Below are 68315 nucleotides of genomic sequence, written 5' to 3'. Positions count from 1 at the left end.
GATATTATAATAATCAAGAAACGGTTATAAGAAGAGGAGGAGGAGGAGGAGGAAGGGCTCACAGGGTCCATAAACATGTCGACCAAAGCCAAGCTATTCATAATCACAACTCCAGAATCTCGAGACGCTTCGACCCGAAACATTGGGGTTCTTGAGGTGACTACTCGATCGGGAAACATGCTTCCGTAAGCGTCAAGATTAAGAACATCTCTCCCATCCGTGCCTGACTTCATCCACAAGGGTTCATTAGTCTGCAAAAGCCTGAGCAACTCATCCATGGCATTTCCAGCAATGTCAGACATGAGGGACTTGTCGACGTCGGAAAATGAGGCCGCCTGATAAGGCAAGCTCGGAACCGATGAAGAACTCCCAGGCAGAAGATCGAGATCAAGGGAGGGACCACCCATCATAGTCTGGCTCCCAAAACTTGCCATCGACAAGTCCAGAGATGAAATATGAATAGGCTGCACAGGAGGGAGCTGAGAAATCGGTCTTCCTATGTATTTAGCCGCAATGCTAGATACTCTATCGAGCTGCAAAATTAACACAAGTTTTGAAATCGAGTGTGGAAGGATGAAGAACAAGGATAGGTTTTTTAATTTATTTTTGTTCTCTGAAGTTACCTCTTCTTTCAATTGAGCATTCTCCAAACGCAACTTTTGCTCGTCGAAATAGGAATCCTCGTGAAGAGGAGGGCCACCACAAGAAGGGCAAATGACATTTTTGAGGGCCTCTCTGATAGCTATGTTCTCGCATCGAATCTTGTCATTCTCTGCTCTAAGGGCACAGTTATCAGCCCTCTCGTGCTGGGCCTGAATTGCACAACCAAAAACAAGCAACAGTTTAAAACAACAAGACACTTGCAATAATTTTGAAGTGACGGAGGAAACAGGGGGGAAAAAAATAGTACCTTCATCTGGGTCCTCCTGTTCTGGAACCAGAACTTGATCTGCCTAGGGGCCAAGCCTAGTTCCCTGCTTAACTGCAATCTCTGCTTTTCATCTGGGTGGGGGCACTCCTTGAACATTCTTTCATTCCCCCATCACGAAAAAGACACAGACAAGAGGTCATAAAAATCGGAGCAAACATCCAAAGTTAACCGTTCATGCCACAAGAAACAAACAAAATGGCCGATAACTTACGATTCAAGCCTCTGAATCTGGTTAGCTGTGTGACGATGGTATCGCTTCTTGTTCCTCTGTGAATCAGAACCGTCGTGCAGCAGGTGGTGGTGGTGGTGATGGTGGTCCCCGGGGGACCCACCACCGCCTCCACTCCCGTACTCCATTCCGCCTTCTCTCTCTCTCTCACTCACTCAGTGTAGCAGCAGAAAAAATAGTAATAGTTTTAGCAGTGAATCAGAGAGTCTCATGACATTGAAGGATTAAAAGAAGTAAAATTTGAATTGTGGGTATGGAAAAATGAAGGAGCTTTAGAAGAAGGAAGAAAGGGTTAGAGGAGAGTGATTTTGGTGGGAACAAAATAGAGCATTACGTTTAAAGGAGGCAAATTGCAAATCACCAATGAACAAACATACCCATTTACCCGAAGATTCTCAAGCGATATGAGAAACGGCTGAATGATTGATCAAAGATATCGGCACGATTTGAGATTTGAGAAAGGAGGGAGTTATGGCCTAATTTACGAAGAGAGAAACAAAGGAAAGAAAGAAAGAAAAACTAAAACCAGCTAGCAGCTAATATGATATGATATGATGTGTGTGTATGTATAGTATCCATCTATTCTATACCCACCACTTTCTCCACTTTCACAGAGAGTGTCTCTCATAAGTGTAACTGATGGGGGTTTTTAAAGCATTTTTTCCGAGCAAGAAAGGAAGGGCCTTTAAAGTCTCTCTATTTTGATTATCTCTCTATTTCTTTCTCTCTCTCCAGCAAAAGTGGATGAGTGAGTGGTACAAGCAAAACCAGGTGTGTCCCCCATTGAGCTATAAATGAGGTCTCCGGTTGATTTGTCAGCTCCCGCCCATTCCCGGTGACCGGTGCGATATTTTCTCGGCGGCTTTTGGTGACCAAATGACGGATCTGCCCCACGTTCTCTCTCTTACCTCATTTATGTCTCCTCAGCTACGTCTTTCTCTCTCCCCTCCCTTTCCCCATTCTTGGTTCGTACACACACTACAAAGGGGACGCAAAAGTCAAACGTTGCCTTCCCCGTCTCAAGAGTCCTGGATCCTCTGCTATCAACTCTTTCCTGCAATTCCAAAACCAATCATATTGTGACATGTCATTCCTTTTTGGGGAGTGAGAAGGGTTTTTGACCTCATGGGGATGAGAATTGAGAAGGTGAATGTTTGTTTGCAAAAAAATTTTTTTAAAGTGTTTAGATAGAAACCAAATCATAATTTTAAGAGTGATTTTACGATCTACGAAATAAATATATGGAGAAATTTATCTTGATTTACGGAAAAGTGCTTCTGAAAAGCACTTTTCAAGGTATCCAAACATCTCCTTAGTTTATTTTGTTGAAATTTTTTTAGAAAATTATGTTAATTAATTTCTCATTACCAATTACCTAGTGCCACATTGATAATGCTTCTGTGGAGAATTTTTTGCTAAAAGCGAAGTGTTTAATGGTTGAATTTTTTCTATTGAAAATTCTATACCTTTTGATATTTCCCATGTTTTTCTTTTGCCAGCTTGATATTACCTATGTTAAAGCTTAAAAGTCCCTAAAATAAAAGAAAAAGTAAATTTTGTGCGTACTTCCATTAGAAGAGTTGGGAAGAAAAAAGGATACTGCAAATATAAAAAGTCAAGATGTGGAACTTTGATTGAGGGCAGAATCCCATTTAGATATTTAAATATTCAAAATGGTAATGAAGAATGAGGCTAATGCACTATTAAATTTTGTATTGTCCCAAATATGGCATGATCGAAATACTATCAATTATCAATCAAAATAAGCCAAAAAGAGCACAGGATAATTTCAGAAAAATACTAAAATCGTTCCCAGTTATTCAAAATCTAATCGTTAGAAATATTAAAAATAGAAATAATTACTGAACAATTTGTTTCTATGCAACTCAAAGATTCAACCTTTTTTTTTTAAATCAAATTTCCTTACCTCTTACACTCATTTGTGATTTTAGTATAAAATCATTTGACCAAGTAGTATACAATTAATAAAAAAAAGAAAAAGAAAATAATTGTTTTTTTATTAGATTAGCAGTACTAACATTGAGGGGTACTTATCATATATTACATTTAATCCTAATTATAATATTTTGTTTGTAAACTACAAATAAGATATTATAATTAAGACTGGAGCTAGCACATTATAAGTGATTAAATTAAAATTTTATATAAATTTAAATGATCAAACATATATTTTACTTAACTTTGATGATTGAATCTCCTTTTGTCTCTTTCTAGGACTAATCATCCCATATCTTTTTTTTTTGGGCTAATTCTTTCCTTATTATTTTGGCGTATGAACATTAGGAATATCTCTCAATTTATTTTTATTTTGCCCCAGTCTAAATTAGAGTAAAATGCATGAATTTTAAGTGATTACACAGTGAACAGAACAAAAACTACTAGTAGAGGAGCATTCAAATTCCTTAGCCACATTGAATACGAAATCTTTATTATCCAAAACCACATTATTACAAATATATCAAGAGGATATGAAGGCTTTAATTTAATGGCAAGTTTTAATTTTGTGCATGAATATTCAATATATCAAATTAAATTAAGAATTCATTATTAAAAGTTTTTAAATATAACACAGTGTCCATATATAAAGATACGATTTATGTACATGGCATGTTTATTAATTTAGCAGTCACTGTTAGACAACTTATCTTAAGTCTGCAGACTCTACACTATAAAGAATAAAGTGCAGGTAATTTATATATCTATAATTTACATAAATAAAAAGAGGCACTTAAATTTGTATGAAGTAAAAAGCGTATCTATATTTTATTATATTTTAATTTTACGTTATAAATGAGAATATAATAGCCATGTGTATGGTTAATTTTAATTGAATTGTGTGATTGTGATATTTTACCCAGAGAAATATATATTTTATTATGATTTAGTTTGAAAAATTGCTAACTAAAATTTGAGAAGCACATTTAACTCTAGTTGTTAATTCTCCAAAATTATGTAAAATACATTCATACGATTTTAAGATCATGACATTATATTCTCTTCCCTTCATCTCAACCCTGTTTAACATGAAATTAATCTGTTTATATTCCTTCTTTTCTTATTGCCAGCAACAAAAAACACATAACAAAATATTCAGTAAACTGAATATCTATAATTTATTTGTAAAATGAAATAAAAAATTATCCTTGAATTTCCTTGAAGAGGAATCCAGAATAACTTTTTATCATATAGAGTATTTAGTGCTTGAATTTAATTACTAGAAAAATAACGATGAGATTGAAATACTTGTTTGGAAGCAGTTGACAAGAAATTGCTAATATTAGTCCAAACAAAAGAGAAATTGGGATTCCTGAAAATGACGGTGGAAACATCATATCATGTTCTTTTATCTAAAATACTAAACTGCGCACAACGATAAAGAAGAAAAAGGAAAAATATGTGAGAAACATTTATCTAAAAATTTTATTGGTTAGAAAAATCAAAATTTGAGTATTGATAATTTCTATATATAAATCCCCACAGAATATCGGTACTTTCAATGTGTAAAAATACCTCAGATCTTTCTTACTAATAAAATTTTGTATTTTATTGTTATTATTTTGATGTTCTTCATATTTGACCGGAAAAAAGAGAGATAGAAATTTCATTTAAACTGTTGAAAATGATATGAGGTTGATTTATCAGTAAAAACTGAGTCTAACAAAAAAAAACTAATTTTTCACAATTGATATAAATAAAATCTATATTTAGTATTTAATAATATCTTAGACATGATTATTTTAAAATGATAGAAGAATGACTCTGCCTAAAAAGTTAAGGCTGATTTGAAAAGTGGAATTTTTTTTTTTTTTTAAGAATTCCGAATGCAAACATAAGAAAATTAGAAATGAGCTAAAATGAATTAGAAGGTTAGGACGAAGGGTGTTGGAAGGGCGTGTGACCACCAATTTTGGAAGAAGTAAAAGGGAATGACGTCATAATTGGGCCCCTACTTTTACAGTAGCCCGTAACTCTCGATTGCACATCCACCGCCGTTATAGCCGCCTTCTCAATTTCTCACCAAAATGCTTTCCAGCTTTCAATTTTCATATCTATACTGAAGCATACTTATTTACCCTTTTTAAATAATTAATTATGAAATATTATCTGATCTTTAATATAAAAATTTGTTTAATTTTTATTTTAGTTTAAATTTAAGATCTAATTTATTTTATCTTTTATATTTATTTATTTTTCTCAAATAGTCATTGTAGTAGTGATAGTTTTAATTAATATACTTGATTAGTAATGATATTTTAGAAAAGACAATATATATCTATTATAAATAACTAGTTTAATTAATTCTTTTAATTTATTTAAATTATTCAATTAGTTTTTATATTAAAAACTGCACAAAGTCAACTATAATTTATATCAGGATATGATCAATATCATATTTATATGCCATTGAGACATGCTATAATTTCTATGCGTGATATGGAGTGTAGTTTAATTTTTTAGCCAGTACAGAAAAAAAAATAAAAACATAAAATATAAAATTTGCAAACTAATTCTTAATAATTTGATAGAAAATTTAATTTTCAGTTCTTAAAATTTTATCAATTCAATTTATAAACTTTAACTGAAAACAATTCAGTTCTTATATTTAATTGATTAATGAGTTATGGGAATATAGCTGTTTAAGGGATAACTTATGTAGAATCAATAAATTATAAATTATAAGAATTGAGCTGTTTAAATTAAAATTTGAGATTCAATTAATAATTAAAGAAATTTTTTTAAGTATTATCATTATTTAACTTATATGATTATATTTTAATTAATCTAAAATAAATTTTGAAAAAAAAAATAGGATGAGGAAAAGTGTGGGAAAAGAGGAGAAACATGGAAGAGGCAACAAAAGGGCAAGAGAAGGTGGGCTGGAACACAAAAGGGGAAAAAGCAACGCCTTCTTCTCTTCTCAAACTGTAAATTGAATGCGATCAAATTGTGGGGCCCGCCTTTCTTCCCCCAAACCCAGCGTGGACCCCACCCCAACCCAATCACTTTTTCCCGCCATTTCTCGATCGGAGCGGCGACCCCTCTACCCCTCCTCTCTTCCCCCTTTTTCCTCTGGTCCTTAATCTCCTCTTATTTAAGGTTACCCAAAAAAAAAAAAAAAATCTGTCCTTAGCCTCTTCTTTGTTTAAGGTTAAAAAAAAAAAAAAATCCTCTTGAGGACCCTCCTGCCAGTTTCAAAATTCAACTCACTCAAACTTTTATTCAATCCCGAACAATTTTCTTTTATTTATTTTTATAATTTTGTATTCCTTCTGATTAACATATTTTTATTTTCTTTTGAAATAAAGGCAAGATAATACTCTCTAATCCTAAATATAAGACTCATTTTATAATATAAAATAAAAGAAGATAAAGTAATACTTACTATGAGTATTAAGGAAAAAGTAAAAGTTCAAAGTATGATATTAGAAGAAGATCAAAAATTAGAATTAAAAATAGCCATGAAAAAAGATGAACCAATAATTACTAGGAAAACAGAAGGAAAAAAAGAAAGTAAATAAATAATATCTTCAGAACATTGAAGCAACGTGCTCCTCTGTGCTGATTAAGCTTCAAAGTTTTTCCCAGCAAGATTGGATGTAAAATTTGAGTAGCATATAATATATAACTATATTTTCAGAAGTGATGTTGTCTTTTTTCACATAAAATAATAGTGCTAATATTGATATTCATTTTTTTAACTGGATATTTATCAAATAAAAATCAATATCAAAGCAACCATTTTCTCTACAAATATCTTACAACAACAAAGTATTGTCACACTAAGCAAGATCGATGATATGAACAACATGATATTATTATGCTTTATTAATGGCCAAATCTTTAACTAGATATCTACAAATACCTTAATTGGAAAAAAAAAATTCAATGTCTTTTGGTCTTCGAACAAAACATGGTTCATATACTTTATCTCTTTCCATGTATTTTTAAAGTTCAAATTCATTACCAACAAATAGTTGATCCTAATAGAAAGGGTTATGATCACTAAAGCATGAGGTCTCAAATAATATTACTGCATAAGTTACACTGAAAACTAGATTTTATAATTAGAACTTGAGGTAGTATTCGGTTATTAGGAGATCACTATTGAAGTTTTGCTGTTAATTAATCTGGTTAGTGTAATGTTGGGTTGGCTTGGGAATTAGCTTGGTTGAGGTAATTGTGGCATTGAGTATTGACTGGCTCTCTTAGTCAAACCTGACCTAAAAGTATAATGTATTTATAAAAAAAAACATTTAATCTATTAAAAGTGGGATATGAATTTGACTGTTGATATTCATAAATTGCCATTTTTAAAACAAATTAATTTCCCGAGCAATTAATATAGAGACAGAGATAACACACATATACAGGCAGCCCCCTAGCCAAGTTATCATCCAAGTTAATGCATTTCAAATTAAAGTTTTTCATAGTCTATCATCCATATATATATACATATCGTTATATTGTATCTATTCTTTGTGTTTTCTTCATTTGGATTCATCATCAGGTTCTTTAACTTGTACTGCATCAATGATAACTCTCATAAAGACGTATTAAAGTAATTGGTATACCTCAGACGCCCTAGATGTTAAAAATATGATTAGAATGATATTTATGAATCTTTGAAAGTTTCAAAGCTTCTCTTAAAAACAAAAAAAGAAAGAATATATTTAATTAATTAGCCCTAGTTTGGCTTGCCTATTTAGCCCTAATCAGCACACGTGCTAGGGTTAGATAAATGACCTAACCTTGCTTTATATAGTTTGATTAACTCTCCCATCAATGTCCATATGTGTACATGTACACACGCGCGCGTCATCAGTGCATATCATTATTATATCAGTATCATCATTCTCTTAGCATAACAGCGCATATAAGTGTGGTTTTTCTCTAAGCTTTTGCAACCATACAAGTGGGGAGAGAGAGAGAGAGAGAGATTGAGAGAGATAGGTTTTGGTGAGTCACACATATTAGATAGATCTTCGTTTCAAAATCTGTATGTATTTCAAGTCCATCTAAAGAGAAACCGAGCCCCGGTCTTTATAAAATACCTCTCTGATTTTAAATATAAGGTTTATTTTATAGTTTAATTTACATTACAAAATGAGTTTTATATTTAGGATTGGAATGAGTACTAAAATAGTATAGTATCACTACTACTACACCAAGCAAAATCTATAACAAGTTGTATTATTTATAAAATATTATAAAGACTAATTTAGTTTATCATATCAAATTTCATGATAATTATAAGCTTATATGCTATCTCCGGTCCTTAATATATGAGCTCGTTTGATTTTATTTTGATCTAAATATAAGAGCCCTAATCTATTTTATCTCTCATATTTATTTATTTTTTTCCAATGCAGTCTTTGTAATAATGATAGTTCTAACCAATATATTTATTAGTAAGGATATTTTAGAAAATACAACACATATTTATTACAAATAACTAACTTACTAGTTTTTTGAATCTGTTAAATTAGTCAACTAACTCTTATATTAAAGACCGGAAGTAGTATAATGTGGTTATAATGATCTACTTATGAATTAACATGACTCGGTGTAGATGATGATTATTATATTGATATATATTGATTATAAGTTTTGGTAAGATAAAAAAGTCGCGCAACTTTTAATCATGAATTAGACTCTCAAAACTACTACATAATGAGAACTCAATCGATCGGAGTTAGAAAAATTCAATATCTCAAACCAATTAAGAATTTTTATGGTAGCTAGAAATCATAATAAATAACAATATGTTAATATACAAATAATGCGCAGGGCCTTATTTTTATGATTCCGGAGGAAACATTAGCATAGTACAGAAACAACTTTTATCTACACCAATATTTGAAATTAAAGATCTCAACTAAAAGTTTGAAAATAAAAAAAAGAAGAGGGTGGAAGGAAGGAAGGAAGGAAGATTAAATAGGATCATTATTGAGATATGTACCTGAGAAAAGTGGGGAAGGTATTATCCATTAATTGTGTCCTAGGGTTTCAGTTCAGATGCAACTACCCCCTCAACAAATTGAGTTGTCTGCATATCTGTAGTTTGCTTGTTGTGTTTATCTCAAGACCCTGCCACCACCAGTCCTTCCCAGCCACCTTAATATATATGTATATATATATATATATACCTCTCATGTTCCCATATATTATTAGTATTATTATCCATACTTTATTCTTTAATCATCCAAACAAGTACTAATACCACTTAAAATATCACTTATTATTGTTTTGCTGGAAAAAATTATCACTTATCAGTGAATATTAAAATTTTTACTATCAATCTAAACCAACATTTTGTTTTTTTAATCATAGTTCACATGCCTATCATAATTTTTAGGGTTTGAACTCACAATTCTATACTAAAAAAAACAAAAACTTAAAAGAGAAGTTTGGTGTTATTGAGTAACAAGTTTATGCCTGACAATTATTGTTGAAAAATAAAAAAAAAATACCTGCTAAATTTTAAAAAATAAATATATTATTCTGACTATTTTTATAATAATTTTGACATATTAAAATTCGTCAAATTTACCTAAACCAATTTTTTTTCATTTTTTAATTATCGTATCACGTAGTCTGCTGTTAAATAAATAATTGGTAAATTATTTTAATAAAATTATACTGATTATACTGAAATTTATGAATTATATATCCTAAATTTAAATAAATTATTTATGCATGCGACGAGGCATCGTGTGCGGAGATCAGAACTACAGTAAGCAATTGTCCTATGAGGCTACTCTAAGTCGTAACTTTTCATGGGGGTTCGTGGGGTTGGTTGAAAGTGATAAGACACTGCATAAAGATCGTGGTGCTCATATGTGAAGCCATTTAATTCTACTTATTTTCACTTAAAATAATATAATGAATATGAACTTTAGGGTTCCCCCAGGAATTGCCTGCAACAAAATACTCTTTGGTACTATTTATAAAATAGAAAGAAGATATTTTTTTAATCCTATTTATAAAATATTAAAAAAAAATTTTAAGATGTATAATTTTATTTCTTATTTATTATTTTATTGATTTTATTTACATAAGGTATAATATATATTAAATAGAGATAAAGTTAGAAAATTGTTAAATTTTAAATAATAGTTAATAAATTTAATGTTTTTCTGTCTGTGTAAAATATGCTGAAAGTAACTTATAAATAGAATTAGAGGAGTAATAGTCAACAGTAGTTTTATGAAAATTAGTTGTAAATTTAATTTATTTTAAATATAAAATTTTGTTTTGTTTTGTTTTTCATATTTATTTATTTTGCTCCTAAATAGTCTCCATGATAATCGCACCAGTAGTTCCAATTGCACATAATTATTAATGATATTTTCAAAAAAATAACACATATTTATAACTAACTTAACTAAGCTCTTTAATATTCACAAGCTAGTTTTTTAGCTCTTATATTAATGACCAAAAGTAATATTTATATTGGGAGTTTAATTGTGCATATTGGTCACTTATTATATATAAGACGTTGTTTTAAAAATAGATGAAGTATATTCCTTTTGAAAATAGAATATAAAATTTTTACTTTATCATATTTAAATGAGAACTTTCTTAACTTTATATTACATTATATCTCATTGTTAATGACTTTACATAGAGGCAATGTTAGAAAAATTTAATTAATACTACCTTATAAATAAGAACTATATATCTAAAGATATGTTGTAACAAGGATCATAGAGAGTATACATACTTAGTTAAACTGTCACTTTGATAATGCAATAAGAAGACTGAGACATATGCTTAACAATTCATCATCATTTGGTATTTGATATTATTGACTGATTTAAATTTATAATTCACATATATAGGTTCTTAACTAAGAGAAAATGAGAAATAAACTCTTCTAACATGGTATTTTTTATTCATGAGATTTTAAGTTTAGACATTACTCCTACTAATATTTAATGGTATTCAACTGCTTAATTACTCATTCAATTCTTAATGTAAGATCTACTTAATTAATTTGATGAGATTAAAAATGTTAGTTAAATTAGTTAATATGATATTTTTTTTAAAACACCCTAAATATCTATCTCAATTCTCTCCTTTTGTTTCCTATTTGATCATTGCTGAGATAATATCAATAGGATTAATTTAGAAAAAAATTGATCAACATATGAAATAGGTTTTATATATAGGACTAACATCAATTTTCTAATTAGGCTTTATATTAAGAATTGGAGGAGTACTATCTAACTTAATCACTGTTGAAAATAAAATATACACTTTTGAATAAGATTAATGGGCCCTTCGTTCTTGATATTGCAACTAACATGACAGCATCATATTTGTGAAATAATGTCTAGTTTTAACCATCATCTGTGGGTTTAGCGATCAGAACCATATTCTCTCACGAAACCAGAAAGTGAGGGGATTCGATTTCCTACTACAGTACTTGAAAAGACATCCTAAATTTGTGGCTGATTTGAAGTGATTTATAACTAATTTTGTAATCATAATTTACAGAATACGAGATACTCAGATAAGTATATGAGAGGAACTTTATTTCGACTTACATAAATAATTTTATAAGGGATTTAAAACGCCATGCGAAATGGGGCCTTAGAGGCGCCTAGACAAACACCTAAGAATCTGTTGTAGTTTTGCCCTACATCGCACACGTTCACACTAATGGCTGATATCACACGTCTTCAATGAAACTTTAATATTCAAACTAGCCCTTTCTTAATTAATATATTCCTTCGGTCCTTAATATAGAACCTAATTGTTAAGTTGGTTTTGATCCTAAATATAAGACTTATTTCTCATATTTATCAATTTTCTCTAAATTATTCCTATGGATACTCCCTCAACCATTATCAAGTAGAAGAAGGAAATGAGATATTAAGAAAGATGATTATGATATTTTAGAAAAAACATATCACATTTTTTATAATTAACTAACTCACCTAACTTCCTTAATCTAATCAAATTAGTTAAATAGGTCTTATATTAAGGACAGGAGGAGTAGTAATTTATTTATTTGGCTCATGCAATCATTTTACTGATCACTCTTCACAATTCATTTATTTCAATCACTAGCTCTGTGAGAGGGGGTTCCAGCATTTAATTTCTGTTAGCTACTCACTTATAATCTCCCATTTATGTGGAATAGCCGGCTAATACTACTGTTACATACTCGTATATTTAATCCTATGTAAATTAATATTTCATTACTTCCATGGATGTTTGTGCATCACAAATTCATACCTGATTATATATATATATATATATATATATATGTATGTATGTATATATGTGCGTAATGAATATGCCCGCAGGAGAGACACACACACAAATATGACTCATTTACTATTTTAATTAGGGAATTTCTGGACGTCTCGATTAAATGTTGTAAAGCATTCACCATATATCAATGAAAACCCAAAATGCTCTGTGTGAACTTAATCATTGTCCACTCTCGTAATAATTTTCAAATCGAACAAACTAACCATCATTAATTAAGTTAATTAGGATGTAGAGAAGGCTATAAAATGCCCAAATGATTGCTTAAATTAAAAGAACAAAATTATGAAGTGCATTATTACTTATTTTTCAGCGAACAATCTATAAGCTAACCTCTAGGTTTGATTATATCAAGTCTAATCGCAAGACTTGAGCTTGAAACTTTGTTTTGTGATGATGATTCTTTTATCACCTAATCTAGTCTCGCTTGTTTTGAAGTAAATTAGTAAATTATGCTTTTGTAAATGTATAGGTTGGTTTGATAAATAAAGCACATCATATATCATATATATATATATATGTATGTATGTATAACCAGTAATTATTTTGATGAATTGTGTAACAGTAATTATATATCACTATGCTTATAAATGAAGATATTTTTTGGCGAGACAAAATAAATGAAGATAATCATTTTTAACACGCGATTTTGACCTTTAATTTGTCTAATTAAGAGGAGCACCCATAATTAACATATGGCAGTCAGAAAGTTAGCCACCTTTATTATTTCCATCTCCAGCTTAGCACACTAATTACATCGATAATTACAACGCCGATTGAGTTCTATTGCCACTGCATATAACCTAAAGTCCTAAAGTACATGATATTATCTAGGGTTGTTGTCAAATATTAAACCAAGGGATTGAATTAAATTAAAGTGTAATATTTATTATACATCTACCATTACTTTGACAGGTAAATATTTTTCCAGGAAAAATTAATGCTGTTGCCCTTATAGTAGTTTTGACTTGGTTGTAATTTTTTTTTTGTCTAAAGACTCAGTTGTAATTTATTAATTTTTAAACTTTAACTCATTGCAATTCAATCTTTATAATTTCAATTCGCTTATAACTTAGTATCTGATTTTAACTCGATTTAACTCAGCCCCTGCTTTAACCATATTAGCATCCTTGTATTTCAGAAAGTAAAAGTAAATATTTCACAAAATTTAGGGACTAAAAGTTTAACTTACCAAAACTATAAGTATTGAGTTGCATAAAATTAAGGAATTAGGACCAAGTTTTACCTAAGTCAAAACCATAGAGATTGAATTCTATCCAATTAAAATTTAAGGAATAAGATAGCACCAAATCCACACTATGAAGGACAAGCAGTATTTGTCATCCATGCATGAGATTATTTTCTTTTCATTTTATTCTATATATACACACACACACATCAAATAATTTCCACTTTGCAATATTCTATATGTACTAAAGACAATTTCTTCAATTCCATGCAATTGTTTTGAGAATTACTTTGAAAGTAAATTTTAATAAACTGAACAGTATCAAGGTATCAAAAATAAGAATAATTAAAAGTACTAATGTACGTATATGCAACAAAACAGAGCCTTTGAAAAACAACATAAATATATGTATACTAACTAAGCCAGCCAGCCAGCCAGCCAGCCTAGCTATAGCTCTTAATTAAGTACTAATATGACAAAATGATCGGATTTTATCATTTTGGCTTTGATTTAAGGTTGCAGGATATTTAATATAAACTTTATTTTTTGGGCACGTACATCTCCTGATTCACTGCACTTAAACTATAGGTTAATTCAAATTAGTAAAAAAGAAGAAGGACAAAGCCAAATAAACCAAACCACATCATCAATACTAATTTGGCTTTACATTAATGAACATACTATTTTAATGAAACTCTTCTTTGGTTTTTGTTACGATCTCTTCCTGTTTTGATATTACCATCATAATAACTCATCATCTGCAAAATGAATTATGCAGGTGGGATTTAATTATAATTATAGGAAGCTACCTAGTTGTCATATTTTCACACACACACACACACACACACATTTGTGCTATCATGAATGTTTGTTCTTGAGGGAAAAAAAGTCGTACCCATTTTTATTTTTGATTAATTAAAACCACTCTAATTATAGCATGCATTTAATCACTCACTCAGCTAAATGAAGCAAGTTCATTTCATAAAGTATCACACACATTTAATTGCTATAGTCATGAATAATAATTTCACTTTTCATTAAGTATAGAGGATCCTATGTGTTTGTTACTACTGCGCATTTTATTATATATGGGATAATTAATTAATATGGTCAAGCTCTAATTAGTAAAACCACAAGCTATAGTTCAGTAGCTATTATATCTTTCATATTTCAAACCATATTGATAATTAATAGTAACAAAGAATTATGGAATCAATTTCCCGTTAATTGGGATATTGAAGTGTGGAATTTATTTGTCAATTAAAAAAAGAATATTTCCTACTGAATGCACGTAGCTGACTAGCTGATATATTTAGTGTGGTGACTAAATTTAGTGTAGTAAAGAGTTTGAAGTCACCTAATTTAATTTAATTTGCTCCAATAAATGAGAATTTAGGTAATTTTACTAAAAAAATATTTTAAAGATAATTTTCAGTGAAAATTTTTTAATTGTCACTTTTTTTTGCCCACTCTTTAATTGTCACTAAAAGTCAACATAATTATACTTATATAACCTCGTTATGCCATCAATCTCATTGGAGGAAAAAAATTTCAACTATAAATACTTTCGATAATAATTTTGCACCTTCAATATGTCATACAGCAAAATATATAGCTGAAGGGAGTACATATGTAGAATATAGGATTCAAAAATTTTATGATGTGGGGCCAACACAGTCACGAATATGCATTCCTCCATGTACTAAATATAGAAGTTAGATAAATAATTTATAAAAATTATAAAAATTAATTTAACTATTTGTAATATAATAAATATGTGCTGATTAATTTTCTCAAATATACAAATTAATAATTTGTATTGAAAATTACCCTTATTGATGAAAAATTTCCTTTATTATATGCACTTAGTAAATATTTTTGAAAAAAAAAAAATTTATAATACAAAATGAATCAAAGTCTTATATTGAAGCATAATTACATATCTCGATTAACTTTTATGATTAGAAAGAGCATTTGTGCGTGTACGGAAGTGTATTTTACGGGAAGATTAGAACTAACAATCATGCTGCTATTAACTTTCTCATCTAAGTCAGAATTGTCATTTATGTGGTAAAGAACTTTTTTTTCTTAGATAATTTATCAAATTCATGAAACTTGACCACATTTATTATAAGGATTAGATTGTCATTTTCCCTCTTCTATCAAAATTCTTGTTTTCACCAGAAAAAAAAAAACTCTTCTTGTAGAAGCTAATATTATTCTCGATGTGATTTGATTAAGTATATCTTTTAGACTTTAATGATGATGACATTGAGAAGTGGTCCCCTCTAGCTAGAGAGTATAAGCAAAGAATATTGATTTTGCAACACTAAAGTTGGTGCTGACTATTCGATATCACCACTAAATAACCCAATTTTAATTTCATCTTAATTCAAATTGGCACCTAGATATTAAGTTAGGCATTGCCTATTTTATTGAATATTATATTTTTTTAATTTTTGTACCACCTTACCTCTATCTACCTCACCAGGATTAAGAGAGAAGATGACTGAGTTTTTAACTCTGTTTTTTTTTAAGAAAAAAGAAATGAATTTTTAATTTTATCTATATTAAAACAGAAAGCTTTCATATTTATCTTATATCCTCTGATCTCTTTGCAATTAATAACTTTAAACAATGGTAATATTGAAAAAAAATCTAAATAATGCTCTATCAAATGACTCTTATAATATTATTGAGACCATCTATCTCTTGGAAAAAAGGTCTTGTGATGATAAGGATAGAAGAAAGTATTAATTCTGTAATCCATTGATGTTTTCGTTTTCTCTAAGTAGGTATATGGAAAACTGAATATTATTTTTAGTGTTGATATTCGTCACAAAATATAACATAGTTATGAAAATTTTATCAGCAACTTAGTAATAACAAAACATCATCGCAAATTATGATAATTGAAATTAAATCATGCTGATATAATAAAAAAAAATTACAGGAAAAAAATTAACAATAATATCTTCTTGTCTCATCATCACCAATTAAAGAGATGTTTTTAGTTATGATATAGGAAATATGATGTACGCACATGATTGAACTTCTTTACACACACACACAGCCAAAAGCTTTTTTCACCTTACTAATATATGTACGTTAAAAATGAAGAAAAAGGATACCATTGTGCCCCCACGGGTATGTATGGCAACATCTCATTTGTTGTGGTCACAAAATGACATTATTTTTATTAACAACAAAGTGTCATTTTTATAATTACCATTATGTGTAACGTAAAATGTTTTTCTTTTCTTGCTGAATCTTCATTTTCCAATCGATTGGTGTTGGTTAAAGTAAGTAATAATATTTATAATGTCAATAATTTACAGAATCAATTTTGTTATAAAAAATTATTGAAAAAAATTCTTATATGTGTATCATTATTATTTAAAACTACTCAATAAAAACGTATATAATGTAAGTATATCATTATAATTTGTAATTAAATTATAAATAAATCAACAAATCATATAATTCAGCATCACATAATCAATTTTCAGAAGAAATTGAAGTTTCTATGTCCATCATAGTTTGATTGAATTTAAATCACAAATATATCACACATTATGTTTAATTAAGAGGGTGTTTGGATTTTTGTTACGTGGTTTTGGCCGAAGTAACCTTTTCTGCGCACGAATTCAAATTACATGTCCCGTAATTAATTCTTACAATTAATAAAACTGGGCCTATTACGTATCATGATCTCATTTTCTTCTTATTGAAGAAGCAGCATCTCAAAATTTTCATATCCATATAATTGAAACCAACTAGCTAGCTAGCAAGCGACGTGTTTACTCAACAATATTGAAAGCTGGATCGATTTTAATAGTGACACAATCACTTCAACTGTTTATAATAAATCAAAATCCACGAAGAAGTTTTTCAACAATATGATTCATCATTGATCGAGAGATCAAATACTCCTTTAATTCTATTTATAAGACTAAAAAGTTTTTTAATTTTATTTATAAATCATTTTATTAAATTTTTAATATAAATATACTATTTTACTCTTTATTTGTTTTCTCGAGAAGTGCATAAAATAGGGATATGAAATTTGAAAAAGGTTGTTAAATTTAAAGATAGAGTTAATGAAATTTTAAGTTTTTCTTAATTTTGATAAAATATATTAGAAGCAACTTATAAATAGAATTAGCAAGAAACATATGTATAGAATCAATTAATGTGAGGCAGAGGTCGATCATATGAAAATATATTAAGTTTGTTAGTTGCTTCATATTTTCTAGGGCCATCTACGAACATTGATGAACATATCCAATTAGACTTGAAACAGTAAGTAGTTTAAAGGAGGCAAAATCAAATGAATGGCATTCACACAATGTTGGTAACGAAGATTTTCAGCATTCAAAGTATATTAATATTGTTGGTTTTGTAGAAATTTTACTCATTCATGCATGCACCTATCTACATTAAAACAAGCGTTGAACATAGCCATATATACAATCAATCAATTAATTATTACACTTTTCTCTTTGTACCTTGATTGGGTTCTGGTCATCAATATCAAATATAAAATATTTATAATGAATCATATTATTCATGCACGGGCTATAAAACAGGGAGAGATAAAATAAAGAAAATGGTAGTTCCATTTATTTATTTATCTCTCTACTTTGTTATGATGAAGTACTTCAAAAAAAAAATCAGATTTGTTGTGAACAATGTGACCTCTTCAAACTTCATATAAGCTACTTAATTTAGTCAACTAATTTTTATAATAAGGATCAGAGGTAGTACATATGAACTTAATTAAAGATAATTAACTATTTACAATCAATTAATTATATTTCTTATATCTCTTTTCTTGAGTACTAATGAATCCAAGTCAAATTAGTACGAATCACTATTATATATCAATCTTCTCCTTAAGGTTACATATACATTCATATATATGCATACATAGATACATAGGTTTTGTAAAGATGCACAAGCATGTATAGCCCATGATTTTATTTTTTGTTGTTATTATAAAAGCTATATATTTCTTCTGGTTCAAAATACAAGTTACCCTCGATCATTTTACTAGAATTATTAAAGAAGAGTAGTTAATTCATTAAATCTCAATCTTAAATAAAATTTTCAACTTCGCTTGTATTTAAATCTGTCTAATCTCTCTCTCTCTCTCTCTCTCTCTCTCATATCCAATGTCTATCACTAATAAACTGGAGTAACATTGGAAAATAGTAATTAATAACCCTCCAAATGACTTATATTATAGATTAAGAATTTCTTCCAGAAGGTTCCTTATAGACTAAAGAGAGTATATGCATACATACATGCATACACACACATATTACTATGAGATAAAAACAAGAACGTACCAAATTTAATTTGAATGACATTTATGTGATTTGTCTTTCACACCTAATCAATGTGTGATGGAACTAAAGAAACAGGTTGAAATTTTGGAAGAGAGATCAGAAAAATGAGAAAGATGGATGGATGATGAAGATGTTCGACTGAGGGGAGAAAGCAAAGGGTTTGATGAGTATTGATGATGAAGCTGCTGGTCGACTATTAAATTCTTTAACCAATTTGGATGGTTCTACTCCGCGTATCATTAATTAGTTCAAACTAAACTTGTTTATTAATTATCTTTCCCCACCTCCACATATAAGCTTAATTTACTTCAAGATATTTATCCTTTCTTCTTTAGGTTGTAGGAGACCAATGGGTTTGGATAAACAAAGAGTCCAACACTCTCTCCTTAATTTTATATGGGTTCTCACAGCTTTTTTTTTTCATTATTATTGTTACGATTATATATATAAGAGAAAATAAATATTACATACATTTTCTCTCTATTTTCCTCACTCATCCGTTTAATACACATCGTCTTGGATTGACTTGTATTGGTCGGGAAATAGGATAATAATGAAGTAATTTAAAAAGAGTTTAACTCATATATAATATGGCTACTGTTTTGGGTGAGTTTTTTTCCTTAGATTTTCTTCTCAGCTTCTCTTAAAATCCATTTGCAGCTAGAAACACAGGCAAACGCACATGAATTTTTTACAAGTGATGTATTATTTATGAGGTGTGAATAATATATGTATATGTACGATATTTCATATAATACACAAAAAAAAATGTGTTTTTCTTGAATAAGATACAACAAAATGGACAAGGTCGAGCAGCAGTTGGCGCTTCTATTGAGATTTTTTCTTGATGATAGCGTTTTTTTAACCTGATAAATCATACTTTTGAGATTGAAATCTTAAAAAGAAAAAACGACTTTCTTTTGAGTTAGTACAATAAGAACAAGTTTTATTTTATCAGATGTGATTAATTACATAGATAGCGTTATTATGTTTTATTAACAACCAAATTGTTATAACAATCAGTTGAAATTGATATTCCATTTTTTGGCCCCCCCTCTAATTGTTGCTCCTCTTTAAATTTGATATAAGTTGATTTCCTCTTTAAATTTGATGTAAGTTGATTTTTATATTTCTGCTTCATTTTTGAGTGATATATTCGTCTTATTCTTTGGTTTTAATTTTGTTGTTATTTAAAGTGTAGTATAAAAGTTTCTTTACTTTTAAAAGCTTTTAGAAAAATGAGAAAAGATCAAATTTGTTCAAAACATATCAACCCCACAATAGGTTCTAAAGCCATTCCTATGACATCAGAATTAGCCCCAACTATATTTGGGCTTGCTCTGTGTTATTAGTCTTAGTAAGTTGGCAAAAAATATTAGTCTTAATAAACATAAATATTTTTTTTAGAAGTAAAACAATTTTCTCTCTAATAGAATTATGATAGAATTACAATGAATAAAAAATCTTAATGACAAGTGATCAACTGGAACATGTTGTCACTTATTATATTTAAACTTGTTATTACGAGTTACACAATTGTTATGAGATTTTTTAATAATTATTTTTTATTTTTTGGGATATTATAATAATCCTCCCCTAGAATTATAGCCAGGAGGTAAAAGTGCATGTTTTATGGGACTTTATGAGCGTGAGAGTACAGGCCTTATTTTTGTGATTGACTTTATGGGCTTACAAGGCCCATCTAAAATCTTTTTGGGCCCGAAGGCAAAAGTAAACTGAGTCATATCATTTCGCAGTTTGTACCAGGGAAAAAAAAAATCTCATTACGCAGTTGAAGGAACCGCAGTAACTGCCAACGTTGCACCTACTTGATGAGAAGAAAATATCTCCATCACGAATTCATCCAATGATATAACCTAATTAACTAACTTATGCTATCTCCGGTTTTAAATATAAAAGCTAGTTAACTAATTTGAGGAGATTACGAAAATAAGTTAAATTAGTTATTTGTAATAAATATGTGTTATTTTTTCTAAAATATTTTTATTAATAAAGTGTATTGACTAAAACTATCACTATTAGAAAGATTTTCTGAAAAAAAAATGCATAAATATGAGAGACAAAGTGGATTGAAGTCTTATATTTAGGATCAAAATAAAAATCAAACAAGGTCTTATATTGAAAACCAAAGGTAGTATAAATTAAAAATGTTAGTTAAAATTAGTTAATCCCTTTTTTCCTTTTCTACTAGATTATTGTTGAGGATATATCAATGAAGTTAATTTGAAAAAAAATATTAATAAAAATATGAAATAAGTCTTATATATAAGGCAAATATTAACTCTCAAATTATGTGCTATATTAAGAATTGAAAATTAGGTCATCTATTAAAAACTGAAAAGTATACATATATAGCTATCATCAAGTTAGGAAATGTCATTTCCATCTATGCATGCTTCTGAACATTTCTTAACAAATAACAAAATCAGATGTTACAAAATTTTATATGAATTAAGTAAATGTCCATACACACACACAAATCAGCTCAAACAAAATTCAATCTAATAAGAGAATATCTGGGCTTAGCAAAAAAAAAAAAAAGAATTTGCTTTGTGTCTCTGTGTGCACGTCTAATGCTGATGCGTCTAATGCTAATAGGGCGCATATACATTTCCACTTGGTATTTGTGTATAGGAAGTATTTGGATTCCTTTTTTAAAAATGATTTTAAAAAGTGAGATAAATATGAGAAAAGAATTTTATTTTGACTTGCCTGAAAATACATTTTTAAGTGTTTTTGAAAGATGCCAAAGTTTTGCAATTTTATCAAGATGTATTTGACTTTGACATGGGCTAGGGCAAAGAAGGAAATTTTTTTTTTAAACTGACCAGGGCTGCATAGTAAAAATTATATAATAAATTAATCGTATTTTTACTGAAAAATAAATATAAATCAATTATCAGACTCGCACTCTTCGTTTGCATGTATATTTTGGGACCAAAACAAAGCATCCAACAACTTGGAAGTCTCTCTTCGTTATCCTACATACATATGCAGACGTTACGCCGCTATCCATCAGTGTCACGTCAAACGTACGTGCGTGAGAAAGGACACTACTTGACGTGTGCGCCATGAGCCGTGCTCATGTCTAGTGTTTTTTTTTTTTTTTAAAATAAAACATTTTACTGTTATATACAATTTTCAGTATTTAATATAAGAATTAAATAATTAATTTAGAGATATAAAAAAAATAGTTAAGTTGGTTATTTATTATATATATGTAGTGGTCTCCCTAAATTATTCTTTTCAATCATGAGAATTAGATGATTGGAATTATTCTTTGTGAGAAATCTTTATAATTAGAAAGGACATTTTGAAAAAAGATATGAAACAAAGAGAATTGAAATATTATATTTATGATTAAATTTAATCCCCAATTAGCTCTTATACTCCTCCGGTCCTTAATATAGGATCTAATTATTGAATTAATTTAAGTCCTAAATATAAGACTTATTTCTCATGTTTATCAATTTTTCCTAAATTACTCCTATAGATACTCCCTCAACCATGATCAAGTTGAAGATGAAAAGATGATGTTAAAAAAGATGATTATGGTGCTTAAAGAAAAACATTTCATGTTACTTATAATTATCTAACTTACCTAACTTTCTTAATCTAATCAAATTAGTTAAATATGTTTTATATTAAGAACCGGAAGAGTATTAAGGATTGGAAGTAGTATTTAACTAAAACGTGGCATTGGTCATTTTTACCCATTTATTACATATTTGAAAATTCATAACTCATTTTGCAGACATCCAATTAACCTGATTTAGAACTACTGAAAATTTTTGTGCGTGTTGTGTATATATTATTCTGTGATTTGAATGGCCATTGGACCCATCATATCTGAGAAGAAAAATTCAATGAGAAAAGTCTCCCAAAGTCAAGAGAAACTTAAGGAGGAAGCTCCCTCTTGAGACTTGAGGCTTTGCTTAGATTAGAATGAAAGTTAGATCCTTACACCCACATACACGCACCCCACTCAAATATGTGAAATGGTATTTGAAACAGTGAGAGAGAGAGAGCTATAACTTTCACGTCAATCTTTCTCAGTGACAAAAATTCATATCACTAATGTATTGCTTGATGACTGACCTCTCCCTTCACCCACCTCTGATAATATCCTCTCACCCATTGAAGGATCACCACATTCCCTCAACTATTACTCTCTTGTTGTGTCTCCATGAATTTGGCTTAACCCCTTCTCATTGTCGTGAGGACCCTTTTGTTTCTCCATCTTGCAGCATTTGGTGTTGCAGAGAATTAGAACATGGCTAAGAGATCAGATTTTGCACAGAAGCTGCTTGATGATTTGCGCCTGAGAAAAGAACGCAATACTGCTTCTCAGTCTCAGAGGACCACCCAATCCAACCAACTTCCTATAGGTAAGTCCTCTGGAACATCTGCATTTTCTATTTGGGAGCCTGTTAACCGTTCATTTGTCTAATGAATTTGCTGGAATTCTGTATGACTCGTGTATAGTTTGTACTTTATGACAAGAATACAGCTCAAAATTTATAAATTTAGACTTTTTTTCTCTGTCAGCTATATATATAACACTGCTTTTGTTGTCTCTTCTTGGTGCCATATGCTGTGATCAGCGAGAGTAAACGTCTTCTAGCCACATCCCTTCTTATATTGGAAGGATCCCCCAAAATGCCTGTTCGCGATTGGAATTTATTTTCCCTAAATTTTTCCTCTGGAATCATTTCTTGTGTTCTGGGGTCTGGGCCACCTTTTTTGCTTTTTTTTTTTTTAATAAATATTTGTCCTGGTAGTAAGATGCATGTTTAACTACATAACCGGCCTACTTAATTAACAAGCTTGTCTACTATAATTAAATGAGACTGCATTGTGGGAAATAATTGTGAAGCCATGAGGATTGACTTTCCGTTCGGGCATGCCCAGCATTCGTTTCTGAGTTTCTGGGTTAGTATTAAAATTTACAAGCCTATATTTTTTTGTTTTTGGCTAGAAATTTACTAGCCTATACAGGTCAAAATTCTGAAGAATAAGTTCAAGAATTGGCGTTTCTTTCTTCGAGTTCCAAAAGTTAAAAATGAACCAAAGTCAACTTACAAGCCTAGATAGGTTGAAATCCTGAAGCCAAAGTTCAAAAAAACATTAATAGAATCGGCTTTTCTTTCTTGGACTTCTAAAACTTGAAAATGAACCAAGTCAGTATCTTTTCTGATAGGTTAGTTCTGATACATAGCGATTCTAAATTTATGGGTAAGAGTACCGATTAACGGAGAGAAAAGTTCATGCAGATATTTTGGATGCCATAGTTTGGTGGTGCCTATTTAGTATCATGAAAAAGAGGGGGGAAAAGCTTTTTTTCTCTTGGTCTCTTTCTGACATTTATTATGTCCTAATTACTATTTTTTATTAGCACGCCTTTCTAGTCGTTATTGAACATTTTGTATTCTTTTTTTATTACTCTTCTAAGACAGACATGAGAATAATTTTTATTTTGGCAAAAGGAAGAGAATAATTTTTTATCTTCAAAATCACTATTTTCATTTCATTCTATTTTATTTTTGTATATCAAATGAGCCCTACAAGATAGCTTATGATTGCATTATTCCTATATGTGAAAAGTTTGAAATCTTTACACTTTCTACAGATGCATATGCCTACTCCAAGCAAACATACAGAGGATCCGGGAATGCAAAAGCTATTGAAGCTGTAAGTTATTCTGCATTTGCATATTCTGAGCCGGCATTAAAGCAATTTGCTTTAACTCTGTTGTTGAAATTGTGTCATCGTCCACAGGTTACTTCCAGAACCGGGGACACGCTGACTAGGCCTAGCAGCAGAAGCCATAGAACATCAAACAATGGAAAAGCTTCGGATCAGATTGTAGTGTACGGGAGAGGTCAGAGCTCAGTGCAATTGAGTGATATATCCCTTGCCTTGGCTTATGCATTTGATAATGGAGGGAAGCTGAGAAGAGATGATTCTTCTCTCACTAGCTCAATGATGGGTTTCCTTCACCAGATTAAACGGGGAACAATGGAGTATAGCAAGATAGGAAGAGGAAGCAATCTGGATAGGCAATTGGCTACAGCAAATCACTTCCCTACTTCCTCTCCTGGGCAGATCAATGAGATATCCAAAGGTGTACAGAAGTTAAACCAGATATTGAGAGCCTGCTCCAATGGTGATCTTAACATGGATAGATACTCGATAGAATTTGCAAAGGAACTATTACGAGGAGCTATGGATTTGGAAGAGTCTCTGAGGATGTTAGTAGACCTGCAGAAAAGTTCAGATTCCATGAAGAACTCACAGAAGAAAAATCGGATTACATTTATAGAGGATGACAATGATGATGACGATGACGATGACAGAACAACCATGACTTCTGAGCAAAGACAACTGGCACCACCAAGATTCTCCTTTGACGAGTCCTCGAGAAATTCTCATAAGCTTCAAGAGGTTGGAAACAGTGCTTTGACGCAGAGGCCACTTGTTCTTACTTACTCTAAAGAACGAAGAAACTTGAGCAATGAAAAGCAAGATGTTAACGTATCGAAATTGCTTCCCCACAGGCAATCAACTAGCTCTATTTCTGATGATAAGAATATCAATGCCCTTTCAGAACAGAAAAATCAGTCAGCTTCAATGAAATCCAACACAGAGAAGGCCAGGATTCCAAATGTGATAGCCAAGTTAATGGGGCTGGATAATATTCCGGAGAAAGTGGAATCAGGAAATCCCTCTCAGAAGGATTCAGGTTCTCCACACAAAATAGAAAGGACGACATTCAAGCATTCTGCCAAGAAAAATGAATTGAAGAGCCGAAAAACAGAGAATTTGGTGCCTCCAAAACAGCAAAAAGGGATAGAACCTGTCATTGTGCCTAAAACACAGGAAAAGGAGCTGCTGTATGGTGCAGATGAAAACTTGATCATCCAAAAAGCAAGCTCTGAGGTGGCAGTGAAAAACGGGAAAATGATATGGAGGGAGTTGCATGAAATAAAAGCATCCAACGGAGCCATCAAAGTAGAGAAGCAGCATAACAATTCATATAAAATGACCCTGAATAGAGAAAGTGGAAAGGATGTTCATGCCAATGGAAGAAAACAGGTTCAGGCAACCAACAGAGAACAGAAAGTGGCATTAAAGGGAAGAACCAATGATCTGCTTCTAAATAACATGCTAGCCCAGCTGGAGCGGGGTCATGAAAGATCAGAAGTTGACTCTTCATTGCAGGAAGAAAAAGAAGACATTGGTATTTTTCTTCAACCGGTGAAGAAAAACATGAACAAGAAGGAAGCAACCAATCAAAAGAAGTCTCAGAATCACTCTGGAATTCAAAAGCCTTATGCGCTCTTGAAATATGGGCCACAAGAAGAACAGCACCACAGAGAAAAGCAGCTCCAGCACCGTGAAAAACATATGTTAGAGCTAAGAATACAAAAAGGGAGCGAAGCAGCTTTGAAAAATTCGTCAAAACTTTCACATGACCTGGCCAATTCACTGAAGAAGCAAACACTCACAAGCCAAGCCACACCATTTAAGCACACTTCTGCAGAAAATGTTGACGTTATGAAACAAGAAGTTTTCCTAGTTCACGACCATAATGATCTAAACCAGGATGAAGCATCCAATGAGTTCAATGTGAAAGTGGAACAAGTGAACAACAGGAAACCAGGTCAAATTACCTCTCCAAGAAATCAGCAATCTGAACCATTTACAGGGAAGCATGGCTTCACAACAATGATGGATCAAACAAGTGTTCATAAACTAGCCAATGAGAAGGTGAAGAATATAAGAAAGAAAAAAGCTGACTCAACTGAAAAGATTGAGGAGGTGCTGACTAGAAGAAATGGAACAATGGTTCATAGCACTGCAAAAGTGAAACAGGGGAGTCCCAATTTAAAAGAAATGAGACGAACACCATCTGAATCTGATAAGTTCAATTTATCAAAGGAAGCTAAGCAAGAAAGGGCCAGCGTGTTGAAAGAAGCAGACGCTCGCATCATCAGCTCCAATGACTCAGTATCTATCATTGAACCATTGAATGTGAGACAACAACCACATCCAAAAGCAGAACTCTCTCCTACATTGTACAATTCTTATGGTGAGAAAGTTCAAGGCGAACAAGAATTATTAGATTTGGTTCCCAATAATTCGGTAAGATAAATTTCATTGGCATCTAAAATAGATTCACTCATTGGCAACTTATAAATAAAAGAACCAAAGCAGTTATAGGATTCCTTCCCAAAAAATAAAACGCAAATAAAGCTGACATAATCCTTGTTGCAAATTATGCAGTATCGAAATGTCAAGTCGGTGGACGCTAATGACAAGCAGCATCTAGCTACTCCTTTGGCAGTAGATGAAAAATTTGAGTCTTGTGAAATTGCACCAACTACGATAAACGGTGAGTTTATAGATGACTTTCTTTTCAAAATGAGAAATAATTTCTGGTATTTTAGAGTTGTATGATGTTGTGGACTAAGGGATTACAAAAGTTGCTTACCTGCTCTAAGCCATCATCTTCGTTCATTTACATATAAGCCAAAATCTTTCCCTTAAAATCCACCATAGTTTCGTTTTCTTCTTGCTCAGCTTGTTAGATGCTTTTCTCAGAAACAGATCAACACAACTTCTGTCATACTGATACGGTCCCATATCACCAAGAGAGAAGATACTAGAATATTGACAAGCTCACCCCTGTTTTCATTGTAGACACCTGAAGCCTACAGTAGAAAATATAATCTCTAAACCCTGCATCTCGTGTCTCATCTACTACAACTACTACTGTTACTAGTTGTGTCATAGCACTTCATCTTCACCCTATTCTTGATGAAATATATTGATTTCAACTGATCTCAGTAAAACAGATAATATAATCTCTAAATCCTGCATCTCGTGTCATACTACTATTACTAGTTGTGTCATAGCACTTCATCTTCACCCTATTCTTGATGAAATATATTGATTTCAACTAATCTCGATAAAATCAATACAATGATAACACCAGGAACATATAGATTAAACAAATCAAGCAACGTTATATACAACAACAAGAACAAGTCTTATAACATTAGTTGAAGTTGGCTATATGAATCAAGTCATGTCATTATGCTCTATTAATAACTCACTCTTTGGACATGTAGTTCACCAAAAGGTCGTGTTCAATGACTCCCTTGATTGTTCTTTTTAATCTTCCTCTACCTCTTTTCATAGGACTTAAGAAATCATGCAAAGTTTTATATATTCGAATTAATTATGTTATACATTGCAGGAGTTCATGAAGAAAGTATTGACATAAACTACCATTCACAAAAGCAAGTCCAGAGAATTTCTAAAAAAGGAATGCAAGAGCCACTCAGTGAAAGTGAAAACTGCCTCAAATGGATCTTAGTCACGAGTCAACCGTTCCTCAACACAGCAGAAGCACTTTTCAAGCTAAACATTCCATTTAGCATTCTTCGAGGCTGTGGTGTCGTTGACAATCAAGATGAAGGAGGCAGCAAGCTGATATTAGACTGCAGCTATGAAGTGACGAAACGCAAGGGGATACGTCAAGAACTCAAAGTCCATCCTTGCTTAAAGGCATCAATCAGTCCCATCAAAATTGGATCATTAGATGATTTGGTTAGGCAGTTGAATGAAGACATGGAAAAGCTAAAGTTTTATGGCAGGAACAGAACTTCCCCTGTTCATGTTGAGGACTATCTTCCTACAATGCTTGAAAATGATGTGTACAACAAGTATCCAGACATGAACTGTATGTGGGACTTGGGTTGGAACCAGGAGACATTTGCATTCCTCGAAAAATATGATGTCACAAGGGTTGTGGAAAAGCATATCCTTAATGGACTTTTGGATGAGATTACACGGGAACTTTCGAATGTTCGAGGGGGACCACACTAACAGTTACATGCTAAGCTGTCCTTGTTCCCTGCCCCCCCGAGGTTGGGTTTGTTCCTTTTTTTTCCCCCCGGGGGGGGGGGGGTGTCTGTTCATTGTTGATTTTCTCATTCACATCGATTTCTCATAAACTCGCAAGGGGACCGGGGTTGCTCCTTTTTTTGAGGCCAGCTTTTTTTTTTTTTTGGGTGGGTGTCAGATGAATGAACATTCAGATTTTTGCATGCTGAATTGAATGCATTCTCCTTGTTATTTATAGAAGGAAAATCATGTTATAAATTTTGATACGGTGGTAAAAGTGCTTATTCTTCTGTTTTGACGATGACGTTTAGTCTCGCTTTTTTACATTGATTCTCTCTGTGTTCTTTCTTTTTGCAGATAATTTTATATTGTGTTAACCATTTACTGAACAATTTAAACAGATCGATCATATTTTGTTGTAGCATGTCTTATTCAGGTTTCAACATTTTTGAAAAATAAATTTCGATCAAGAACTTCAGCCTCTAGTCGCTCAACGTCATGCAAGGAGGGGTTAATTTTACAAGATATTGGATATCATACATACAAACTGAATCTAATTAAATCATGCAAGAATTCCATTTGTCTAATTATACAACATCCAGCAACTACATGCATGTGGCAACAAGCTAGCGAATTTACATGATATGCAGCTGAACATCATACGAGCTATGGTCGAGTTTACAAGATGTGTTAAGAGTAAATCCTACTCTTTTAGCTAAAGATTTGACTGCGAGGTATCAGCACGACTGAGACGTTTCTTCCTGTATCTCCATGCAACCTGAATGCGAGTTGCTGCAAGGCTTCTCCAATAAGGCGATTCATACCTATCATCAACCATTACCAAGTAAATACGCAGGCATGGATTTTGAGACAGACTAATATAAGTCTTTCACCATGGAACAAGTCCATGTGGCAACATGTAAACTGAATGCTGTCAGAGCTGAGCCAATAAATGATCATATTGCTGAAACCATGTTTCATTTATGCATGGTGTACGGACTATGCTAACAATTAAAAATTGAATTAGGAGTTCAAAGGTAGAATGGAAACATGCTCTATATAATAAACTGTTTCTTCTTTTAACATTTACTTACACATTACTTACACAGTTATTTCTGTTGAAATTAAATGGAATAATATCACAAGATAGTTAACTATTGGTGGTGGATGGCAAGGAAAAAAAAAATTATTGGTGATGAAGCAAACCACTTAGTAAACTATAATTGATCCCAACATTTTAAACAGGTCAAGTCGCATCGTATATCATTTTTAACTAATGCTGATGAGCATAATACTTGGCCTTCACTGGAAATTGAAAGACAAATGGCAAACCATAGAAGGAAAGATCACCTTATGGCTCCTTGAACCCGCGCATTTCTTAGGAATCTTGTAAAAAGGCTAGTGACTTCTTCAAGGTCTGCATATCGGAGCGAAAATGCCTCCACATTTGTTAAGCAACGTACAGTCCTGGTGCTGAGCAATCTTTGTCCAGGAAGCCTTACTTTTTTACCATCTGCAGGGTATACCACGTTAATTTCTTATTGCTATACATTATAATAAAACCATTCATGCGTTTTTCTCTCAACCAAAGCTTTTGAGCTGATTGTGTTCTAAAGCATATTAGTACAGCGCCTCCATGACTAATGAGTAGTCTAGAGTTCACCTATTGCATTCTCATATTCTCCCAATTACACATTGAGCTTCCACATTTCAGGCTCAAGGGTCTAGGGTTTTGCGTGAAGAAAAAGAAGTGTTACGGGTAATAATAAAAATATTCACGTGCCTTCACAGCATAACTTGTAGCTTTTCAGTCCATGAGGTTAGCACTTAAAATCAATTAACAAGACTACGGTGTCTTCATCAGGTTTTCCCATACCTTTGTTCACAGAACAATGTTCGAGACACCATGTCAAGAGTTCTTCACCACACACATCCCCTTCAACTAAGGGAACCCTGATCCCATCATCTCCAGTGCTCTCTAATCTTCCACGCACAACGAACACCATTTTGTCTATCAGACCACCATGATACAAAATATTGCTTCCTTTGATGTATGTTTTTTGTCTTAGTCTCCCACAAATGGCATCTAAGATAGGCTCATCCATCAAGGCAAAAATTCGAACCTGTGCATGTTTTAGATAATTAGAATATGATGAGGCAAAGCAAAAACACGAGATAAGATAGACCTAAGGAAGCAGGTTTTTTAACGAACCACACATCTGAACTACAAGCATAAATGGGTTTAAAGCAGGATAATCTGGTGCAAGTTATGACCAGCAATTGAGTAACAGATAGTCATGTGCTCACTTTCTTAACAAATTTGAAGAGATGACGTCTAATATCTCTCTGAAGATCCTCCGGCAAACTCTCCAGAAGCATTTCTTCATTTACTCCTCTTGTTGCAGCCCAATTATATCGTTCAGCCAGTATTACTCTCCTACATAACAGACCAATAATATGAGTAGAACGGTGTATTACTTGACAATATGATCCATAAATTTGTATGATCTTGATTACCAAAAGAGAAGATAAATAAAGTAGTTGACATGCAAAATTCGAAGAACTCATCTTTATCACTATGCTTTAATAAGGAAAAATCAACAGTGGGCGTATCGACAATGATAATGTCAACACCCTTGATGGAGATCGAATGTAATTCAGGAGACAAAAATAATTGCAATGCATACAAGTAATGTTAAAATAATTTAGAAAAGTACGATATATGGGTTCACTTTGATTGAATAGGTCAGAGTTTGACTTCTCTGACATCTTTTATTTATAGTCTAAATTAGGGTACAAGGTAAAAAGAGCTTAGAAAATTGACTGGCAAAATACAATGGGAAGTTAAAATATGAGGTGATCCCCAGTAAAATAAGCAACTGCTAAAACTAAGCAAAAACGAAGGCAGAACAGGAAAGCAAAACAGAAAACAGGAATATAAAACAGCCAACAACATGATCGCGGATGAATAAATGGTAAAGTAAATCATTGTTGATTACTCAGTGTGATAAAAAAGGAAATTAATTGCACAATAATAGTTTTGCTAGGTTGTTCTCAAGTCTCAACTATTATTTCACATTCACTGTTTGAGTATGTTATCAATGACAATAAATATAAGGTTAAGCTGTATTCAGTATTTCGAAGTATTTTTTTAGATGTATTTAGCATCCTAACATATTTTGTGATGCATCCAGCACTCTGAAGTATTTTTCAGGTGCGTCCATATTTCTCTTTTTGTCTTGGTACTGAACACACTTAAAAAACTACTTCAGGGTGTTGGATGCATCACAAAATACTCAAGAGTACTCGATACACTTTAACCCATAAACACATTACTAATCTACATAACACAGTGATTAATCATATTTAACAAACTACATAGGCAAGTACTTAACAGCATTTGGCAGACAGACATAGATACTGGAAGAAATTTTGTTTTAAATGTGTACTTGAATTTTCAGTTGTTTATTCAATGGATCTTGGCCATAACATTTCTTATCCATAAAAAATGTTGTTTATGCACCCAATATTTACATTGTCAAGCAGAGTTTTGGGAAAGGGTCCAGAATTAGCAAGCAACAACTTAAATGAATGACGTTTTTTGTCAATCTGAAATGATGAAGAAAATGGATACCTTCTTAGATCTTCAGGCAAGCGCCGGTGGCTCATCCATTGCTCCACATCACGACGTCTAAGTGACATTTCTAGCCTCCTACAAAAGGAATGGAAGAAAATAAAGCAGGCATAATATAATCATGCATACATCTGAACTTGACTAGGAACCACGACGGGTAGGATCTAGATTGGGTACTATAGTGGGTAAAAAATTCCTTATCACCATTGATCCATAAACCTTTGAACGCAGATCCATTTACCCAAAAAAATATTTGAAATGAACAAATATTTATCAAGACAAGACTCATTTAAATAAAATTATTCATATGAGATAAGGGGAAAAAAAGTGTCAAACAATTTTCAATATAATTTAAAAGCAATATAGTGTTATGTGAATTGTAATTTCTTTTTCTTTTTCCGATGTATTAAATTAATATAATTAATATAACTAAAAATGCATCTATCAATCACCCACACGCACAAAAAAGGCCAGTGGAAGAGGTATTATCCTAACTAAACCCAGACCCTATAAATACGCATAAAATCTCAGTACCCAAACCTAAGTGGGTAAATCTTGCCAGTGGGAAGAGTATAAATTTCAGTTTACTCTCTGTCTAGCCAAAATCAGTTGCTACTCCTTTTGCTTAAAATGTGCCATTCAACACTCTTGCGGTTTCTTCCATTATCACTGAACCAACATGGTATATATCCAAGAAACTTGAAGTTGAACTTAAGAGGCATTCATGTCATGCGGCTGTAGTTTGACGCATCCCAAAGTCCTTGACACAAGTGTTCGAAGTGCATTAAACGTGAAACGGCTCAATTATTTTTGGGACCCCAGTGCTTTATATGTTAGTAATGAAGAGTTTATGATGTGAGAGATACAATATTAGATTTGTTTCGGAACATAATTTGAAATAATAAATGCAAATAATAAATAATAGTAAAGGAGTTTTATAAATTTCCCAACAAAGAATTATAGCGAGAGGGGGGAAAAAAAAAAAGAAAAAGAGCATTACGATATTGCAGAATCCATACAAAGTCTTTTTGTAGACCAGGTCTACTAATTTCTTTTGTATTCACAATAATTTTACATGACCCTTTCCAATTTTGTATGCACAGCATTACAAACAAGAATTTCTCTACTTGGCAACAAAAGAGGGAAAAACAAATGAAAAAGGAATTGAGGCCTGTTTGGGTAACAAGTAAAACAACAGTTTGGGATTGAGACGGAATTGAGACCATGGTTTGGGGATCCAACCATCCAAATATGTCAATATTTTGTAAAATCACTTTTTGATTAAAAACCATGGTTTGAAAAAATGTAGCCAAACATCATGATTTTTGGCAAAATCACTTTTGAATTGAAAACCATGGTTTGGGGTCTAAAATGATGGTTTTTCATAAAGTGAAATTTTTTTACTTTTGAAGGTATAAAACCATAGTTTGTGATATAAAAACTAGATAAATATGAGAGATAAAGTAGATTGGGATCTTATATTCAGAATCAAATTGAATACTCAATTAGCTTTTATATTAAGGACGAGAGGTAATATTAATTAATTATATTTTTTATATACAATTTATTATTTAATTTCAAACAAAAATATAAATTAAAATCCATTTTTCTATAATTATCATATTAACTTATGTCTTTTTTAGTAATTTATACATAAGAAATGATCATTATAACAACCACTCAAACATTTTTACTTTATCAAAATAATTTTTTTCACAAAATCTATTCTTCTAAAATCTATTTTTTCAAAAGCTATTTTTCAAAAGCTATTCTCCAAACCATGGTTTGGTTATTTTTTCAAAAGTCATTCTCTAGAATCTATTCTCCAAACCACGGTTTGGTTTTATTCAAACACCTCCTTGAAACAACTGAGACTACAGAGGGGATTGGGAAATGGACGTCACCCATCAGTCATACATGACTTCAGCAACTCCACTTGTTCTAGGAAGAGAGAAGACAATGACATGTTCACAAATTTAACTGTGAAAAATAACTTCGGCCTGCTTGGACTAGTAATGAGAAGAATAGATTTTGAATAAAATTGATTTATAATTATGATCTTGAGAATAGATTTTGTTAAGCTAGTGATGAATGGCTCATAACAAAACCACGATTTTGGGCTAAAAATTGATTTTGGCATTTAAGGGTTGTTTGGATTTGTTTTAAAGAAAACTTAACAGTTTTCCCAATGATAATTGATTTTTGGATAAACTACAAAGGGGAACTGAGAGGAAAAAGGGGATGAGGAAAAAAAATATATAATGCTTTCTGAATTCACAAAAACAAGAAAACAATAGCCTTATCCCACTATATAAGGTTAGCCATATAGATTGCATGATGCTATTAGACTTTATCAACAACTGCTCAGATATCTCATTCACTATATTATCTTGTTTTATAACTTCTTCAAGCATCCTTCTTGGTCTCCCCCACAAAAATAAGAAAAGAAATAAATTTTCAAAATCTTCCTAATAACCCATACCTTTCAAAGAATTAGCACACGAGCTGCTGAATTACTGGAGTTTGAACAAGCCATCTAGCCAGTTTCTCAAAGAGTGGAAAATTTTTTGGATAGAAGATGCTACTAACTCAATCCAAATACTTTCTGGGAAGAGAATCTAGGAAAAGTATAATTCCCTCAACAAAACTACTATGCACTCCCACTTCAAGTTAGGACATCATAGCATTTTCTAGAACTAATAGAGATGCTTCAATGCAGAATCTGATTTAGATAGAAACAGAAATTAAGAGGAATTCACTAGCCAGTAGTAGTTAATTGTATGAACAGAACATAGAGTCTCAATTAAGAGGATTTGCATATAACCCAGGGTTAAAGTGCAAATTTATCCTAAACATTTTCATTCAGGAGCATTGGGAATCAGGAAATCCTTTGTGCGCAAATTTGCGCCAAAAGTTTAAGATTGTAGCTATAATCTTAAACTTTTAGCGCAAATTTGCACCCAAAAAACTTCCGGGTGTCCAGCGCTCTTGAGTGAAAACTTCTTAGGCAAATTTGTATCTTAACCCTGTAACACATAGTGAGTTCTACCTCCGTCCAAGAGCCTGAAGGAAGTTCTGTATATGTCCAATGAGAAGAGCAAAAAGCAAGAGTCCCAGTCCTATGATGCCCATTGTAAAAAGGACTTCCCAACAAAATAGCTAGGGACTAAGTTCCCAGCCAGAGTACTGATTTGCTGCATAAAGATCACAAAGGCGTAAAACTTCAAAGATTGCATTGCTCAGATGCACTTTTTGTTCATTTTAATGTGAGATTATAACAGCCCAATGGTCAAGATATCAATATGATGAAGATTGGCAGTAAGAGCCCCAAGCTATGTCCAGCTTGAAAAGGGAGATTTGGAGGCATGTGATTATGGGATCATTATGAGCTTATTCATATTATCACTTGGATTTTAACATCATGGTCAGCTTTTTTTCTTTTTATCTTTATTTCCATACATTATCTTTACTATGTGGCATGTGGGGATGAAGGAAGAGAGAGGCATGGGGTAGGGGCAGCCCCCATGCAAGCACCCCACCCATTTTGATCACTGAAGGGAGCCGTAGGAGTTTTGGCCCCCTTACCACACCCCAAGACCCCCTTCCCCCAATATGCATATATGCATGGATGTGTGTGTGTGTGATATCTTATAACATAATTAAACGTACATTTCCTAGTTATTTCATTTATATATGATATTAATTAAAATTATTTAGGCATATGAAACATATTCATAATTTCAACACTAACAGGTTCTAAGCACTAACAATCTACACCTCTGATTTGTCAGCAAGCGTAGGTTTTACTATTTAACACTTCTTGGATACTAAAATAACATGAACATATTTTCACATAACTGTATTAACATCTATGTTGATAATTTCGCGAACCATAGCTCCTTAAGGAGTCCTACAAAATAAACATGCTTCTATGTATGCATGCAAATTTCGGAAAATGATACATAACTACTGAATATAGAGTGGGAAGGCACACCTGGAATCCCCAAAACAATGAATACACATATCTCGTGACCACACTGTGTTCTGTAACAAGGTTAACAGCTTTCTCATAGATCCCATACTGAAAACCTTCATCTTCTGAGGCTTTGAAACAACTGCCTACACCAGGACTATCTAACCAAGTCTGTTTAAAATGATTGGTTTCATTGAGCAAAAGAGAAGACTGATGGGTTTCTCTATGACCATGCCCACAATCAATCAATTGCATGCACTGAGCAAATTCCTCCTTATGGCAGAAATTTCGAAGACATTGATTGACCCTCTGGCATGAAGAAAAAGGAAGAAAAGGGGTATGTCAATTTTTGAATACTAAACAACATCAACAATACCGCTATTTCTTTCACACTTTAAGCTTCATTAAGCATCAAAGGAAACAAAGATGAAATAGTTGAACTTCATTATGCGTGTCAAAAAACAACAAACCACGTCTGCTAAGCCATAGTTACACTTCATTTATCGCGAAGTTATATATAATCACATAGAAATTGGATGCATTCAAGTGAATCAAGTTTCTTACTCTACACAGGTTTAGTGGTAGTTACACATGGATTACCAAATTATCCATGCAAGTGAAATTTTTTATAAGTGCATAGTAAGCGTGGAAGGTACTTTTTATTTAAAAAGTGTTGTTCAAAATTCCTACAAGCCAAAAATAAAGGTATAAATCTTCCGTTTCTATCCATGAAACAATATCCACTGACCTGTAGACCAAAGAGATACCAGCAAGACCCAACAACATGGCCAGATAGCATATAGGTGAGAAGATTTATAAAGAAATTTGCCCATGCTGACTCAAATATGAAACCACTTGGAGACTGACCAATTAGAAGAGGCAGAAACCTGCACAATCTGGGAACATACTGAACAAGGACTGCTAGACGTAGAAGATTCTTAGCATAATTTGCTCCTGATGAACCCAAGTGATATGGCAGGGCAAACAATATCATTATCTGCAAAATTTTGACTAAAATATGTCATGACAAGGAATTTGGCCTGCCTGCGACTTATAAACCATATTCACTTCTATCTCCGTAAGATGGATTATGATAGAACCCAAGCTAGAACAGAAGGAAAACAATGCTGAATAATAAATGTGCCAAAGAACAAATGAAAAAGGGAACCAAGGGAAAAAAAAGGAGGTACATATCAATAGACAACTGAGACAACAAGTTATGATGATTTAAAAAGAAAAAAAAAAACAGCTATCATGAGGTGGAAAGGACAATGGGGCATATAAATACCTGAGGAAGTGGAAATACAACAAATAAGTCAATAAGAAATAAACGCTGCAAATAATGGAGAGCAATTTTCTTTGGATGGTCAACTAAATCGCCAGCACCAACCACCCTAGAGTCAGGAGCCACATAAGCCAACCTAAACTGTCAAGAGGCAACTTGGAATGATTATTTTTCATTTGTATTACAGAAAAACATTAATGTCTAGGGCACAACAATATTACTGCATAAATATATGGGAATATTTTTTCCTGATAAAACAATTATCGGCAAGTTACCTGAAGAAGCATATTTAGGAAGTATACGAAATCATTCATGGATCTAACAGAAACAAGTGCCCATGTCAACTTCCAGTCGATGAAAATACATCTGTCAATCTGCATACAACAAGCAAGCGAGTTCAGTAAATTATGCAGGGAATTGAAAAATTATTGTAAGCAAATCAAACACATTGGCATTATTAACGCAAGCTACTTTATGATGCCTTGATGTCATTATACAAGCCCACAAACTAGCAGCCTTCTTATCACCCCGAGGGGGGGGGGGGTAGCTGCCTTCTTAGGCACAACCAAGTGACATAACAATCACATCATGCTAAGCAGAGACAGCTGCAGGTGATGGAATACAATGTCAATAACTTGATATCACTCTGGTCCTGAAGGATGTGAGGAACAGCTGGAAGGACAAGACCATGAAGGGAAAGGGAGCCCCTTTCTCTTTGTGCGCTGATTGCAATTTTCTCTTTTACTTTATTTATTTTCCTCTTTGGCCAGCCGACAAAATTCTTCTTGGGCCAGATCTTCCAGTGTAGAAAAAACGAAGGTGGACCCCACACAACATACAAGAAAATATCATGCAATAAAATGTATCATTATGCTTTGCGATGTTGGTGGGAAAGAACTCTGAGTTTGGAGCAGCACATCCAAATGACACCTCAGGAAAGAAGCATGCTCTGCTCTAGCTAAATTGATAAATTCTAAACAGAATATAATACAAAAATGAAGAAACCTGCAGCATATCCACCACAACTTGTCCTCATTTCACAAACTCTTGTTGACCAGATATCAAACAGAAAGCCCCAGCGGAGTCCACTTCCCAGAACATAGCATATGCAGGAACCCAACTAAATTCAAGCCACAGGAATTTTCTTTTTCTTCTCCAAATTTTTATGGCCAAGGTTCTGTCTTAGCTTGGTGTCAACAGGGCAACGACTATAAGCTATAGTCAGTACCCACCATATAAATATAAACACAAACTGGCCACGGCTGCTAGTATTTTTCTTCTTAAGCATGTCCAAAATACACAAACATAAAAGAAGTCATGATTGAAGTTAATGGCATAATATAAAATGAGAAAAATACTGCAGCACTTTCCCAATAACATATCACGAGGCTGAGGAGAAGCTAAGAATTGAAGTTAACAGAAAAAAATAAAATGAGAAAAACAATTCAGCGCCAAGAATATATCAACTAAATGCAGTTAAAGAAGTATCTTGGGTCTCAAAGCATTTCAATCTCATTTATATAGTTCTTATGAAGAAAAGGTAAAGATTAGTAACTACAACAGGCACAGAATCTTCTTTAAATAATAAAAGGGAAACATTTGTACCTTTTTTACACCGAGCAAGAAGAAAAATAATGGATCCACAAAAATTGCCACTAAGCAAGAAATGGCAAAAAATTTGTTCCAACGCTGTACAACTTTAGCATGAGGATTCATAACTCCAGGAACATATGAAGACAGAAAAGAAATAAATCTTCTTGCACAACCCTTAGCATCTCCATAGAGAGCATTGTGGAACTGTAGGCATTCAAAGATAAAAGGCACACTAAGTAACTAACATAACATGTCTCAGTGATTCTTGATGATAACATATCAACGGAAAGAAATGGAATCGGTCTAGAGGAAGATCAAGCATAACAATATGACAAAGTTTACCATAGTGGCCTTCAGAAAATAAGTAGTGGAGAAACAGGTAGACATGTGTAACAAAAACAGTAATAGAATTTTTTTCTTTCTTTCTTTTTTTCCTTCCGCTCCTTGCTTAGGGTGAAAGGAAAAGTGGGGGGATGCTAACATGTCTTATTGATAACTGAAGAGTTCATACACATGCAAAGAAAACATAACATGAATTAATGCTCTCACAACAATTCTTTCAGATCATTTATGAATTTGGTCATACTTACAGCTTTTTTCTTTATCTTTTGACTTCTCTACAACAATCGCAACCAATGATAAGTCAAATCTGAATAGTAAACAAATTTTAGAGCTTGAGTTCAATCAAGCAACATGTTTAATCCTGAAATCCTTTCTCCAGTACATAGCTGTAAGTGATGAGCAATCGAAATTTTGAAACAATGATCTTTCAATTAAAACCACTATAACCTTAGTCAAGAAACCACAATAATATAATCAGAATTGTAAGAAACATATTAAATTACAATGGAACAGTATACAGACAGTATAAAATACAGGCCAGTATAGAAATCACAGAGGAACAATATAATCCAATGAGATGTCTAATATTTATGTTTTGTATTGGCCAAAAAATATGAACGGTGTGAAGAAATGTACCCTAATTAAGTGTTTGGCAATGCATGAGTTATATAATCAAAGGCAACCTCAAAATATAGTAACAGATGTTCTCTTAAATCGGAAAAAAAAAGTATATTCAAGGAAGAAAAAACACCTTGGGATCAAATAAACCAGAAGCCTTAGGGTTCCTTTGCTGAGAGGTCTTGAAGTAAGTGGGGCAAGTTGTACAATAAGGATCATTACACATTCCCAATTGCCCAGACCTCAGTAAGTGTTCATTTTTGTGGGCATAATTGTTCTGCCAATCATTACCAACACTTCCATGCAAAGCAAATTTTTCTGTCATGCCTTCTACTGTTTTGTTCCCTGTGGCATTGACGTTCTGTCGGGAAAGACTCCCATGTCTGTTGGTAACATATAGAGGACCACTCATCTGCACAAAGGGGGTTTTCCTCTCACTCCTCAGCGGACCAGTATGTCCCACAAGACTAGTTGCTCTCTCATATGGCTCCATGGAGCTCATAGGAATAGATATTGAGGCACTTCGTGTCCTCGATACAAGCCTTCGTAATTTAGAATCCCCAAATTCAACTGACGGTTGTTCTGTCTCCGACAGCATTGGCACCTCATCTTTTTCCAAATCCGCCATCTTTTCCAAGAAATTCTGTAATGTTATACAAAATTAAAAAAAACATACAATATAGATATTTATATACCATGTCAGTGATTCCAAAATCAAAACGTATCTAATCAAACTTGAAAAGAATGGAAATGAAATAGTATGCAGAAGACAACGTGGCATGAAAGACAAAGAGTGACAAAGCCATATGAAACCTGCCCTTTTATGAATTCGCGACATTTCATGATCTTTCTGTTCCCGTTATTCAAAACATTGATACAATAAGATTTCCACTATCCAATCTTGTACTTTGTATATACTGGTAGTTAGTTGACTCTCGATAGTTCAAGAAACCAGCCATAACTTTGAAGTTTTTCATTCATGCTAGTTTTTTGAACCACAACGTCAAACCCAATAAGCAAGACTCCCGGAATGCCACTATCCTAATATCAGTAACAGTACGTCCAGGCGCCGATTTCGAATTTCACAGCTCATAAAGGGTAAACGGATTCAGAAGTTGTGCATTGGAGCCCTATATCCTCAATTCTCCATACTCCATCATTATTCGATATTCCCACAGCAAATGAATTCACACCCTCACTTTCTCAAACTAATGAATAGTGTCATTAATTTAATCCTATTTCATGTTCGAAAATTTGCAATTTTCGAAGTTTACCTGCCTCTATATGTGTGTTTCCAGGGCGAACACATACAGTACTGAACGTGATAAAACATAATGAATAAAATGGCAAAGAACCAGAGGAAGAACAGAAGCACAAAGTAGCAAGACAATATAATGGGCTATAAACAAGTAATAACAAGAACAGATGAAGATAAGTACCAGAAAATGGAAACCCCAGAAAGAGAAAGACCTGTGGTGAAGTTGAATCCCGACAATGTACTCTCAAAACTTCACCAACAGCCGGCAGTGCCGGAATCTCCCCATTCAAAGTCAAGGAAGCTAGGCGATCATGTCACGAACGAAGATGAAATTCTCCTGAAGGGTAGAGAAATCTCAAAAAGGAAGGAAGTAAGCAAGTTGAAAGCACCAGTAAATAGGAAAAAGAACGAGGGAAAGAACACATTCAACACAGAATGGGGCTGAGGCTGACGGAAAGGAGAAGACTTTGAAGAGTTCCACATGACCAGTGTGAACAGAAGAAAAAAGGGTTGGAATTGGACATGGCATCGTTTGATTGGTTATTGCTTTATTTCTCTAGGCCCAGCGGGACGGCATTGAAAAGCTTTGGATTTTTGTATTATTTTATGCTTTTATTTGGCAAGTGAAATGGGGGACAACTGGGTAGTACGGTGAGAAACTTAGCAGTTTGGTCAAGACAGGAGAATGTCTTGTGTTTTGCTCCAAGCGATCTTTCTCTGCCCCGTGAACAAGTTGGAGACTTGGAGTAGCCCCTTATGAAACGTTGCGCGCTTGACGGTTTCAATTATTCAAGTCAAAACGTTGAGATAATCCCTATACGCTGGCCAGGATAAAATAATTTGCAGGCCTTGACTTGTACGAATCCGGTCAACTACCATCATTAATACTACGATTAATTGATAAAAAAATATTTGGCCAATAACTACAATTATTAAATTTGAGAAATTTTTCTAAATAATACTCTCTCTTATCCTATGTATAAGATACAGATAATTGAAAAAATTGATTAAGGATAATAAATATGTAAAAATATTTTTCCCAAAAATATTGCTATTTATGGATGGAGAGAGTGAGTAGTTAAAAGCTGCTAAGACTTAAAGAGCGATGTAGAGTTAGTTAGTCATTGCAGTAATATAGTATGTAGTTAATAGGATAAAAATTTTATACGCACAAAAAAAAGGGATAAAAAATTTGTTGAAATTTCAGACACCTAAATGTGTCTTATAAATAAAAGCATGTCTACTGAAAAATTATGTCCCAATAATTATCTTTATCCCTTGTTTAATAATATTATATTATATTATATCACATAATGACCAAAGTATATGGTTTTCTATTATTTAGCGTAAATAAATATACTATAACCACCTATGATTTTTACATTGTAAAATCATATAGATTGTTACCCTTTTTGTGAAATTAAAACTTTTAGGTTAGTCTTTAAAATTAAATAGAGGTCATGCTATACATGTGCCTGTGGATGAGATTATTTCTTTTTTTTTCTTTCCAAATTTATTCCACCCAGATTACCAATATAATTATATTTCTCAACCACACTCGTTCGAATGCAAATGTCATAATTGAATTTCATATATAATGTGAAAAAAGAAGAGTACTCATTATATAAGTAAAGGATTTTCTATAAACCAAATGAGCATTGCAAAATGTTGTGACTGTATTTTGTTGTTACTTGTAGGTCATGAAGTAAACATAAAAAATCATATTTTAAGCCCCATGTGATTAATTCAGCATGTGCATGGTTGTTCCCCACCCCCCTTGTATTATTTTTATAATAACAATGTAATAAAACAATATGCAGGCCTTGACCTACCAAGAGGATCCGGTCAACGCATGCTTTGAACAAAAAAAAAAAAAGGGGTGGTTAAGGCTAATTAAGGCCCAAAGCATAGGACATAATTATGGTTTAGACAATTTATTAATTGTTAACGCAGATCTCGAGTAAGTGGCCTAAAAAAAAAGACGGATTCCTAAGCTTTGTTCCATCTCTAAGTCAGGCCAGGGAGTATTATATAGTATGATCTCTCATGTGACAATTTTAAGGAGGCTTGACCAACAAATGAAGGTAAAGCATAGTTCTGAATTCGCCCAATATGGTTACAATTGCAAAGTAGTGAAAATCTATCATACTTTGAGACGCATTGTAATTTTTTTAAATAATTTTGATAACATTTATTTCTATAACCATCTCAATCCATTTGCAACTACTCATTTTTCCTGCAAATATTTTGGGACATGGTTGTCATAAAATTCATCTATAAGGACTTAAATATCATTCTAAGAAAAAAACAAAGAATTTTTTTATATAAAAAAATTTAGGTAAATTGGTTTTAAGAGTTCATCAAAACCAAGACATTCCTCTAGATTTATAAAGCATTTACAGTAGTACTTACAAATCGCCTACAATACAATTTTCATATAGCAGCAGGACTGGAACTCATAACCTTGAGAACTATGACTTAATTCTTTTCCATTAGGATCAACACAGAGAACCAATAAAACTCAAGACACTAGCAATGGCGGCGGCGGCGGCGGCTGTTATAGAGTTCTTGGTGCGGGATGTGGGCCTGAGACCAGCACCTGACGGCCCAAGTAATATAAGTGAGCCGAGATAACCCAATTTTGGTGGGCTCCCATAAACAAATCACTGGACCATATATTCAATGGAGCATGGAATAAAATAAGATTTCTTCCAGAATTTTCTGTTCAGGAAATTGTCGCCGCCTCAAATTTGTTCTTCATTTGCGGTTCAAGGAGTTTCTTGAAGCTCAAGTTGGGAATGGCATGCTTACCAGAGCCTGTGATCTGCATGACTTATTCATGTATAAATATCTCCCTTTCCTTCCTACTTTCCAAAATTTTCTGCTTCTGCAAGTTCTACCGCAGCACTCTGGAACTTCATAAATCAGCTTTATTTTCATAGAGCCATCAGGATCTCCTTTCCTACAAAGCGTGCTTCTTGGTTGGATTCATTGCGAGAGTTTCCGGGATATAACGATGGTAACTTTTCTTTTCTCTAGTTTTTTTCCCTTCGGTTTTCTGTTTCCTGAGAACAAGGTATTTGGTGACAGAAGTTTCGCATGTTCTTGAATGCTAAAATTAGATAAAAGCTTGAGAGATGGGCGTCTATCGTTTTTAAATAATGGCTCGTCATTTGCATAATCCTACGAAATAAGCTGTCTTTTTAACTTGGTTTTCAATTGGTTATGGATTTCGAATGTCTAAGATGGTGGCTTGGAAATCTCAGGTTCATTATGAGTTGGCGTGATGGAATGTATAGGTTGTGGTATTAACTCGGGTTGTTGCACAGAGAAAAAGTGAGCCCTAGAAACAGATTAATTTTCCGAAGAATTGTGTCTTTACTGTTCTGAAAATAATTTGCTAAATATGCGAAGTAAATATTTCCTAATATTCCGTCAGACTGTTTATTGGTTCTAGCGGCTTCAGTGTTATTTAGAATATATTACCCCTTTCACTCATATGTATATCTAGTATTCAGTATTCTCTAAATCTTGTTTTCCCATAGAAAAAGGGGGGGGGGGGGGAAACCTGAAATCGTTGTCCCCTTCCATGAACTACGGAGTTTGTAGATGGTCGGAACCATAATAATAATGTGTTTATGCATCATTCTGATGTGCAAATGGCGGGTTACAGCAATGCAATGAGAACAATTGACCTGCCTCAATTTTTTCTTTGACATAAATAGTAATTATACTGATAGAACCTGATTACTTTCATGGGTGCTATATCGAACTATTCAAGTTTTGGGCTTCATCATTGATTCAATTTTTATGTTTTGAGCCACACCTAACTCTAATATGAAACTTCCATTTATGACAAATATTGTTGATTTTGGCTGCACTTGTTTTTTCTTTTCGATAATCACCAGATGAATATGTCAATGAGGCAGGGACCACAGGAGCTTGTTCGTTTAGCAGAACTTTTGCATGATTGGCCACCTGAAACTAAGAAGTTGCTTGACTGCGCTTTAATTTATATAACTTAAACATGTATGCTTTATATTGCTATTTATATGAACAGTAGTGGCTTAATTTAATTTAGCATTTGGGCTTGGCATGTCGTGCTAAAACCCTGTCTCAAAAGTAGGAGAGAGCAAACCAACTTCTATGACCTAAGTGTGTAGTGTGCACCCACTGATTTTAATCTTTTCCCTATTCGAATTCCAAATTCAAATTTCATGGTTTTAATGATGTTGATTAGGTCATTGCAGGCATTTTTTTTTTCCTTCGAGCTTTGCCAAAGAATGGAAATGGGAGCCATTTCATTTTCGTCTCTTTACTTTGTTTTTGTTTTTAGGGTTGGGGATGTCCTATGGTTTACCTTTTGCTAAGTTTTTTTTGCCATAAATTTAGGTGAATGATACAGTTTTATAGTTTTAGCAGTCAACGAACTTTTAGTTGTGTTTAAAAATAAGATGAACTTTTTTTAACTATTAATAAAACTGTGCTGAAAAAAGAAACTGACATTGATATTCAACTTAGGCTTGCTAAGTTTTCTATCGAATACTTCATGTCATTTATTTCATATTGATATATAACACTAAATGGTTCATTCTATTTCTTAAGTGTGTCCTACTGATTTTAATCTTTTCCTTATTCAAATTCCAAATTCAAATTCCATGGTTTTAATGACGTTGATTAGATAATTGCGGCATTTTTTTCCCTTCCAACTGTACCAAAGTATAGAAATGGCGGCCATTTCATTTTCGTCTCTTTACTTTGTTTTTGTTTTTAGAGTTGGGGATGTTTTACTTTTTCCTAAGTTTTTTTGCCATAAAACTCAGGTGAATGATACTTTATAGTTTTAGCAGTCAACAAAGTTTTAGTTGTATTTAAAAATAAGATGAATTTTTTTTTCAACTATTAATAAGACTCTGCTGAAAAAAGAAACTGATATTGATATTCAACGTAGGTTTGCTAAGTTTTCAATCAAATGCCTCATGTCATTTATTTCCTCTTGATATGTAACACTAAATGGTTCATTCTAAAAGTAGTTTGCACATCCATATAAATTTTATCGAATTGATTTGTTAGAATTGCTATAATGAAAAGAAACTACTGATTACACTTTAGTAAATCATCACAATACCATTATTTGTTTATAACTAGACAGATTGCTGTGCTGACACTATGGGAAGTCAATGCTAGTTCTTCTCTTAAAAGAGGCACAAGATCTTAATTATTCCTTATGCGTTGAGCTTGACACCTTTTTGCTCAGTTATAGTATTATTATGATTTTTTCCGTTCATGTGTGATCTTATGAATGAATAACCTCTATATTGTGCCACTTCTATAGGCATCTCCTCTGGTCCTGGGTACTAGTGTGGCAGCTGCTGCGTTGGGGGGAAGATATTTGATTAGTAAATGGCAAGCATTCAAAGCTTGGCCTAAAACTCCACGGGCCCGAAGATTTTATCCTGGTGGTTTTGAGAAGGTTATGACTAAACGGGAGGCAGCATTGATTCTGGGAGTCAGGTATATTTTCGTCTGCATAGACTATTCATGATAACCCACTTAGTAACTGGACTATTTATTTATAAAATAAAACTCAGGTTCAGTTGCTTATATCCATGTGTTTAAATTTTTCAATCCCATTTATTATTTTGCTATTATTGGTTGTTGAAATGCGTGTGTTCACTTGTAAATTCATTTATAAATACTTGTTAATTTTTCTATCAACTCTTGTATTGTAAATTAGGATTTGTAAATTTTCGCACGGATCTTATTATTTTGCCATTGCTAGTTATAAATATGTGTGTACACTTATAAATTGACTTATAAACTTAAGTTTTGTCCTTATTTATATTATGTGAACTTTTTTCTGGAGCGGCCCTGAATTTGTCAAATATGTACAATTAACTGGCGGTGTGCATAATTGTTTTTAAAACAAATGTTTTTGTCTGAAAAATATTGAACTGTCCCCCCCCCCCCCAAAAAAAAAACTGTGTGTATTTAGAGCCAACTGACATTGAAGCTCAAATTAATTAACACTTCAGGGAGAGAACGGTGATGGAGAAGATTAAGGAGGCTCACAGGAGAGTGATGATGGCAAATCATCCTGATGCTGGCGGGAGCCATTACCTTGCCTCAAAGATAAATGAAGCCAAGGACGTACTGATGGGGAAGTCAAGAGGTGGAACCTCAGCATTTTAGATTTTACACACCACAGAGTCTCTGATAGAAGTGTGTTATATCTTATTGAGCAGATGGGTGATGGGTGAAATTTTGACCAGTCTTGAGTATGCAGTTGGTCTGGCAAGCATGCTTTCTTCTTCTCCAATCATATTTTGATAATCTATTTTATTTTGCTTCATAGTCTAGGGTGATATGACAGGAGCAAAAAAACTTGGTTCCATATTGCCTTCTCATTTCTCACCAACTTGGAGTACAAGTTCGAAAGCAAGAACTATAAAAGCAATAAAATTTTTCAACCAGTTTCTAACTGATCATCTTTGAATCAGACAAGCACAAATGCTCTGCTCCGGAAAAAATTGTGGTTGAATTTTTTTTATCCTCATTGCTAAAATTTTCTTTTCGCCAGGGGTAGTAGTCCTGGTGATCTTCCCCTAAATTCGTTGTTCATGGTTCTGTTTGATTCCAATGAAGCCAATTGATGTTCTTCCCTAAAAGATTAGTTCGTTGGGATTTGTTGATATTAAATGAATGGGATTTCGACGGAAAAAAAATGTTTCTACTTTCTAAAAGGACTCAGATTACATGTATAAGAGCAGGGTCATGGAGCCATAATAACACTTCTCTGGGGGATCAAGATGAGTGGAGATCTCTCCGTCTTTTTTGAATCAGAGATTTGATATTTTATAACTATTATTATAATATTACTACCTCCGGTCTTTAATATAAGATTCTGTTTGATTTTTATTTTGATTCTAAATATAAGACTCTAATCCATTTTGTCTCTTATATTTATACTTTTTTTTTTCAAAATAGCCCTTTTAACAATAATAGTTCTAGTCAATACACTTGATTAGTAAGAATATTTTAGGAAAGACAACATTTATTTAGGATAAATAACTAACTCAACTGATTTCTTTAATCTCCTCAAATTAATCAACTGGCTCTTATAATTAGAATCAGAGGTAGTATATAATAAATATAGACAAAGTTAAGCTATTATAATTCATTAACTGTATATTTGTATTAAAATATTTTTTTCCACTCTTTTAGTTTTAAACGGTTGAAATTAAAATTTAATGGTTTATAAATTTATTTATATATTTTTAGTTATTTAATATTGTAATCCTAATCCCGATCGATCGCTCAATATCACTAATATTGAAAATTTGGATTGAACGCCTTATTGGCCAAGTTGCTTTCGTCTTGCACTCCCTCTGATCTCTCTCTGTCTTCGTGTCATTTGCTTTGAACGGCGACGACGTCTTTGCCAATCCCGACGTTTTGTCTGAGAGTTCCTTTTTTGTTTTTGTTTTAACCAAATGTAAATTTAGAACTTGCTCTTAATATCAATGCTGTCATTCTCTTAAAATTCCAGTCTAGCAGACAAACGAAGTCCACGTTGGTGATAGCGATCGGCTACCTTCCCCATTGGAAATGATGATCCAGCATGAAGGGACCATTCACAGAAATCTTTGGTCCCACTTGATAGAAAGCATTAAGAATTATATACAGGATTGGACTGAGATTGAGAACAGTGCTCAATATAAGTGATTTTTGTTATTTGAGATTATCTAAATTCATATATATGGGATTGGAGAATGTCATTTTTTTCCTATAGTATATCAATCTCAAATAGTAAGTAATTTCTCATATTAAGTATTTTTTAAAAAGCTTTTCTTCATCCCAATCTCAATCTCATCTCTCATTCTCAATATTTGGTAACAGATGAAACCTTAGAAACTAAACTGATGGTGATTATTGAATAATTATGCACTGTGTCGCAAATTTACAAAGACTAATGTGCCGGTAAGTTTATAAAGTAAGGAGTTTGATTGATAGGACACTGACTGGCGAGGACCCCTCCTTATCTCCAGGACCCCTCCTCATCTCTTGACTCTTCATTGCCCGGCCTTGCGTGATTTCCCAGCTCTCAAGCTGTACCACGACATTTGAATTCCAAGAACCCGTTTACGATGGAACGTAAACGCGCCACAGAAGAGTCTTCCAAGGCATCCCACTCTGACTTCCTCGCCAAGAAGCGTTACTCGCCTCCTCCCTGGGCAACCCATCTCAATCCTTTGCCTTCCCATGTATTTTCCCTTGCCCATGTAAGTATATTCACTCTATCTTTTTATTTGCTTCTCATTTCCCTTTTCTCCCCCTATAAAGTATAGATCAACTTGTTGTATCGAGTCAAAATTCAAAGATTAAATTATTAAAATCATAAGAACTAAGATAGATGGCAAATGAAACTATATAGGCCTAGTTATACTGAATCAAAACCTAATAGGCTGAACTATATCTAATCAAAGTTATAACATTTTAAATTATTGAAATCATAAGGATAGAATCATATCAAATCAAAATTCAGATATTGAGTTTCAATTAAATCAAAGCTATACAGACCATCTTGCATTGAGTTAAAATTCAAATATTAAATTTTAATTGAGTTAAAAAAACTACAAGTAATTTTTTTTTTAAACTTAGTTTGGAATCCTACTAAAAATAAATTTCTCTCCTTGGTATAAGCTACCCACTCCAATTCACAAATGGAATCTTCCTGATTTGCCAAGCAACACGGAGGTGTGGCTCAAGGTACGCGCCCTATCCATGCTTATCTTTTAATGTTGTTGGGGTGAAAGGCACCAGTTCAGAGTTTGTTCCGTTTAAATTATTTATTAATTATTACTACTTTCAGTCTTTAATATAAAAACTAACAAATTAATTTGAGTAGATTAAGAAAATTAGTTAAATTAGTTATTTGTAATAAATATGTATCGTTTTTTTTAAAATACCCTTATTAATCAAGTGTATTACCTAAAATTACTATTTGACGAAACTTTTAACATTTATAACTATTACAATGATTATCTTAAAAAAATAAACAATATGAGAGATAAGTAGATTAGTGTCTTATATTTAAGACCAAATTGAAAGTCAAACTAGCTCTTACATCAAAGAATAAAGGTAATATATTGTTGCGTGCTCATTATTCATCTATTTTGTTTTAATTTTGTTAATTATCTACTACATCTGGTCTTTAATATAAGAGCTAGTTGACTAATTTGAGTAGATTAAGAAAGTTTGTTAAGCTAGCTATTTCTAATAAATAGGTGTTATTTTTCTAGAATACCTTTACTAATAATATGTATTAGCTAGAATTACCATTGAATAAATTTTTTATATGTGCAATTACTACAAGGACTATTCTGAAATAAATAAATAAATATGAGAGACAAAGTAGATTGAGGTTTTATATTTACAATCAAATTTAAAGTCAAACTAGCTCTTATATGAAGAATAGGAGGTCATCAATTTAAATGTTATACCAAAATTTTTAAGGGGATAATTTTGAAAATTATTTTAAAAATAGATGAGGATAATATGTAAAAATAAAAACGAAACAATAAACACTTTAAATGCTTTTTTTTTTGCCACGAAATGATTTGTTATAGAAAAACAACAAAATGGTAGGAAAACTAGGAAAAAAACCGTGAAAATTGTGAAATTGCATGTCAGGTATTTTGTTAAAAATTTATTGTTATTTGCAAGTCAATATACAAATATTGTAATAGGTCCTGATTTGTGATTTTATAATTTCTATGGTCTGTTTTTATGATTTTTTTTTTTCAAAATGGGTGAAGTTACTTCTTGAATAAGATATGCAAAAAAAATTTTTACAAACAAAATCTTGTATCTCGTATAGGAAAAAAATATTTACATGTTATATAAAAAAACCCGACAGGTTGGATCGAATGGCATGAGTCATTCCAGTTTAACCACGAGTGTTGAGTTTGAGATGTGGGAATACAGCACCCTAATCTTAATGGTTCCTATTATATTTCTAATACGGATTAGTTTGGGCCTATTGAGTTTCCCGTGATATAAGGGCTGGCTCAGGATACGGACGCACCACGGAAAAAAAAACGACACTTAGGTCCCCATGTTGTCTAATTGCACTAAACTCCCATACCCAAATGAGGATCGATGAAAGACCAAAAGTTAACAAATCAATTTGCATACAGCTTAACGTTAGGGTTACAGAGATTTCAAACCATGAGACAGCTGAAGAGAACCAACCATGAGAAATGGCAAAAGGCATACCCATCAAATGGCTTTTTAAAAAAAGAAAAAGAAAAATTAGTACTACTCCGGTCCTTAATATAGGACCCAATTGTTAAGTTGGTTTTGATCCTAAATATAAGACCCATTTCTCATATTTATCAGTTTTCTCTAAAGTACCCCTATGGACCTCCCTCAACTATAATCAAGTAGAAGAGGGAGAGGAGGTATTAAGAAAGATGATTATGGTATTTTAGGAAAAACGTGTCACAATTTTTATAATTAACTAACTTACCTAACTTTCTTAATCTAATCAAATTAGTTAAATGGGGTCTTATATTAAGGACTGGAGGAGTATCATTTATACGTTTTTTTATTTTAATTTTTAATTAACTTTCCCAAAGTCTCACTTATCCCTTTATATCTTCTACTCTTATTATAAGAGTTAATTGACTACTTTGAATAAATTAAAAATATTTGTTAAATTAGCTATTTTTAATAATTAGGTGTTGTTTTTGTTAAAATATCTTTACTAATGATATATATTGGCTAAAATTATAACATGTGTAATTATTATAAGGATTATTTTTTTTAAAAATAAATAAATATGTCTCAGTTTTATACTTAGAACTAAATTAAATATCAAACTAATTCTATTAAATACATGTAGTATTGTTTTGCATGTTTATGATAATAAGCACCTGTGAAGAGGAGGAAAATTTCTGACAGGGAGGACGGAAGTACGTCAACCCCAGGGCATGGGCGCGCATTCTGTCACCACCCAATCGTTAAAACTATGGCATTGCAATTTGCACTTTTCAAATATGTTCGTCGCTCGGGCCTGCCTTCTATCTCTTCTTTTCTTCATATTTTCTTCCGCTTCATCTATTTGGTTTTTATGGTTCTATACATTGAAACTGACACTCACAGAATGCGAGCAAAAACATCTAGAGATTATTCTGGTGATATGGTTTGATAATGTGGTTGTGTTATCCAGGATTATTTGTGAACTGGCCTGTTTTGATCAATAGTTTGCATGATATTCGATTATATGATCTTTGATAGGAAACTGATGGACCAGATTATTAGAATCTCATTTGATGTTACTGTGTACGTATCATGGATTTTAACTGTTTCTGCGTACGTTGTACAGATAATCTCTTCATTCATTCACTTGCGATCCTTTTTCTTTCTTGGATAAATGTTCAATCTGGATGTTTTTTTTCGCGAGTCCGGTCCTTAACTAACGGAAAAACTTTTCCGAATATAGCGTGAGGACCTTGCAGGAACGGAACTGGGCGGAAACAAGGTCAGAAAATTGGAATTCTTGATGGCAGACGCCGTAGCACAAGGTGCAGACTGTGTTATTACAACCGGATTCATCCAAAGCTGCCATTGTTGTGCTACTGCTGTTGCTGCAAAGTATTTGAATCTGGACTCTTATTTAATACTGATCACTTCTAAGGTTCTTTTTTTGTTCTTTGATTCAGTTCAATAACAATTTGCTTCATTAACAAGGTTTCCTTGTCATCTTTAATATCCTATTAATTGAGTCTTCATTTATTTTCAGGTCCTTGTTGACCAAGATCCTGGACTGACAGGCAACCTCTTGGTCAATCGTATGATAGGAGCTCACATTGAAGTTGTATCGGTGGAAGAATTTTTAGCATTTGGCAATGAGGTGAGAATATTGGCCCTTTAATTAGTACCAAATATGTGTACGTGCGTGTGCTCACAATGGTAGTCTGTGAATGAACTACATTTTTCTCAAGATATTAATTTTACTGATTCTAGCATATACGGTGGATAGGTTTGTTCCTTCCAAGTAATATTTTGTTTCTTTTCTGGCGACCTCAATATATATTGTAATCAAAGCAATATGTGTGATTACTTTGTGCAGTGCCTGTAGCAAAAGAAACATCGTCACAATGTTGAGCGTTTCATGAATGTAGATGGTAGAGTGATTTCTAATATACTTGAAAAGCAACTAACAGGACGTTTAACAGAGACTTCATTGTTACTACATAGCTGACTTCATTATTTAGTACAACAGCTGCAAAAACTGCCCCTTTTAAGGATTTTTTAATTGATGAAGAAGGATGAAGAAATATTTCCCCTACACTTTACTCCTTTTGACCCTGCCTGTGTTTATGCTGCTACTCTTTAGTGTAACTTTTCATAGAACCGTTTCATCAAGACACTGGTAGCAAGTATCTTTTTCCTGTTTCATAAATACCTTTCAATAATATTTGCTGGTTGCTTTTGCTCATTTGTCATGCATTCCTCTAATTTCTGGTAGCATTGGATTTCATCATCATTTGTTTGTTTTCCAAAAAGAGAGAAAGAAAGGAAATTGGCTGTTGGATAGCACCTATTGGCTTTGTACTTTACTAACCAATGAAGAGAAATTCATTTTGGTGGATTGATTTGTGATCCATATGTATATTGCAGACAATACCATTGTTTATCGAATAATTTTGTATTCTTGTAGACACTTACCAATATTCTAAAACAGAAGCTGATAAAGGAAGGGAGGAGGCCATACGTTATTCCTGTGGGGGGAACAAACTCTTTAGGAACATGGTAAGACTATAACTTATTGTCTTCCATTTTCTTCTTTTGTACGAACTTATTTCCTTAATTGCCATATCTGGCATGAAAATTATTCTGATCAGAGCAAGGCAATATTGACTATATTTCTTGTTAAATTACCCTTCATTAAGGAAAGGAATATTTAATATTTGTTATGATAAGGCTTCTTGTAAAAAGATTATATAACTTGTTTGGTTTATGCAAATTTTTATCATACGTATATTCTCATATTTATGATTGTGTTTGGTTCCCCAATAGCTGATATTAGCAAGAAAAAGTACGTAAAAATTCCTTTTGAAATAACAAATTTCACATCAATCCCCAATGTGCTAAGTAGTTTGAATTGCACGATGCTCCATGTCTTGAAATTTCCACATTATATTATCTCTATTCAGGGGCTATATTGAGGCAATTCGGGAGATTGAACAGCAGATTCAGAGTGGGCCTGACAATATTAAGTTTGATGATATTGTTGTAGCATGTAGCAGGTTATTCTCTACTTCCTTGATATATCATTTACTTAGTTACAGCAATTTTCTCTCATAGGACTCTATCTACATTGAAGTAGGCTTTTATTACATTGCTCTAGGATATTCTAATGAGCCTCAACTTGATATAGTCAAGTGACTGATTCTATTTTTCTTCCCACCAATATTGGGAGTGTCATTCCCATGGGGCTAATAGATCAGAAGCTCCATTCCTACGTCATTTAGATCAGGATGATATTGCAATTGTATGCAAAGTTCATGGTAGGCAAGTGTAATAATTTCTCTGCAGAATTGTATGCAGTAGTCACTGTGTCAACTTACAACCAAATTTCCTGGAGAAATTGATTTAAGTTGTATTGTGATTCATGCTTAGATCAATCTGTGTTTCAATAGTACATGACACGTTAAACCATAGTTACATTTTATATGTATTCATTTTCCAGCGGGGGCACAGCTGCTGGTCTGTCATTGGGATCATCATTGAGTTCATTGAAAGCTAGAGTATGCCTTCCTTTGACAAGACTCTCACATTTCAAGTTATTGCACGCCGTGCACACTAATTTATGTTCACGCCACGGTTTTAGGTACACGCATTCTCTGTTTTTAAAGACCCTGAGTATTTCTACGACTTTATTCAAGGCTTACTTGATGGACTTGAAGCTGGTGTTAACTCGCGTGATATTGTTGAAGTACACAATGTGAGTCTCTTCTTAGTTGTTGCGTTGTATGATTTTTGTTTTGTTTTTAAGTTAATGGAAAAGCTAGCATAAGTTGATTCATTATTTAGGGATGCCAATATAATTGTTTCAATATTCTAGCCTGCGAAAAGAGATTCACTTCACAGAGATGTCAAGAGCACAAGAAAAGTTATTGGAAAACAAGAGAATATCAGGGAAAATGATGAGATGTGGTAAGACGAAAAATAATATGTATAATTGCAGCATAGTGTGTTTTAATTAGTTCAAATATGTACAATGAATATAGGGATTTTAGTGAGTTCAGAATTGACTTTCTTGTGAAGAGGGGTCGACTCTGTCATAATTTAGATATCAATAATCTAACTCCTAGAGATCTTTGAGTAAAAATTCATGAGAAGTGTAATCTAAAATATAAATAAATATGATGTGGAAAATTAAGTGGGTAAGTATGCTTATCAATTGATAATGAAAGTTAAACTAAATTTCTTATGTTTTTGATAGTCCAAAGGTCTTGGCTATGCAATTAACACCTCAGAGGAGCTTAATTTATTGAAAGAAATCGCTGTGACCACTGGCGTAATTCTTCACCCATCATACAGGTATCTATCATCATGATTTCATTAACTTCCTCCATGTTCGGGTTCAGCTATTTCAAACTAATAAATTGACCTATAAGATTGTATACAATTATTAGCTCCCCATTTACTAGACTAAGAGCTGGAAAATCATATCATACTTGCTCATCTTTTTTAGACTTGCAAAGTTTGTATGGTTGCTTTCTTGCTAAAATGGCTTGAGCATTATGAAGGAAGGTAAACAACTAGGCATATGACTCAATGCTTTGTTGCGCTATATGGGGATAATATGTGAGAGAGTTTTTGTCTCGTAAAGTATAAAAGTGATTAAAAAAGGTGACTTTGGGAATATCCAAATAGCCTCTAAAAGCTGTCATGGAACGGATAGAAGATTCTCTTACATGACACTCATTATCTTAAGTGCCACTATACTAGCCGACCAAACACAGACACCTCATCTCGGATGTCTCTTTAACATCAAAGATACCGAACGAAGACAAAACTACTCTAGTATACTAATCACCCTCCATTCATTCATTCATTTTATGGCCTTTATATTTATCTTCTATGGATAGAAATAAATAATTGGTAACTGAATGTTTAGTATAGTATTGAATGTGAAATCTGCTGATTTTACTCAACTGGTATATATATCTTGATTAATACCCTTTCAGCGGAAAAGCTGTCTACAGAATGTTGAGAGACATGTCTGAGAATCCAAAGAAGTGGGAAGGGAGAAAGATCCTTTTCATTCATACTGGTGGCCTCCTAGGCTTGTTTGAAAAGATGGATGAATTGGCTTCACTGGTAGGGAATTGGCATCGAATGGATGTTCATGAATCTGTTCCTCCGCATGACGGCATTTGAAAGATTTTCTGGACAAGAGACCACAACTTTGCATTACTAGAATCAGCAGCTGTGTGGTGTTTTTTCCCAGTTGCATCCATTACTTAATTTTGCTTGTGGTGCGTCCAATACCTTAATATTACTTTTCTAGTACTTTCTAATATCCTACTATTATTTATAATACATTCAGTGCCCTAACTCATAAATAAGAGTTAAGTGTTTGATACTACTCAGAAACTCAAAAGAGATGTTACGATGGCATAATGTCTGTGACCAGTTTTCTTATATTATCTGAGACGTAATATATGCTCATAACTTACGGGGATATCCTTGAAGATAATGAAAATTGTACATGAACTCTTCACAAAAGAAGTGTGCTCTGCAAATTATTTTTCATATTTTAGAGATTGAGTTGATATTTAATTGATCAATAATAAATAAGTTAAATAAACATGGGTTAAGATGCATCCAACATCTTGAAGTATTTTCTTGGATGCATCTAGTATTTAAAAGTATTTTATGGTGCATCCAACATTTCAAAATATTTTTTAAATACATTCAGTACTCAAAAATATTTTTTGACATATCTAGGATCAAGGCCAAAAAAAAATTCAGGATGCTTGACACACCTAAAATTTTTTTCAGGGTGTAGGATGTAACTTGACCCAATAAATATTAATAATTAGAATACTTACTGTTTGATCCAATTAAATTATATGTTAATATGAGGGTCATTAATTCAAACGCAGGAGGAAAATGTTATTTTAATTATTTTAATCATATTGATAGCAAATTGTTGGCTACCAAAAAAGCATTTAAAGTCAGTTTTTTTGGTCTGAAAATTAGGATACCTGAATATGAATGATTTATCTAAAACATAAATTTTGAAATTTAAAAATAAGTCTTGTATTTAGATCATGAGAAAATATATTGTTATAAGGAGAAGTTTCCTAGCGAAAAATATCTTTCCTAATAAGTGAATTTTTAAGCAAAGTTCATATTTAGCATAGGAAAATGTAATTTTTATTCAATAATATATTTTTTATATTGATATAATTATATTTTTCTTATTGCACACTAACTCTCTTTGATTAAAATACAAAGCATTAAATAAGATCATATATATACAAATAATTAGGGGGAAATATATGCTAATCAATTTTTCAATCATTGGAAAATTTACGGTTAAACTGTAATTTTGACCCTGATCTTATGTGACTTAATCATAAATATTTACTCTTTATTCATAAATAATTACTCCTTATTCATAAATATCATGTGACTTAATGATATGGTTTGCATTTTTATATTATGTACACGCAACCCCTTTCGCCCAGATTAAAAGAAAAAGAAAAAAAAATTGAAGATAAATCAATCATTGGAAAATTTATGGTTAAACTGTAATTTTCATCTTGATCTTATTTTTCATATGTAATTTTATCTTTAATATTTTTGGTAGTATAATTTTGACCCTGATATTTTTTTTTAATGTAACTTTAGTCATAAGATTTTATACCACTGAAAAGATGAGAGACAAAATTACAAAATAAAAATTGTACCTTAATCCAAAAATTTATTGAGAAATGGCTACTAGAATGACAAATTACAAATGGGAGGATAAATTGTACATAAGAGAATTTAAGTTAAAAAAAAAATTTACACAAAACATTACTGGGACATAAGAGAATAATTTGAAAGATGGATTACTTATAAGGAAAACTCAGAAGATGTTATACAAGAAGAAGATGATTGCACATAAATGAGGATAAATTACAGAAAAATAAGTTAAACACAAGTAATTAATTACACAAAGTCTTTAGATATATGCTAATCAATTTTTCAATGTTCCTTTTTTCTAGATTAATATAAAAAAAGGGGGAAATCTGAAATGGATCATTTTGGCATTTGGCGACGAAGGAGCGATCAAAACGAGGGAATCAAATTACATTACGGTTCAGGTTCATCGTCTTGTTGACTTGGCATGGAATGAGATGTTGTACACTCGCTGCCCCTACTGCCTTCATCTTCCCAACCCTCTGGTTCACTGCAGATTGAGTCCCCAGGGTCTTCCCCTGTCACAATCCCCTTCTCTCAAGTTCAGCAACGCTAGATTCTTTCAGAAAATGGATGCTAAACTCAATGCCATTGGGAGCACCACAGACACAGACGAGTCTTCCCGGGCATCCGGCTTCGACTTCCTCACCAAGAAGGCTTACTCGCCTCCTTCCTGGGCCTCCCATCTCAATCCCTTACCTTCGCATATCTTCTCCCTTGCCCAGGTAAACAAATTCACTCTCTCTCTCTTTCAGTTTCTGAATTCTCACTTAGTTTCTGTTTGGTTGCTTGTCGCGCCAAAAAAAAAAAAAGGGATTCTTCAATTGAAGTTGTACTGAAAAAGCAAATTATTTTCTTGGTATCAGCTTCCCACTCCAATTCACAAATGGAATCTTCCTAATTTGCCAAGCGGCACGGAGGTGTGGCTCAAGGTATTAATTTGTTGGGTTTACGTTATTTAAACCGTTGGTTATTGTTGATGCTGTCACTGGGAGAAGAGAATGCCAGCAAAAACATCAAGAGATCTTTTTGGCGATATGGTTTTGCGTTGTCCAGGGTTGTTTGTTAATAGGCCTGTTTTGATTACCACTTCGGATAAAACCTTGTTTTAAGATTCAATGATGTGATCATTTTTAAAGCAAAATCTGGTGGATCAGATGTCAGAACCTCATTTGAGTTTCCTGTGTTCATATTATGTATTTTAACTGTTTCTGAGTATATTGTAGATATTCATTCACTTGGATAGCTGTTCAATTTGGATGCATGTTTTTAGCCTCCGTCCGGTCTTTTACTGACTGCAAAAGTTTTCCAATATAGCGTGATGACCTTACAGGAATGCAATTGAGTGGAAACAAGGTCAGAAAATTGGAATTCTTGATGGCAGATGCCGTAGCACAAGGTGCAGACTGCATTATTACAATTGGAGGCATCCAAAGCAATCACTGTCGTGCAACTGCTGTTGCTGCAAAGTATTTAAATCTTGACTGTTATCTGATACTGCGCATTTCTAAGGTTAACATTTTGTTTTTCTTCTTTCATGTATCTCAATTAGATTTTGCTCTAATAATCTGATAAGGTTTTATTTATGTTTTTAATATTTAATAAGCCTTTATCTATTTGCAGGTCCTTGCTGACCAAGATCCTGGACTGACTGGCAACCTTCTAGTTGAGCGTTTGGCAGGAGCTCACATTGAACTTATATCCAAAGAAGAATATTCAAAAATTGGTGCTGTGGTGAGAATATTGGCCATTTGGTGCCAACCGTGCTTTTTCCCCATAGTTGTAATTCATGAACAAATTACATATTTCTCGAGATATTTCTTTTTGGCCAAAATATTTCTCAAGATGTTAAACTTCTAGCATTTGAAGGCTATTAGCTTGGTTCCTTCCAAGTTCTTTTCTGGCCCCCTAAATCTATACTGTAGAATGTAGATTAAACTTTATATTTGATTGCTTTTGTGTATTATTTGGAGCGAGATAAACATCATGAGTTCATGACAATGTTGGGCATACCGTAAAAGTAGAGGGTAGAAGAGTGATATCTAATCTAAAATACGTATACTATGGCAGCTGCGTTATTGTTGCTTTGGACTAAGTCAGGATACCATAATAGCTACAGAAACGGCCACTTTGAAGGTGTTTTTTTATTGGGTTGCTGGTGAAGATTTTCTTTGTACACTTCATTGCAGCTGACACTGTTTGTTTGTACTAACGTGGTTCAGCATAACTTTTTAGAGAATTGTTTTATCAAGGCACTAGAAGCCGATATTCTTTCGTGCTTCACAAAGACCATTCATTTCAACAGTACTGCCGATTGCTTTTTGTTCACACGTTACACGTTGCTCTAAATACTATTAGCATTGTATTTCACCATCAGTTTGTATTCCAAAAATGGAAAAAAAAAAAAAGGAAATTGGTTTCTTTTCATTGACAATTGGCTTTGTACTTACAGAAGGTGGATAGAGATTCATATCCCCTTTTCAACTAGTGAAGATAAATTCATTTGACCAGTTGATTTGTGAGCCACATATGTATCAAGTTGTGTCTATTGGCACCTATTTTTTGAGTCATCAAAAGTGCTGCATTTTGATACTTGTGTTTCCCCACCCCCCCCCTTTTTGGCCAATATATGATGATTTTTGTTGATTACTAATAATTTGTTGTTTCCTTAGACACTTGCCAATGTCCTAAAAGAAAAGTTGATAAAGGAAGGGAGGAGACCATATGTTATTCCTGTGGGAGGATCAAACTCTCTAGGGACATGGTGAGACTATAACTTTTTAGTGTCTTTTGCCCTTTTCTTCATTTGCACTAATTTCCTTAATCTCTCTGGTCTATGCAAGTCTTTACTATGCGAATCAACAATCATGAGGGATACAAACAAATGACCTTTCCGTTCTGATTTATTGTTTAATGAGTACCAGCAGGGATAGAATGTTTAATGTTTCGCACTCATTTGCAAGGGCTTGAGGACAGTTCTGAATTGCATTGTGTTCTACGTCCTGAAATTTGGGCATTATATTATCTATCAAACTCACATGTTTGGTCTGATTTATTTTATTCAGGGGTTATATTCAGGCAGTTCGGGAGATTGAGCAGCAGATTAAAAGAGGGCCTAGCAATATTTATTTTGATGATATTGTTGTAGCATGTGGCAGGTTGAGTTCTGCTTGCTTGATCTATCTTTTCTTAGTTAAGGCGTTTTTCTTTCACAGGACTCTAGCTTTATTGAAGGAGGCTTCTATTACATCGCTATAGGATATTCTAATGAGCCTCAACTTGATATATAGTCAAGTGAAGGCATTTTTTCTTAAATGATTTTTTTTGGTGGGGCGGGGGGGTTCCTATCAGTAAATAGATCAAGAGGTCCGTTGCAAAGTTTTTTAGTTCAGGATTTCCTTGGACAATTAGATGTAAAGGACAAGGATAGGTTAAGTTTAGCTTCCTCTAAATTATGTGTATTTATAATATCAACTTACAGCCAAATTTCCACGAGAAAGTGATTTAAGAGGTACCAGAATAGTGAACTGTATTTCAAAAGAGCATGATCTGCTAAAGTCATGGTTTATAATGATTTCATCTACTCATCATCCCTTTTTGTTCATTTCCAGTGGGGGTACAATTGCTGGTCTGTCTTTGGGATCATCATTGAGTTCATTGAAAGCTAGAGTATGTCTTTCTTTAGGAAACTCACAGTTCATGTTATTGCATGCCGCAAATATTATTTATGTTCTCCTCATGATTGTAGGTGCATGCATTCTCTGTTTGTGATAGCCCTGATTACTTCTATGACTTTGTCCAAGGGCTCCTTGATGGACTTGAAGCTGGTGTTAACTCACGCGATATTGTCCTCATACAAAATGTGAGTGTCCTGGTAAAGTAGCAGAGGTCATTTTTTTTTCCTTCCCAATTGATAAGATTTGGTTGGATCTATTGTGCAAACATGATATTGCTTTGTCTTCCTGCTGGAGTTTTCTGCCCTGATTGTAATGGTGTTCAAGGGCAAAATTTTACACTCAGTGGCTGGGTTTTAAAAATAAGACTTTCTGTAATTGAAAAAAAGCCTTTTTTTTATTTAAAAAAAATGGTATAAAATGATTAAATGAAATTAATTGTTGGCCTGTATGAGTCTTTATTAATTTAACATAAAGGCAAGCATATGTTGATGTATAGTTGAGCAATGCTATTGTACTTGTTTTCAATATTCTAGCATGTTAAGTCCAAAAAGAGATTTACACTGCATATACACAGATATATGTAGAGAATATGAAAAGTGATTGGAAAAATAGAGAATATCATCGGACAATATGATGAAATGCAGTTAGGAAAATCAGAACGTTCAGTATTGTGTTGTCTAATTATTTCTAAAAAAATATACAAGGATATAAATTGAATATTTTACTTTTACTGTATATATACTACCTTTGGTCCTTAATATAAAAACTAGATAACTAATTTGCAAATATTAAGAAAATTAGTTAAGTTCGTTATTTGTAATAAATAAGTGTTGTCTTTTCTAAAATACTCATGTCAATCATGTGAATTAGAATGGGAATCTTTTAACAGGTGTAATCACCATGAGGAGTACTTTAACGAAAAACGAATAAATATAAGAGATAAAGTGGATTGGGGCCTTATACTTAGAATCAAATTGAATTCTTAACTATTGAATCCTTAACTAGCTCTTATATTTAGAACCGGTGATAGTACATCTATACTAGAATATACTATCTTGAAGAGAAAGGTGGATCTTGCCGTAGCTTAGAAATCAATAATCAAACCCCTAGAGAACTTCTCTAGGTTAACTATTCGTCAGTGTCTTTTTAATTTTGGAGACAACTTTGATGTCGGGTACTACTGACTAATTCATATTCAAGTTTTATGAAGTCCAAAATAAATATGATAGTCAAAACTTGCTTTGTCATTTGGATAAGTTAGCTTATTAATTGATAACAAAAATTTGACATATTTCTTACGCTTTTGGCAGGCCAAGGGTCTTGGCTACGCAATGAACACCTCAGAGGAGCTTAATCTTGTAAAAGAAATCTCTAAAGCTACTGGTGTAGTTCTTGACCCAGTATACAGGTAGTTATCTTGTAAATGTGTGATTTGCTCATCGGTTCATTAGCATCCTTCATCTTTTTTCCCTAGGGATTAGCCTCAAAGTAATTAATTATTCTCTAAGACGGTGAAGCAATTATTAGCTCATTAGCTTTTTTTTTTTTTTTGGCGATATATTAGCCCATTAGTTAGTAAGACTAAGAGCTGAAAAGTCTATCATGCTTATTCGTCTTCTGGACTTGCAATTGCAAAGATCATAACTCTGGTGTTTTTTTTTTTTTTGGCCAAACGGTAAACTTTAAGATGGAAATAATGTTACTGTGAATGCTGTTTAATTTACTCAAGTGTATGGCTGGTTTTTAATACACTGTCAGTGGAAAAGCTGCTTACGGAATGTTGAAAGATATGTCTGAGAATCCCAAGAAGTGGGAAGGGAGAAAAGTCCTTTTCATTCATACAGGTGGCCTCCTTGGCTTGTATGACAAAGTCGATCAATTGGCTCCATTGGTAGGGAATTGGCGTCGAATGGATGTTGATGAATCTGTTCCTCGGCAGGATGGCACCGGAAAGATGTTCTAGGCATGAGAGCATTGCCTGAATCACATGTTGTGATATTTTGTTATCAGCTCTACCTCGTGGTAATGCAGACGGTGTACTCATCAACAAGATATTGCTCTCAAAATGGAATCTATTCCAAACACATATATACCATTCTTCCTTACTTGTTCCTTTCTTTGACGGGTACAAATATCTAAATTTTGTAAGGTACAACTTACAACGTAATCATTCATGTCCCGAGTTTTGCTTATTTTCTCTGGGATGTATTACACCTGGGTAACTTATGGGCATATGCTTGAAAATAGTAATAAAATTACTCATGGGTTTCACTTGTAGCCAAAAAAAGTTGCTTATGGGCGTGATCTCTGTGGTAAAAGTCCAATATTTAATTACTCAAAATATCATGTGATTCCATGTATCACATTCTCGGTACCTCACTCCATATATTTTCGAAGTTGTTCATCCAGAGCTTGATTGCCAGGTGCTCCATCTCTCTTCCTAGAATTTTGCTTCTAACCAATATTATTATCATATCAATACATACATTAATATAATCGATGTATTTTACTGAATATATTGTCTTCTTTTTTCGCTAGCTAGGCATGTTTTTTTTTACCGGAGGTAATCCTATTTGATGAATTGTTAGGCACTAAATATTTGTTTTCATATTTTATGCTCTGATCAAGAGTAGTGACTTAGTGTCGGTCTTGCCATTTTCTAACCAAAAAAAGATAATTAATGAATGAGGATTGAGTTTAGCAGGAAGAGTTTATGTACCAAGGGAATTTTTGTTAAAAAATGTACTCACATTTAGTAGTCAACAATATCTTGAACATTTATTATCTCATATCGTTTTATATTTAACATTCTCATCTAGAACAGTTTGGTATTATTGTGTTTTCAACGTGATTAAACTTTCCATTAAGAATTTCTGAATATCGTTAAACAACCAAATATCCCTCTTTAATTAAAACAAAAATTGATTGTTTTACTCTTCCCAAATGGTTCATCTCTTCTTTTATGATTTTTTTTTGGAACTAAAAAGCACATAAATAATTTTATAATTTTAAAAATTTGTATATCTAACTAAAACCTTTAAAAATCTTTTAATCAAACATTTTAAATTACGATATAAGTAACCTTTAAATAAATATTTTGCATTTTCAAGTTGTAAATATCTATTTTTAAGATTTTGAAATATCTTAATTACAAGAAATATTTTATATTAAGTTGCTACAAATAACGTTTTTGGGTTGGAATCTAAGGTTTGCTTAAATAAATAAAACTAATGTAAATTATAAGAACATAATATTAAATATTTTTTGTGATTAAAATATCTTAAGATCTTAAAATAAATACTTACAAACATAAAATGAAAATATTTATTTTAAGGCTATTTATGTTGAAATTTAAAATGTTTTATTAAAATATTTTTGAAGATTTTAGTTATATATACAAATTATTATATTTTTGAATATCTAGTTTAGATAAGTTGACACTGTCTCCTCAATTATTATATGTTGATTATCAAATTTTGGTAATTTATTCTGATAATATGACTAATCGATGTTGAAAAATATTAATATAAGTAATTAACATGCAGTTACTTGTTTCTTATGATACACAGCATATGTCATCACTTGCAGTTGTTCTTCTGGTCAGAAACAACTCAAACAAGTCAAGCATAAATGACAACATAACAAAAACGGTCTATAATCAGATTCCTGCAAATGAAAGAATAGAATAACCAGGGAATCTCACAGATGTACAGGATGATTCCGATAGAAAAAAAGCATAGGGGAATTGCAATTAGATTCTAAGAAAGGGACTTTATTACTCTAAAGTCTATTAACAATTGAGAAGTAATCAATTACAAATTCTAGTGTAGGAAATCACTATTAGTTTATGTTGCTCACTTATAGTTAAGACTTTTTGGTAATTAAATACTCCCTCCGTTCCTTATTATAAGAGACATTTGATGCTTATGGCATGTTCCTATATATAAGAGACACTTGAAAGTTGTCTCTACTTTTTTGTGTTGATTTCCTATTTTACCCATATTTATTGTCTCCAACTCACACTCTCTCTCCTTCCCACTTCTCTTTCTTTTAATAATTTACTATTGTTCTCTCTCATGTTCTCTCTCCTTATTAATGAGGGTATTTTTAGAAAAGAAATTATACTTTTTACACATTGATTGTTCTTAACTAATTTTAACTGCTTTTTTGATCAACGTAATTCGGTTATTCGTCTCTTATAATAAGGAACGGAGGGAGTATTTTTTTTGGGACCTTATGATAATTCACCCAAAAAGTATTGATGAGCAAAATGGGAAAAGTCATAAATGAGTTCAAATTATCATGATTTTTGGAACGAGACACAAAGTTCACCAATTTTTAAATGCATACGAAAGGTTTTGGGATTAGAGTCAAAGATGCAAATAGTAATTTATGGTATTGGCAGTATTAATTAGATAAAAATGACTGTCCTAAGTTGCAACTTAGTCTTACAATATTAATAAAAAAAATTCACTGGGATCAAGGAGGTGGAAGTATTTGATCATATTCTTTCGACAACTAAAATCCAAGTTTTAGAATATTTTGGTTATTCTGTCTTATCCATCAATGAACATGGAAGAAGGCAAGTCCTAAAACCAACTATTTTCCTCATGCCATGCTGTGATGTAAGCTTATACAACAACCTCTCTTAAAAGCAAATCAGAAACCAGACTTATGGTAACAACTTTAATTCATATATCAAGGATAATGTAGTCTTTTCAAGGCATTTCTCTGCAAATGATATGAAAAGAAAATTAGGTTGTACTTGGAGATTGATGGGTCATATTTTGGTTGCCCAAACGTTTACAAATGAGGTCAAAATGAGAACAATTTCCGATGACCTTCGCAAAATGATGAAGTTACAAGTCTCTATAGGACTTTCTTTTCCAATTTAACTTGGGATTTTTTGTTGTTGTCTATAATATTAAGGATGCGATTGATGAGAGATGAAAAAACACAATGCGTTGAGTCAGAATGTAAAATTGGCAGAGAGAAGACGACTTGTAGTACTTGAAATTTAACTTGTATTTGCTGTAAATATTATTATACCTTGTGAGATTTTTTATCAGCGGCATGGCATGTGAATTTTAATTATTCATTCGTTTGTGAGGGAGGCAACTTTTATGCATTAGTTTCTTCAACTAATAAAGTAAAGAACATCCTTGATATGTTTGGAAAGTTAAAATGGTGGGAGATGTCATCTGAAGCTCCAACAGAATGAGTTAGGTGCTCATCAAAAGGATAAGCACCGTCTAGATCTAATTTGAATGATTTAAATTTGATTTCTTTTTTTTTTTCAATATCTTAAAAATATATATTATCTCATATCATTTTATATTTAACATTCTCATTTAGAACAGTTTGGTATTACCGTTTTTCAACGTGATTAAACTTTCCATTAAGAATTTTTAATATTGTTAAATAACCAAAATATCCCTCTTTAATTAAAGCAAAAAATTGATTGTTTTACCCTCCCAAATGATTCATCTCTTCTTTTATTTATTATTTTTTTGGGACTAAAAAGCACATAAATAATTTTTATAATTTAAAAATTTGTATATCTAACTAAAAACCTTTAAAAATCTTTTAATTCAAACATTTAAATTACGATATAAGTAACCTTTAAATAAATATTTTGCATTTTCAGTTGTAAATATCTATTTTTAAGATTTTGAAATATCTTAATTACAAGAAAATTTTATATTAAGTTGCTACAAATAACGTTTTTGGGTTGGAATCTAAGGTTTGTTAAATAAATAAAACTAATGTAAATTATAAGAACATAATATTAATATTTTTTGTGATTAAAATATCTTAAGATCTTAAAATAAATACTTACAAACATAAAATAAAAATATTTATTTTAAGGCTATTTATGTTGAAATTTAAAATGTTTTATTAAAATATTTTGAAGATTTTAGTTTATATATACAAATTATTATATTTTGAAATATCTAGTTTAGATAAGTTGACACTGTCTCCTCAATTATTATATGTTGATTATCAAATTTT

General features: G+C 32.5%; 5 protein-coding genes and 1 pseudogene across 5 annotated transcripts; 4 read left to right on the top strand and 2 right to left on the bottom strand.

The window, feature by feature from the left end:
* Window positions 1-62: 62 nt before the first annotated feature.
* On the bottom strand, window positions 63-1288 carry LOC114760447 (homeobox-leucine zipper protein HDG11-like; the record flags this gene model as incomplete). Its single annotated transcript, XM_028949703.1, has 4 exons — window positions 1143-1288; window positions 911-1028; window positions 624-812; window positions 63-533 (listed from the first exon to the last, which is right to left on the bottom strand). Coding segments are annotated over exons 1-4 (924 nt in total), but the record flags the coding sequence as incomplete, so codon positions are not given.
* A 21820-nt stretch (window positions 1289-23108) lies between these two features.
* On the top strand, window positions 23109-29215 carry LOC114760449 (uncharacterized). The gene is made up of 5 exons (XM_028949705.1): window positions 23109-23410; window positions 24652-24713; window positions 24801-27167; window positions 27309-27417; window positions 28285-29215. Exons 1-5 carry the CDS (start codon window positions 23296-23298, stop codon window positions 28914-28916), a joined length of 3285 nt encoding a protein of 1094 aa, XP_028805538.1. The 5' UTR covers window positions 23109-23295; the 3' UTR covers window positions 28917-29215.
* Window positions 29216-29602: 387 nt separating this feature from the next.
* Window positions 29603-41860, bottom strand: LOC114760448 (probable cyclic nucleotide-gated ion channel 20, chloroplastic). The gene is given in 14 exon segments (XM_028949704.1): window positions 29603-29758; window positions 30285-30447; window positions 30811-31057; window positions 31242-31371; window positions 32569-32646; window positions 35618-35714; window positions 35717-35762; window positions 36563-36850; window positions 37290-37538; window positions 37830-37967; window positions 38102-38200; window positions 39432-39623; window positions 40513-41022; window positions 41819-41860. Coding segments are annotated over 13 exon segments (2331 nt in total). The 5' UTR covers window positions 41008-41022; window positions 41819-41860; the 3' UTR covers window positions 29603-29649.
* Window positions 41861-46364: 4504 nt separating this feature from the next.
* Window positions 46365-47857, top strand: LOC114760446 (mitochondrial import inner membrane translocase subunit TIM14-3-like). Its single transcript, XM_028949701.1, has 3 exons — window positions 46365-46460; window positions 46973-47151; window positions 47673-47857. The coding sequence occupies exons 1-3, from the start codon at window positions 46365-46367 to the stop codon at window positions 47827-47829; spliced, it is 432 nt and encodes a 143-aa protein (XP_028805534.1). The 3' UTR covers window positions 47830-47857.
* A 1927-nt stretch (window positions 47858-49784) lies between these two features.
* Window positions 49785-57331, top strand: LOC114760444 (bifunctional D-cysteine desulfhydrase/1-aminocyclopropane-1-carboxylate deaminase, mitochondrial-like; annotated as a pseudogene).
* Window positions 57332-58964: 1633 nt separating this feature from the next.
* Window positions 58965-64582, top strand: LOC114760445 (bifunctional D-cysteine desulfhydrase/1-aminocyclopropane-1-carboxylate deaminase, mitochondrial). Its single transcript, XM_028949700.1, has 10 exons — window positions 58965-59351; window positions 59493-59558; window positions 59944-60138; window positions 60250-60360; window positions 61299-61390; window positions 61692-61784; window positions 62238-62295; window positions 62375-62488; window positions 63614-63711; window positions 64062-64582. Exons 1-10 carry the CDS (start codon window positions 59064-59066, stop codon window positions 64264-64266), a joined length of 1320 nt encoding a protein of 439 aa, XP_028805533.1. The 5' UTR covers window positions 58965-59063; the 3' UTR covers window positions 64267-64582.
* The last annotated feature ends 3733 nt before the right edge of the window (window positions 64583-68315 follow it).

This window comes from Neltuma alba, unplaced genomic scaffold (assembly GCF_004799145.2).
Source record: "Neltuma alba isolate B1F8T4 unplaced genomic scaffold, ASM479914v2 tig00010979_pilon, whole genome shotgun sequence".
NCBI lineage: Eukaryota > Viridiplantae > Streptophyta > Magnoliopsida > Fabales > Fabaceae > Neltuma > Neltuma alba.
This window is presented reverse-complemented; position numbering and strand designations above follow the sequence as displayed.

What these genes read in the sequence shown, in the direction of transcription:
- LOC114760449 (XM_028949705.1), top strand. Translation starts at nt 23,296, where the DNA reads ATGGCTAAGAGATCAGATTTTGCACAGAAGCTGCTTGATGATTTGCGC. An exon ending in ATGCAAAAGCTATTGAAGCT is followed by an intron (nt 24,714 to 24,800) that starts GTAAGTTATTCT and finishes CATCGTCCACAG; the next exon opens with GTTACTTCCAGAACCGGGGA. An exon ending in ATTTGGTTCCCAATAATTCG is followed by an intron (nt 27,168 to 27,308) that starts GTAAGATAAATT and finishes CAAATTATGCAG; the next exon opens with TATCGAAATGTCAAGTCGGT.
- LOC114760446 (XM_028949701.1), top strand. Translation starts at nt 46,365, where the DNA reads ATGGCGGCCATTTCATTTTCGTCTCTTTACTTTGTTTTTGTTTTTAGA. An exon ending in TTTTTTGCCATAAAACTCAG is followed by an intron (nt 46,461 to 46,972) that starts GTGAATGATACT and finishes CCACTTCTATAG; the next exon opens with GCATCTCCTCTGGTCCTGGG. An exon ending in GCATTGATTCTGGGAGTCAG is followed by an intron (nt 47,152 to 47,672) that starts GTATATTTTCGT and finishes TTAACACTTCAG; the next exon opens with GGAGAGAACGGTGATGGAGA.
- LOC114760445 (XM_028949700.1), top strand. Translation starts at nt 59,064, where the DNA reads ATGTTGTACACTCGCTGCCCCTACTGCCTTCATCTTCCCAACCCTCTG. An exon ending in TGATACTGCGCATTTCTAAG is followed by an intron (nt 60,139 to 60,249) that starts GTTAACATTTTG and finishes ATCTATTTGCAG; the next exon opens with GTCCTTGCTGACCAAGATCC. An exon ending in GTTCTTGACCCAGTATACAG is followed by an intron (nt 63,712 to 64,061) that starts GTAGTTATCTTG and finishes ATACACTGTCAG; the next exon opens with TGGAAAAGCTGCTTACGGAA.